The sequence below is a fragment of the Terrapene carolina genome, unplaced genomic scaffold (assembly GCF_002925995.2).
Source record: "Terrapene carolina triunguis isolate 2854851 unplaced genomic scaffold, T_m_triunguis-2.0 Scaffold116, whole genome shotgun sequence".
Taxonomy (NCBI): Eukaryota; Metazoa; Chordata; order Testudines; family Emydidae; genus Terrapene; species Terrapene triunguis.
In genome coordinates this window covers 102,810-174,499 of record NW_020664467.1, presented here as the reverse complement: position 1 = coordinate 174,499, position 71,690 = coordinate 102,810, and the positions used below count along the sequence as shown (strand labels likewise).

Here is a 71,690-nt window from a genome sequence, read left to right as displayed (position 1 = left end):
TTCAAGCAGCAGTTTTCTTTGGCGAGCTGTGAATTTCTATTTTTATTTCTGGAAGTATTTTTTCATCAGTGTGTGTATGCAGTGAAATTGACATTTACAGATAAAAATCTAAACCTTCCAATCCTAAATATATAGCTCTGATATTGATAGTGGACCTTGTAGGATGGAAGGACCCACATTGTTAACTCTCCAGTTTCACTGAGTGAAAAAGGAAAAGGGCCATGACCCAAAGGAAATAATAACAGTGTTGGGTTTTTCTCACTTTCAAATACAAGCCAACTTCCCTAATGGTATCAGAAATGGTTTAAAACCCTTATTTTGGACAATAGCCTTGGTATATTTTAACAATTGTGTAGGATTGTGTGTAGTTGTAGTTTTAGTTTGTCTATATTAACTAAACTGTTACTTTAACCTATGAAGTAGCTCAGTCAGTTTTTATAAGATGATTCTTATTAGTAGCCCCATGCCACATAATCCAGCTATAATAAATGAAATTAACCAAAATTAAGTTTATTAACTTAAATAAAGTTACTTGTGCTCTTGTTTGTATGAACATTAACTAATGGCTATATGTGTGTGTGTGGGGAGGGAGGTGGTACTAGAACATTTAAGAACATAATAACGGCCATTCCGGGTCAGACCAAAGGTCCATCTAGCCCAGTATCCTGTCTTCCAACAGTGGCCAATGCCAGGTGCTTCAGAGGGAATGAACAGAACAGATAATCACCAAGTGATCCATCCCTTGTCTCTCATTCCCAGCTTCTGGCAAACAGAGGCTATTGACACCATCCCTGGCCAATAGCCATCGATGGACCTATCCTCCATGAACTAAGCTAATTCTTTTTTGAACCCTGTTATAAACTTGGCCTTCACAACATCCTCTGGCAAAGAGTTCCACAGATTGACTGGCTGGCTGCAAAAACGCCATTCCTAAAAACTTGACAATGTTCGTAGCACATGTGGCAAATCTGTTTTCTAGCCATGTAGAAATGAGGCCAGTATGATAGACATTCCCGCCCCCCCCAGTTAGCTTTAGCACTCAGAGCATCTGGGGAATGGAATATGGAGCCTTCACCTCTAGGTCCCTGTAGCAGATCGCAGACTCACCACCGTGGCGATTCCTGCTGGTTGCTCCGGGAATTAGGTTGATTCCAGCACTTGGAGCACAACCTGCTGGCCGGTGTCACTTTTGCCTCAGGCCCCAGTTTCCCTCCTGGACCCCAGTGCCCTTTACCCTTGGGGTTCTGCCCACCACAGTACCCCCACACTCTGGGTCTCCCCTTCCCGGGGATATAGACCTTCTCCCTTTAAGGCACCAGTTCCAATCCATCCCTATGGTATGGCTAGCTCAGAGGACACTGAGGAATGGCATCTGACACATAGAAATGAATGGAACATTTCACACCAAAAGCTATTTCTTCAGGCTCTCTGCAAATTCAAGCAGACTTCCCTGCATCAGTCACTCTCCGATCACATTTTGAAGGTTTCCTTCTCTACCATAACAGCAACAGATTTCCCTGTCCCCTTCCCCAAATGAAATCTGAGATTCTGGAGAACACCCAAGAAGACTGTTTGTTCCTCTGTGGCTAATTTTTCATACCCCCAACATTGTTTCAAGTCCTACACTCTAGATGTTCCAATTTAGCCTCAGTTCCCTCCACAGACCATTTCCCTAGAGCTAAGGGAGAATCTTCATGATCTGTTAGCACTATAGGCCCCAGAGCACACACAATGCATTAACATGGAGTTACGTTTGATTAAGTCTCTTCATGGAACTCAAAAATATTAAAAAGAATTGTTGGGATGGGGTTATTTCCTCAAATGGAACAAACTCTTTTTCTCCCTGAGGTATTGTTTCAATAAATACTCTAGTGAGTAATTAAGAAATAAACAAACATAGGAACCAAGACTGTAGCTCCATTGCCTTCCTGTACATAGAAAAAATCAGCTTATTTCACAAAGTATTGTCAAATCACATTGTACGTACTATGGGCAATATTTCATGGCTTATTTCTCCCCACCCATCCCTCTGTATCTCTGCCAATGGCCTTCAATCCTGACAAATCGCCCCCTGCTATCAGCCAGGCAGTGAGTTAGCATGGGTGGAGCAGGTGGGGGCAGTGAGTTAGGGCAGGGGGAGCAGCTGGATGAGAAGATGGATAAGCACTGGTGGAGCAGGATAGGGCTGTGAGGAAGCCAGAATGGAGAAGATGAGGATGGTGTCTTAACGGGGATGGAGCAGGATGAGATGGTGGACTAGCAAGGCCTGGGGCTGTGATGAGCAGCCCAGGGAGGTGGGTTAGCGTGAGCGGAGGAGGCCATAGCACTGGGTTAGCCAGAGGTGGCTGGGGAGTGTGGCCACCAGCAGGGCTGTCCTTAGGCATACGCAGCTGTGTAGGGCACCCGAAAATTTGGAGCACCCCCGGGTCTTAGTGTCCACCCTTCCATTTTTCCTATCGCTGTTCTGACCCTTCCTGCAGGCTATCACCACAGCTGGCTGCTGCAGCCTGGTGAGTCTTCCTCCGGAGGGGATCTAGTAACTTAGGGCACATCTTCACTGGCAACATTAAAGAGCTGCCATGGCAGCCTTTTAACATGGCTTCTGTAGTCACGGCAGAGCGATGGGAAAGAGCTGTCCCAGCACTCTAAAAAAACCACCTCCGCGAGGGGCGTAGCTCCCAGCGCTGGTGCACTGTCTACACTGGCACTTTACAGAGCTGAAACTTGCTGCACTCAGGGGTGTGTTTATGCTGCAGCAGGGCAGGTAGCAAACACTGAAGGGCTGGGGCGGGGCAGGCAAACTAACAAACACTGAGTCTGGGCACGGCAGGCAAACCAACAGAAAGGGAAACTCCCAAAGGGTCAAAGCAAGCAGCAGGCAGGGCAGGCTGCAGAGGGAGGGTAGTGGCAAACTAACACAGGGAGGCTGGGGAGGACAGCAGGGAGGGGAGACCACCAGCCAAACACAGGTGGGGGAAGGGAAGTCCAAGGTAAGGAGGCACGAGCGCCCACGTGTGCTTGTGTAACTCAGTCTCTTGCTCCTCACTGCTGCAAACTGTCCAAGGTGGTGAAAAGTGGGGAAGCAAACAGCCATGTCGAGGGGAGAAGAGTAGGTCCAGGTGATATGCGGGGTGGTGAAGGGGGCGCCAGTGGGGGTGGAAGTAGGGGGGAGCAGATGAGTGAGGGGGAGGGCTCCGTGCCTCTCCCCCTTGCTCCCCAAAACAGCAGGGCAGCCAGAGAAAACTGACCAGTCCCTGGAGTGAGGCTGAGTGGCCTTCCTCCGACCAGGAGAGCGAGGGACCATTACACGAACCCTCTGTGTTTTAAATCTTATTACCCTGTAAAATTACCTCCCATCCTGATTTTACAGAGGTGCTTCTTTTACTTTTTTTCTTTATAATAAAGTTCTGTTTTTTAATAATCTGATTGGTTTTTAGTGTCCTAAAAACCCAAGGGTCTGGTCTGTGCTCACTTTAATTACTAGTCTGGTTGGTAGATTATTCTCAAGCCTCCCCAGGAAAGGGGGTGAAGGGGTTTGGGGGGATATTTTGGGGAAACAGGAACTCCAAGTGGTCCTTTTCCTGAATCTTTATCTAACTCACTTGGTGGTGGCAGCAATACCATCCAAGGAGAAGGAAGGATTCGTACCTTGGGGAAGTTTTTAACCTAAGCTGGTAGAAATAAGCTTAAGGGGTTTTTCATGCAGGTCCCCACATCTGTACCCCAGAGTTCAGAGTGGGAAGGGAAACCTGACAGTGACCATCTGGACCTTGGAGGTGAAGGTGCAGGAGAGCTCCAGGAGGGGCTGGAAATCACAGAAGTAGTCGTCTATCTCGCAGGGCCCGCAGAAGCTCAAGGCTATAAGTGACAGTGACACAATACCCATGAACAGGAACCTGCCCACCCAGGACCCAACCACCAGCTGCCTGCAGACCCTGCCATCCATGAGCGAAGGGTAGTGGAGTGGGCAGCACACGGCCAAATACTGGTCATAAGACATGGCTGCCAGCAGGAAGCACTCCACGGTGGCCAGGGCGCCAAAGACATAGAGCTGCACAAGGCAGCCGCCAAGAGATATCATCACATTGCCTGTCTGGAGATCAGCGAGCATCACAGGGGAGATGTTGGAGGTGGAGACAATCTCCAGGCAGGAGAGGCTGGAGAGGAAGAAATACATAGGGGTCTGGAGATGGGGGTCCAGCACCACCAGCACCACCAGGAGGAGGTTGGCGTCCATGGATATGATATAGACAGCTAGGAAGCCAGTAAAGAGCGGGAGCCACTTTTTCTTGAGGTTCCCAAATCCCAGGAGGAGGATGTGGGAGATGGTGGTGAGGTTTCCACTGCCTGTTTCCTTCATAGGGAGGGTCTGGGGGAAAGAGAGTCATCAGATAATTATGAGACAATGAAAAAACTATCCATAAAGCCTGCAGCTATATGTCCTTGTGGGAAATAGTGCTGTCTAGTGATTACAGCAGTGAAGGACGGGAGTGGGGTCCAGCAGTTAGAGCAATGGAGGCCCGGACTCCTGGGTTGTATCTTAGCTCTGAGAAAGGCCTGGGGTCTAGTGGATTAGAGAAGGGGGTTTTAGCATCAGGACTCCTGGGTTCTATCCTATGGCTGGAAGGGCAATGAGGTTTAGCAAGATAGAGCAATAGTACTGGCCCTCCACCCCTATTGTGAATAAGAGGAAGTGCTTCATTTATTTCTCTTCTTTCAACAATGTGACCTGGTCAAAACTCAGAATTTCCATTCCATGGGCAATCCTGACATTCTGAAATTGCCTTTCATCCCAGATCATAATGAAACAGCAACATTGCCAGCAAAATTCTGACAAATTTCATTTCGGAGACAGTTAAAGAACCTTATCAAAATGTTGACGTGCTTTGTTGGGATATCGATAAAGCACTTCCTTTTTTACTTTATCATTTCTACTTCGTTCTATTCTAGTCTATTAAACTTGAGATGATAGTAGAATTGACGTGCTTTGAAGTTACAGAAATAAAATACCGCACTCATTTGTCATAAAAAATGTGCCAAAAACGGTATGTTAACATGAAACATTTGCATTTTGTTGAATCAGCAAACTGAGAGGAAAACTGGTCATTCAGCAAATTGTGGACCAACTCCAGGCCCAACCTTTTCTGTGAAGCCTGAGGATTTGGGACACTGTGGATAATAACTGATGATAGGTAACACTATGTCAAGGTAAAAGCATTGGATTGTGTGCCAGGATAGGCCTCTCCTATCAAAAGGCTCAATTTCGGCCTTTGTCTCTGACTTGCTGGTGACCTTGAGTATGTCCCTTAACCTCTCTGTGCCTCACTTTTGTTATTTATTAAGTACAAGACACAGAGATGAACCCTGGACAGTTTACAATATGAAGGGTCTTCACTGGGCATAGGGTCACACCCCAAGAGGGGGAAATCTTTAGCATGAATGGGGCAGGGAGGCTTCAGCAGTCAACATGGAGAAATAAATTTAAACACCATTGTCCCTTGGCCGGCACAGGTAGCAGAGATCAATGATAAAAGTCAGAGATGTTTGTAGAGAATCCTGTTTATTTACAAAGAATGTGCAGAAGGCACTTTCCTCATTCGGCAATCCAAGTCTGCCTTTCCATTGGGTCCTGTGCCCAAAAGTAGCTCTGTCTCTTGTTTTTACCCCAAGGCTATGCTAACCCCTGCCTCTCTTGCGTTCTGCTTCTTTCTGCCTCTCACATGCATAGATACAAAGCTACAATCAACCAGGGCTCTCTGTTTAGATGTAAAATAAGTTCTCAGCTCTTTCTGGAAATCAGGCCCTTTTAAAGTGTCTCAAATTGGGCCCCCTAAAATCCTGGCAAATATTTATTTGACAAATAATAGCCCAGTAGGTTTTTTTTCCTATCACTGGCATCCATGCTTCTTTAAAGACTATCCACATGGCCACACTACAATCCCTAGCCACACTGCTTCCTGAAATAGCCGCAGAGGCGTTCAACTTGCAGGATCCTCTGAGTAGTAGCTGCAACAGCTGAGGAAGCTCTTAGAAGGAAGGTGATATGGATGGTGAGCGATCAGCTGTTGTGACCTGCACAGGATGTGCCATGTTTATCTTTCTTGCACAGGACAGAAGCGACTTTGTCTGTACAAAGTGCAAGCTGGTCTCCATATTGGAAGAGAAGGTTCAAGGTCTGGAAAAACAAGTATCAGCCCTGTGTTGCATAAGAGAAATGAAGATTTCCTGGACAGACATCAGGATATGCTTCTACGGGCACAACATTCTGGAGATTCAGAGCAGGCTGCGCAGCAAGGACAGAAGGAGGGTGAAGAAAATTGGCAGCATGTGACCATCAGAAGAAGAAAGAGGAGCATCCATGTACCATCAATGCAGATGCAGGTGAGCAACCATTATCATGTTCTCTCCACAGGTACTAATGCGGAGAGTGGATTAGATGATACATCTCAGGGAAGGGAGCAGAAGGAGAATCCACTGATAGGAAGGCATGAGATGCACTGTCCTTGGGATGGGGGTTCCACAACCAACGCTCCCAAGAGAAGGAGGTGGGTGGTGGTGGTCGGGGACTCCTCCTCCGGGGGACTAAGTCATCTATCTGCCATCCTGACTGGGAAAATCGAGAAGTGTGCTGCTTCCCAGGAGCTAGGATTCACGATGTGATGGAGAGACTGTTGAGACTCATCAAGCCCTTGGATCGCTACCCCTTCCTGCTTCTCCACGTGGGCACCAATGATACTGCCAAGAATGACCTTGAGTGGATCAGTGCAGACTACCTGGCTCTGGGAAGAAGGATAATGGAGTTTGAGGCGCAAGTGGTGTTCTCGTCCATATTCCCTGTGGAAGGAAAAGGCCCAGGTAGAGACCATCGAATAGTGGAAGTCAACAAATGGCTACACAGGTGGTTTCAGAGAGAAGGCTTTGGATTCTTTGACCATGGGATGATGTTCCAAGAAGGAGAAGTGCTAGGCAGAAATGGGTTCCACCTAACAAAGAGAGGGAAGAGCATCTTTGCAAGCAGGCTGGCTAACCTAGTGAGGAGGGCTTTAAACTAGGTTCACCCGGGGAAGGAGACCAAAGCCCTGAGGTAAGTGGGGAAATGGGATACCAGGAGGAAGCACAAGCAGGAGAGCGCAAGAGGGGAGGACTCCTGTCTCATGCTGAGAAAGAGGGACGATTAGTGAGTTATCTTAAGTGCCTATACACAAATGCAAGAAGCCTGGGAAACAAGCAGGGAGAACTGGAAGTCCTGGCACAGTCCAAGAATCATGATGTGATTGGAATAACAGAGACTTGGTGGGATAACTCACATGACTGGAGTACTGTCATGGATGGATATAAACTGTTCAGGAAAGACAGGCAGGGCAGAAAAGGTGGGGGAGTTGCATTGTATGTAAGAGAGCAGTATGACTGCTCAGAGCTCTGGTATGAAACTGCAGAAAAACCTGAGAGTCTCTGGATAAAGTTGAGAAGTGTGAGCAACAACGGTGATGTCGTGGTGGGAGTCTGCTATAGACCACCAGACCAGGGGGAAGAGGTGGACGAAGCTGATATCTGTTGGGAGAACAATACAATGGTGCACAGACAATCCAGGAAGTTTTTGGAAAGTGTAGGGGACAATTTCCTGGTGCAGGTGCTGGAGGGACCTGCTGCTCACAAACAGGGAAGAATTAGTAGGGGAAGCAAAAGTGGATGGGAACCTGGGAGGCAGTGACCATGAGATGGTCGAGTTCAGGATCCTGACACAAGAAAGAAAGGACAGCAGCAGAATATGGACCCTGGACATTAGAAAAGCAGACTTTGACTCCCTCAGGGAACTGATGGGAAGGATCCCCTGGGAGAATAACATGAGGGGCAAAGGATTCCAGGAGAGCTGGCTGTATTTTAAAGAATCCTTATTGAGGTTGCAGGAATAAACCATCCTGATGTGTAGAAAGAATAGTAAATATGGCAGGTGACCAGCTTGGCTTAACAGTGAAATCCTTGCTGATCTTAAACACAAAAAAGAAGCTTACAAGAAGTGGAAGATTGGACAAATGACCAGGGAGGAGTATAAAACTATTGCTCAGGCATGCAGGAGTGAAATCAGGAAGGCCAAATCACACTTGGAGTTGCAGCTAGCAAGAGATGTTAAGGGTAACAAGAAGGGTTTCTTCAGGTATGTTAGCAACAAGAAATAAGTCAAGGAAAGTGTGGCCCCCTTACTGAATGAGGGCGGCAACCTAGTGGCAGAGGATGTGGAAAAAGCTAATGTACTCAATGCTTTTTTTGCCTCTGTCTTCAAGAACAAGGTCACACTCTCAGACTGCTGCACTTGGCAGCACAGCATGGGGAGAAGGTGACCAGCCCTCTGTGGAGAAGGAAGTGGTTCGGGACTATTTAGAAAAGCTGGATGAGCACAAATCCATGGGACTGGATGCGCTGCATCCGAGGGTGCTAAAGGAGTTGGTGGATGTGATTGCACAGCGATTGGCTATCATCTTTGAAAACTCATGGCGATCGGGGGAGGACCCGGATGACTGGAAAAAGGCTAATGTAGTGCTCATCTTTAAAAAAGGGAAGAAGGAGGATCCGGGGAACTACAGGCCAGTCAGTCTCACCTCAGTCCCTGGAAAAATCATGGAGCAGGTCCTCAAGGAATCAATTCTGAAACACTTAGAGGAGAGGAAAGTGATCAGGAACAGTCAGTATGGATTCACCAAGGGCAAGTCATGCCTGACTAACCTAACTGCCTTCTATGAGGAGATAACTGGGTCTGTGGATGAGGGAAAAGCAGTGGATGTGTTATTCCTTGACTTTAGCAAAGCTTTTGATACGTTCTCCCACAGTATTCTTTGCCAGCAAGTTAAAGAAGTATGGGTTGGATGAATGGACTATAAGGTGGATAGAAAGCTGGCTAGATCGTCAGGCTCAATGGGTAGTGATCAATGGCTCCATGTCTAGTTGGCAGCCTGTATCACGCGGAGTGCCCCATGGGTCGGTCCGGGAGCCAGTTTTGTTCAATATCTTTATTAATGATCTGGAGGATGGCGTGGACTGCACTCTCAGCAAGTTTGCAGATGACACTAAACTGGGTGGAGTGGTAGATATGCTGGAGGGTAGGGATAGGATACAGAGGGACTTAGACAAATTAGAGGATTGGGCCCAAAGAAACCTGATGAGGTTCAACAAGGACAAGTGCAGAGTCCTGCACTTAGGATGGAAGAATCCCATGCTCTGCTACAGACTAGGGACCGAATGGCTAAGCAGCAGTTCCTCAGAAAAGCACCTAGGGGTTACGGTGGACGAGAAGCTGGATATGAGTCAGCAGTGTGCCCTTGTTGCCAAGAAGGCTAACGGCATTTTGGGCTGTATAAGTAGGGGCATTTCCAGCAGATCGAGGGACATGATCATTCCCCTCTATTTGGCATTGGTGAGGCCTCATCTGGAGTACGGTGTCCAGTTTTGGGCCCCCCCACTACAAGGAGGATGTGGAAAAATTGGAAAGAGTCCAGCGGAGGGCAACAAAAATGATTGGGGGCTGGAACACATGATTTATGAGGAGAGGCTGAGGGAACTGGGATTTTTTAGTGTGCAGAAGAGAAGAATGAGGGGGGATTTGATAGCTGCTTTCAACTACCTGAAAGGGGGTTTCAAAGAGGCTGGATCTAGACTGTTCTCAGTGGTAGCAGATGACAGAACAAGGAGCAATGGTCTCAAGTTGCAGTGGGGGCACTTTAGGTTGGATATTAGGAAAAACTTTTTCACTAGGAGGGTGGCTGTACGTCAAAGTTTCATTCATGGAGATGTCAGCACAGGCCAGGAACAGCAGAGGGGCCGGGTCACAGACGAAATGGTTGATCTCTTTGGAGCTACAGAAGGGTAAGGTGAACACCAAACCAGTCTGCGCTACCTGGGCCGTGATGCCAATAGTCCAAGAAGTGGCTGCCAGCAGGACACAGATAAATGGCCAACAGTGCCACAAAGAGTAAAACCTGCCAGGAGAAGAAACTCTGTCACCACTGTTCGATTCAAGTTAATCATTTCTTCATAAGTGCTCAACTGGAAGACAAACAGAGACAGGTATTACATGGTGTATCAACCATCTCCAGGTCTTCTATCAACCAAGATTGGATGCCTTTCTTCAAAGGTCTATGGCTCTAAGGAAGCCCAGCAGCCACACAGCCCTGAAAATGGGGTTCTATTTCTTTCCACAGAAAATGTCAAAAATGGTGGTTTTCATTTGGAACAAAACCCAATTTCAAAATATTGAAATCTTTCATGAAACAGAATCACTTTTCTCTCTCAACTCAACTCATAACTAGAGCTAGCCAAAGTATTTATTTTGAATCACAGTCATTATAAGTGGGCTTGAATGAAGAGGAAATAAAGGACTATGCATCAGATTCTACCCCTCTGGTCAATTATACGTTAGTCACTAATGAGTACCCCTAACTTGAAAAGAGAAATTCTGTTACCCTTTCTCTCAGGCTGGGATTTTCAAAGGAACCTAAGAAATTTATGCTTCTTAATTTCAATGAGATTTGGGCACCTCATTCCTTTATGCCATTTATCTGGTCACTGTGGTGGGAAACCTCCTCATTATCCTTGTAACTTTGGTGGATCCCGCCCTTCACACCTCCATGTACTTTTCCCTCTCTAACTTGTCTGCCTCAGATGTCGTTTACACCTCTGTCACTGTCCCCAAAATGCTGGTGAGCCTCCTCTCAGGGGATAAACACATCTCCTTTGCTGGCTGTGCCATATAAATGTGCTCCTTCCTTTGCTTCGGGAGCATGCAGTCTTTCTTTCTGGCCGCTATGGGTATGACCGCTACATGGCAATATGCCTGTGTTATCCCATGATTATGAACAAGAAGGCATCCCGGCCCAGGTAGTGCAGACCAGTTTGGTGTTCACCTTACCCTTCTGTAGATCCAAAGAGATCAACCATTTCGTCTGTGACCAGGCCCCTCTGCTGTTGCTGGCCTGTGCTGACACCTCAATGAATGAAACTTTGAGGTACAGCATGGTCACTTTCTTTGGAATGGTGCCCTTTGCCTGGATCCTGTTGTGCTATATCCGGATCATCACCACCATCCTCATTATGCCATCAATTGAGGGCAAGAGGAAAACCTTCTCCACCTGCTCCTCCCACCTCATTGTTGTGACTTTATTCTATGGTTCTGGCATCCTCCTTTATTTACGACCAAGGTCCAGTGGATTTCCAGATGGCGGTAAACTTCTCTCCCTGTTTTACACTGTTTTGCCTGCCATGTTAAACCCTTTTATCTATAGCCTGAGGAACAGGGATATCCAAATGGCCCTGAAGAGAAATATGTGGCACAAAATAGTTCCTCGCTAGCGCTGAATGGAAAACAGATTTCCCAGCCTGTTCTGCCTCAGGATGAAACTAAGGTCTACTACATTTTTTTCAAAGAACAAGACTCACCCACACCAGAATAGCCTGGTCTTTAGGGCTATCGTGGCGGTATTAATAGGCCAGGGGAAGCTAATCCCCCATAACTCTGGCTGTGGCCCCACCAACACTCTGCCCGAAGGCCCCACCCTCTCCCCCAAAGCCAGTGGGGGCTGATCTCTGGGTTTCCTGCTTGAAAACAGGGGAGCAGGGATTCGAACTCAGCTCACCCACATCCTCGGCAAAGGCCCGAAGCACCAAGCTATAGCCTCCACCTCTGTAGAGCTTTATGCAAAGTGGAACAGCTCCCACCAGCACAATTGGTAGACTGACCCCACACACCCCAGGTTAGTGTCCTAACCCCAGTCTACTCTTGGAGTGGGCTTTCTTTTTTAGTTCAGATCCCATTGTAGATCAATGAAACATTCATCAAAACCAAAACTTTACCTCCAGAATTTCCATTTCAACAAATTGAAATTTTCCACTGGAAAATAAAACTTTAATTGAAAAATTCCCAGTGACCTCTAGTACTCAGAGAATGTGACTTGTCTAATAAGCATACTGCTGGGGGCACAATTGACAAAAGTGCTTATTGGTTTTGGTCGCCTTAGTGACTGAATTGAGACTCCTTGGGCATGATTTCTGAGGTGGGCTGGGCTCTCCCAGTGACGTCTGCTGCTGTTATGGTACTCAATGCTTCTGAAAATCATTCCGCAGGCCTATCAAGTTGGTGGCTGCCCATAAAAGTCCTGACGGAAGTGACTCTCCAAAAATTGCTTCAGAAATCTGTAGCAGAACCAGGACTAGAAACCAATTTTCCTTGGCCTGAGGCCACTAGACCATCCCTTCTCTTCCATTAGGCCTGTGCACCATTGGCTACAAACGTTCCAGCTTCTGCAATGAACTAGAGTGGGGTGTAGAGCTGCCTGGAGAACAGAATTTCCTTCTTGTGGGTGTTGGAACAAATTTTCATCCCAAGTTGACAGCCAGGGGACAAAAAGTGAAACCTTAAAAATTGTTCACAGACTCATGGGGCCGCTTGACTTTCTGGGCTTCCCAGGGAGATGGGAAGCTGCCTGTCCAGTGAGCTAGTTGCTGAGGTGTTGGTTGCTCAAGGAGTCGAGGTGATGGCTGCTCAGGGAGTTGGGGAATGTCTGCCGAGCAAGTGGGCTACAGTGGAGCCAGTAACGCTGAGCGACCAGCAGGCTGCCTGGGACCTGTGCAGCCCTGGTTGCCTGGCAGCTGGCCTTCCAATTGCTAGGCTGGCTGAATAGTGGGCATGTTGACAGAAAAGCAGGCAGGGATGTAGGTTAGCCGGTTTGCTTCCCGGCCTGGTTACATCGAAAGCTGCGACAGAATCCACCTGTTCCCAGGGAGCACGTCAGATCTGTTGAATCAGCAACACGGGTCTGTTGGGAAATTTTCAGCAAGCTCTAGTAAGGTCTCCTCATCTCCATCCATTACAGATCTCCATTCCAGTCACTGTCCATTCTGGGGTCCTCTGGACCAGATCGCCACATGCTGTAAATCAGTGCGGTTCCATTCACTTCTGTAAAATGTCATCTGGGAAATGGAGTGCCTGATTCTTGTCGCTCTTCTGGGACAGCGGTCTGAGATCTTGCTCACTAATAAGGGGTTTGGAATGCACAGATTTCCTAATAGCAGTCATTCAGAGGAGTGAGAATAGCCTCCTGGCTCCCAATCTAGTGCACCTTCCCCTGGGCCAAAGAGTAATCTGGTGAGGGAAAGGATGATGGTGGTCATCTGCTTTATCTTCTGGGTACAGTCCAGTGTGTCTGCTTCAGAACAATGCAGGAATATCAGAGGGGTCTATGACAGTGGTCCCCAAACTTTTCAGAGTCATGCCTCCCCTTACCCCTGTCTGCATCCTCCCGCTCCCCCCAGGGAGCATAGACAGGGGTAATGGGGCTTAGGCTGGGCTGCAGCTGGGGGCAGGTCTGGGGCCGGGGCCAGGGCCAGGGATAGGGACGGGGCTGGAAGTGGAGCTGTGGCTGGGCCATGGTGAGAGCTGGCAACCGGGGCCATGGCCAGGGGTGGGGCTGCGGTTGGGATCCAGAGCAGGGGGCAGGAGCCAGTGCTGCGGCTAGAGGCAGGGCTGGAGCAGAGTTGGGGGAGGAGCGGGTCTGAGTGCTGCTCCCTCCCTGCCCCCTATGTGGGCTGGCCTGGGCCCCACCATGACCCCCGAACATTCCTCCACACACACCCCACAGTTTGGGTACCACTGGCCTAGGAGCATGCTTGGGAGTTGATCTTTCCAAAGGGTCAAACGTATTTTACTCTCATAGCTTCCTCTGACAAACCCCAGCTGGAATGTTAAGGATAGTAAGTGACAAAAGTTGAAATTGGTTGAGCTAGTATAAATGGGGATTTTCTATGGCTTAGAACTCAGCCAAATCAAGACACACTTTTATGGCCACCGCTGAGTTCTAGATCACCTCACATTTCAATTTCCTATTTGAATCCTTTGAAGTATCAGAGCTGTTCAAATGTCGGTCCCTGGTCATTGTCAAAGGCGGCAAATTTCCACCCATTTGTCACCACCCTGCTTCTTGGAAACAGCTGAAAAATGGAGCCAAGGCAGAGGCCAAGTACGAGAGTTTTGGCAAATGTCTAAGCAATTGCAAACAGGAGTTGGAGTGGGAAGTGTTAAACAGCCAACTACCAGTGTTGTTATTGCCAGATCTATAATGCAGCTAAAGTCACATCATTTAAACATACATTCATAAATAAAATCATGTAAACTCAGATGACTCGTTGAACTTTATGTAGTGGTGTCAGCTGTGTGGAAAGTAAAATGTTAATAAATTTCTGACTTATAATGAGTATTGGGTCGTTAACCTGGGGTAACATCAGGGATTGGCTCCCAAAGGAATCATAGAGACACTTCATCCTGCCTTCTGCCTTAAATCCGAGATCCAAGAGAGAAGATAGCTTCAGTTCCTTAGTGGGGTTAGTGACAGATCAGAGAGCTACTAAAGCTCCATTCACCACGGTTGTCTCCTCTCAGTTACAAGGGGTTCACCTGTCTGAGGTCTGGATTATCCAGTTACCTTTTTTGTGGATTAATTAGGAGATGGAAGATTTCATATGTTTATTCTTGCATCTGTGACCGAGACACGAGGGAGGGATACGCTGCACTTTATGTGCAATGGGCACATGGATTGCAGGTGAGTTTCATTCTGTTTTACATCTGGTCTACCTGTTGTTTTCCTTTTGAAGAGGTAGTACTTGACTCTGTGTGGTTTGATGCCATATGTGCACATTAATCCCACCTCAGAGTGCAAGTATTGGGATCCAGCAGCATTTTCCACTCCCTCTGCACTAGTGTAAGTGATGACAGTATGTTCGCAACAGAGAAAAAACTGACCAGAAATGCACCAAGGGTCAGATTTTTAAAGTTTAGATATCTAGTAGGATTTTCAAAACATCTAGGCACCTAAAATGCATTGAGTGTCAGACACCTGGATGCATTTGAAAATCCCACTAGGCACCTAACTCCTTTTAAAAATCTGGCCCTAACTGAATAATGTCAGTGTTTGGAACCAAGAAACTGAAACACAAATCAGATCAACCAGCGATATGGAGAAAAATTTGCACACATGGGAATAATGGGCCAGATCCCCAGCTGGGTAAATCAGCCATAGCAGTCAACCGTTCAGATCCCCAGTGGCTGTGAATCAGCCTCAGCTCCACTGGAGTCAATGGGGCCAGATCCCCAGCTAGTACAGTTAATAGGGCTATTCACACCAGCTGAGGATGTGGGCTAAAGCATTGTTCTGTCTATTTATTCAGGGTTCCCGCTGCTCTTTTCCCTTTTATAATCAGCAAGGCTGTTTTTCTCCTCCCCTTTTCTGTCCATCAGTCACAGGTTCCCTGACCCCTTCATTCCATGGCACAGTGACTCATTTGCTTCCTCTGAGCCCCTTCTTCCCAGCCTGCCTACCCTGAACCCCTTACTGTGGGTCTGTTTTCCCATGAGAGCTGAACAGGGAATTCTCCTGCTTTAGCACCCACTGCTCTCCAGTGCTACCTGCTCCTTTGTTTCCAGGAGTGGCAGACCCCAGTCCTCTCAGCAGATCTACTACAATGAATACAGTTCTGCGTGATTGCAAGGATACATGGTACCAGACCCCACTGCAGACCCAGGTCCTAATTGATGATTAGATTATCCCAGGGACTCAGAGCTGTACCTGACAGTAGAATTCTGGAAGCTGCAGGGTGTTTCAGGAGCTAAACACAGAGAGATCCACATTCTGGATTGCTAAATGACTGTGAAATAATCAAGGTTTCAACCAGTAAAATATTCCCCAGACACCTGCTTGCAGCTTTTCATCTTTGAAAATATAAGGTTTATTTTTTTAAATGCATCCAAATGTCCTGATCTGACTGTCCTCTCACTTGCCCTGGTGTAAATCAGAAATTCATCCATAGAAGCCAGTGGGGCTATTAGAGGTTGAAACTAGGAATTCCCACTCCATGGAAAATTTCAACATTTCAAAATTTGTTTAGGATAGAAACAGTTTTTTTTAAAATTTCCTGTGAAATGAAATTCTGAAAAAGAACCTTCATTTTGGATCAGTGAAAACATTTCAATCCGATTAAATCCAAAGGTTTTGTTTCTGGTTTTGACTTAAAATAATTAGTACTGTAAAGTTGTTTTGAAATAAAAAATCACAACCTTTTGTTCTGATAATATCAAAACATCATCTAAATGTTTCTTTCTTTTCTGAAACACGGTGATGTGGAAATTGACATGTTCCAACAAAACATTTAGATTTCAACAAAACGGCATTTTCCGATAGAGAAACGTTCCATCAGAAAATTTCCAACCATTTGTAGGGATTACACCATCATAAAACCAATGTCAGAGGAGAAATCAGATATCAGATTTGGTTCTGTCAGTTTCTTTGGCAGATTGTGGGACAATAGGAACCCGCTGCTGCAAACACGTATAGACGTGAGTTTCATACTCACAAGACAAAAAGGAGAAAAATGTACTGCCAGTGAATTTTCAAACCAGGAACTTTGTTCCAATGGGTAGAGTGGGGGACTTAGACTTGAATTTAGATAAGTCAGTGCCAAACCTGAGCCACCTCAAAGCCTTTTTTTTGTGGATTCTGAGCACCCCCGTGTCTAGATGAAGCCAGGAGGGCTGGTGACTTACATCTGAAGTAGAGCTGAGTGGGAAACAGTTTTCTTATGCTGTGAAACTTTTCGAGATTTCAAATTTTTTTCCCATTTCAAATCAGGATGAAAAGTCAAAATCTTATAAATGTTCACAGACTGAAAATCCCCTGAACAGCTGTTCAGGTACATCAAAACGTTTCACTTTGATAATTTCAATATGTGTCTTTTCAGTTTTTGACTGTTTTAATTTTATATTTTAGAATAATTTGCTTAAATTTCTAAATGAAAAATCTTTTTTTTGTTTTTCATTTCCCCCAAAAATTATTTTGATTTAGGCAATTCATTGAAACCACCTCTTTCCAGCAAAACATTCTAGTTTTGATGTGTTGCTATTTTCTGATGAAAAAAATCTTTCATGAAAACATTTCTGGCCGGTTCCATCTGAAGATCACTGTTGGTCAGGTGCTCAAATGAGCCCAGATCCCATGTAGTTATCTAAGTGATTTCTCCAGGTTCTCCAAGGCCGAGAAACAGATTCCAGCATCTCCTGTTGCTAAGAAGGGGCAGAAGAGGAGACCTGCTGGAAGTTAAGCACTTTTGAAAATCTGATCATTTCGTGTAGTTGCCTAAGTGGGAGCTAAGGGCCAGTGGCCATATTTTTAAAGTTATTTAGACACAGAGGGATTTCAAAGAGCAATAAAACACCTAACACCCATTGAAATCAATAGGAGTTAAGCATTTATCTACATCTTTAGCTGACTAAATACCTTTAAAAATCTGGCCCTGAGCTTTTTTGAAAATCTGGCCCTATCACTATTGCAGAAATTTACAGCCCACATATTTAGTGGAGCATAAAAACTCTGCCCTGGCAATCATTTTCAGATTTAGTTTGAAGTGTTGATTTTTTAGAGGTGAACCTAAAAAACTGCAATTAATTAAAAAAAATATATACAGGATAACTGACTCACAATTCCCTATCCGTAGCACTGAATTTCAAAATAGGAGTATGCCAAACTAAATTTAAAAATATCTGTTTTATGAATTCTTCAAATTGTTACAAAATACAGAAAAATATGTATTAAAAACAAACTATAGAGGAATGGCATTTTTATGTGAATTCTTTGTGTGTGTGTGTTTTAAGGTTTTTCAAAGGTTTACAAACTTTGGATAGCCATCCTTTGGTACATGAAGTTAAAATCAAATGTATGACCACTGCTACTAAATTAATGTATAAATAAATAATTCAGCATTGGTCATTACATTCTGAACCAGCAGAGTAGCAGGTTGGAGGTCTACATTGTATATTAGTAAAAACTATTTCACTCGGAGGGTGGTGAAGCACTGGAATGGGTTACCTAAGGAGGTGGTGGAATCTCCATCCTTAGAGGTTTTTAAGGCCCGGCTTGACAAAGCCCTGGATGGGATGATTTAGTTGGGGTTGGTCCTGCTTTGAGTAGGGGGTTGGACTAGATGATCAACACACACACAAACTGTAATCTGTATGCAGATCTTATAAGCACAGAAAATGTCTTATAAATGGTGTCCCTAGCCTCTGTTTGCCAGAAGCTGGGAATGGGTGACAGGGGATGGATCACTTGGTGATTACCTGTTCTGTTCATTCCCTCTGGGGCACCTGGCATTGGCCACTGACAGAAGACATGATACTGGGCTAGATGGACCTTTGGTCTGACTCAGTATGGCCGTTCTTATGTTCTTTCTAAGATTGCAACATTTAAAATAAATTGCAATCTTACAAAGAGGAAGAAGTAGAGAGGGAATCCTACATTATGTGAATATTGGTACTTTGCAAAGTAAGAAATAAAAAGAAATTTTGAATTATATACTGATGTCACCTTTAGGGGACATATTAATTTTGTTTTGTGGATTTTTTCTTTATGAAGATGGTGGCTAATGCCCATTATATTTGTCATAGGTTTCACTCCCACTCTGAACTTTAGGGTACAGATGTGGGGACCTGCATGAGAACCCCTAAGCTTAATTACCAGCTTAGATCAGTATGCTGCCACCACCCAAATCGTTTAAAACAATTGTTTATGAGTCATTTGTGAAACTCTGACTTCTCCCCCAATATCTCTCCCTCCCAAGTACTGTAACCCTTTCCTGGGTAACCTTGAGAGACTTTTCCACCAATTTCCTGGTGAACACCAATCCAAACCCTTGGATCTTAAAACAAAGAGAAATTAATCATTCCCCCCTTTCCTGGCAGGATTTGAGTTAATTTCCCTTTCCCCCACCAATTCCTGGTGAGTCCAGATCCAATCCTCTTGGATTTTAGAACAAGGAAAAATTAATCAGGTTCTTAAAATAAGACTTTTAATTAAAGAAAAGGGGTAAAAAAAATACCTCTGTGAGATTAGCATACAAGCTACTCTCACAGACAACAATTCAAAACACAGAGGATGTTCCCCTGGGCAAAACCTTAGTTACACAGAAGAAAACCCAAATACTCACTACCCTGTTTAATTCCTGGGTCTTTTCACTCCGGCACAAAACTGAAACTAACACTGAGACAAAGGGAAACTTCCCTCCTTCCTCTTGAAACATCTTGTCCCCTCATTGGTTCCTCTGGTCAGGTGTCAGCTAGGCTAGGTGAACTTCTTAACCCTTTACAGGTAAGAGAGGTATTAACCCTTAACTGTCTGTTTATGACAATATTTAATTTGAAGGAGACTAAGTCATCATGGTGTGAAGGGTAAAAATCTGTCATGGATCAGAAGTACCTTAAGAGGCAAAAAACAAAGAATGGGATTAAGTGAACAATTTTCAATTTTAAAAATTAACACTGGGATGCCTTGAGCTTCCATTCCACAGACCAGTGCATAGGTGTGGGAAGTAGGTGTCCGGGGGGTGCTGCAGCACCCTCAGATTTTGCGCCCGGTATCCTGGCTGCTGGCCCTGGGTCCTGGACACTGGCCCCTGCTGCACGGGATCCCAGCCACTGGCCTCGCTGCTGCCCAGGGGCTCCACTGCCGGCCCGGGGTCCCGCTTGGCCACCGGCCCTAGAGGCTCCTCTGTTGGCCCTAGAGGCTCCCCTGCCAGCCCCAGGGTTCTGGCCACCAGCCCAAATGCGGTGTCCCACCCAGGAGCTGGCCCCATGGTCCTGGCCGCTGTCCCACATGTGGGGTCCTGCTCAGGTGCTGGCCCCAGGGTCCCGGCTGCCGGCCCGCATGCAGGATCCTGGCCACCGGCTCGGGGTTCTGTCCAGCCAGGACCCCGGAGGCTCCACTGCCAGCCCCAGGGGTCCTGCCCAGCTGCTGGCCCTGGTCCCAGGGGCTCTGTGGGGTACTGGCTGATAGCCCCACACCCGGGCTTCGCACTCACCTCTAGCTGTGGCTCCAGCCTACTCTCCCTTACCTGTGAGTCCAGCCCCCAAGATCCACGGCCCTGCTCCCATCCCCAGCTATAGGAGGTGCTGTGGGATGCAGACAGGGGTAAGAAGGGTGCAACTCAGCACCCCCACTACAAAAACTGTTCCAGCACCACTGGACCAGTGTTGTGGATAGCTAGCTAGACAGATGGGTGTGTATGTGTAAGGGGACTGTTGTCCCCTTACTAAAACTCAGTGGGGGTGTTTTGGTTAGCTAGCTCCCAGTACCAAAGGAAAGGGGAAGGGTCGGTGGGAAATCAGGACCCTGAGACTGACAGTCCCCAGGAACAATAGGGGAGTGGTCAATGCTCCAGGTCAGCCTGATTGACAGGCCGTCAAGGCTAATCAGGGAGTCAGGAGGCCAGGGGGTCCTGTCCTCCATGTGAGCTGGAATTGCCTGGGTCAGACAGAGTGAGGCTGAGCTAGGGTGACCAGATGTCCCAATTTTATAGACACAGTCCCAATATTCAGGGTTTTTTCATATATAGGCACCTATTACCCCCCACACCATGTCCCAATTTTTCACATTTGCTATCTGGTCACCCTAGGCTGAGCTAAGGAGAAAGGAGGGGCCCAAGCTGAGCTGAGGAGCAGAGCTGTGCCAGAGCCAGAGGGACCAGAAAAGCAGCCCAGGAAGGTCAGTGCTGGGAGCAGAGCCACAGAAACAGCCCAGACAGTGTACCTGTGCTGGGAGCAGAGTTGTAGCAACCAGAGCCAGAGGGGCCAGAGACGCAGCCCAGGAAGCTGGAGGCAGAGCAGCAGCAGCAGCTGTGTTGAGGCAGAGTGGAGCTGGAGCTGAGGGAGAGTGGAGCTGTGGCTGGAGCAGTCTGAAGCCGGGTGCGGTGAGCAGTTGGGGAGAGCAAGGGGGACCCCGGGCAGTGGGCCAAGCGCAGGGAGATGCCCCCAGCCAAGACGCCTTGCAGGCTAGCCTTGGGGGGGATTGTAACCCCGACCCTCCGTGGGTGCTCCGGGGCTGGAGCACCCATGGGGAAAAATTAGCGGGTACTCCTCACCCACCGGCAGCCAAGCTCTCCCCTCCTTGCCTCCTTCTCCCCCCCCCACAGTGTGCTGCGTCCCTGCTCCTCCCCATCCCTCCCAGCGCTTCCCACCCCCCGCACCTAACAGCTGTTTGGTGGCACTTAGAATTTTCTGGGAGGGGGAGGAGCAGAGACATGGCACGCTCAGGGGAGGAGGCAGAGAAGAGGTGGGGCAGAGGCAGAGACTTTGGGGAAGGGGTGGAATGGGGTCGAGCACCCAGTGGGCAGAGGGGAAGTCGGCGCCTATGACTCCGACGGGGCGGGGGTGATGTTGGGAAGAAGGGTCCTGCCATTTAGAGCCTGAGAGTATGTGGCCACTGCCAGAGCAAATGTCCGACCCACAGCACCCCTGCAGCACAGCCAGGGCCTGAGAAGGAGCCTGGGACTTGTGAGGAACAGACTGAACTTCCCTTACATTCCAGAGACGCTGGTTGTGCTGTCCCCATGCCACAGAGCAGGGTTATGTGTTTTCCTTTAACCTTTCCCATTTTTTCCTTATTTTTTTAAATTGATTGTTGTTTAATAAATTGTATTTGCTTTGAAGTGTATGTAATGATCAATGGGTCAGGGAAGTGTCCAGTGCAGAGAGAGCACCACAGAGTGGGGACACCCTAGCCCCTGCCCTAAGTGACCACAACATGATTGGAGGTCCAGCCCCCCAGGAATACTAGGCCCAGCCTTGTTGGGGTTACGAGGACTGTCACACAGGAGAGTGGAAGGGGAGTCCTCTAGGTCAGGTAGGGCTCTGGGTAAAGGAAGTGGGAGCGACGACTCAGATCCTTTCGCTAGCCCACTTCACCGGGGTAGTTAGTGTATAAGCCAGGAAAGTTCCCCACAAGAACAGGACCATTCCCCTGCTTACATATGGGGATAGTGAAACAGATGGACGATTGGAAATGGGATTAAACAAGTGAGCTGGGAAAATTTGCCAATGAAACAAAACTGTTTTGTATTGTCAAGTCAGAGAAGGCTGTTAGGAATGTCAGAGAGACCTGACCAAGCTAGATAGAGAGACATCAAAAAGGCAGATGAAATTTAGTGTCGAAAGACACAAAATAATTCACACAGGAGGGAACAATGTGGTATGTTCTGATGTGGAATACAGAGCTCACTTCTCTTTAGAGATGAGATGGATAAGTAGGCACTTGATTAAAGTATACAAAATACACTAAATGGCACAGAGAAGAAAGTTCAGACACTTCTGTTCTCCCTGTTTCAATATGAGGAAGAGAGATGTTCAATAGGAGTGAATGGCAGAAAAATTGACACTCACAAAAGGAGATACTTTTTCACACAGTGTTCACAAATGCAGTTAGCCTGTGGAACTCATTGCCACATGATAAAATTGAAGCCAATAATTAATCAGCATTCAGGAAAAAAATGGGTCCTTTCATACCCCTAAGGAAGCTGGCCCTGTCTCTCTAAGGTACTAATATGGACCTATCTACCAAAGTGTCGCACAATCTTTAATGTATTTAGCCTCAAAACAGCTCCATGGAGTAAGAAAGTGCTGTTATCCCCATTATACAGATGTGGAACTAAGTCACAAAAAGGTTAAGTAATTTGTGCAAGGTCTTACGTGAGGAGAAGAACAGAGACTTGAACCACAGCTCCAATATGCTTGGGTCATGCTCCAACCCAGGACGAACCTTCATCTCTAGTTGGTATGCAAGAGATCATATTGGCTTAGATGGACTCCCTGCTTGATCTGGTTTGGCAGCTCTTAGCATCATGTGTTCTAAAGAATAGGTACAAATGGGGAGCACTAACCCAGCAACTGCAGACACATGGTGCAAAGTAACTTCAGCTGTTAGTGACTAAAACATTTAAAAACCAAAACCTTGCTTCATGCCCAGAGAGAAGGAGCTGGCTTTGATTCCGACTCTTGCATCGGCAGCAGAATGGCTATGTAATTTCCAAACACAGAAATAGTATCATGGGTGATGATGTGTGAGCCGGGAGGAACCTAGCTTGGCTTTCATAGCCCATAATGGAATTTTGTGGTCATTTCTCAGAGCTGAAACACCCTTGCCATGACAGTATCTTCTTGTTGCCTTGACTCTTTCATAATAGCATATCTCTTTCTTGGCATAAGCCACAGTATGATAAGGTGACTTTCTAGTGGCTGGTTTTGTTTAACATCTTCATTAATGATCTGGATGATGGGATGGATTGCATTCTCAGCAAGTTCATGGAAGAGACTAAGCTGTGGGGAGAGGTAGATACGCTGGAGGGTAGGGATAGGATACAGAGGGACCTAGACAAATTGAAGGACTGGGCTAAAAGAAATCTGATGAGGTTCAACAAGGACAAGTGCAGAGTCCTGCACTTAGGATGGAAGAATCCCATGCACTGCTACAGGCCGGGGACCGACTGGCTAAGCAGCAGTTCTGCAAAAAAGGACCTGGGGATTACAGTGAATGAGAAGCTGGATATGAGTCAACAGTGTGCCCTTGTTGCCAAGAAGGCTAATGTTGGGCTGCATTACTAGGAGCATTGACAGCAGATCAAGGGAAGTGATTTTCCCCCTGTATTCAGCATTGGTGAGGCCACATCTGGAGTACTGCATTTGGTTTTGGGCCCCTCGCTACAGGAAAGATGTGGACAAATTGGAGAGAGTCCAGCAGAGGGCAACGAAACTGATTAGGGGGCTGGGGCACATGATTTATGAGGAGAGGCTGAGGGAACTGGGATTATTTAGTCTGCAAAAGAGAGGAGTGAGGAGGGAGGATTTGATAGCAGCCTTCAACTACCTGAAGGGGGGTTCCAAAGAGGATGGAGCTCAACTGTTCTTAGTGGTGGCAGATGACAGAAAAAGGAGCAAAGGTCTCAAGTTGCAGTGGGGGAGGTCTAGACTGGATATTAGGAAACACTATTTCACTAGTGAAGCACTGGAATGGGGGTTATACCTAGGGAGGTGGTGGAATCTCCATCCTTAGAGGTTTTTAAAGCCTGGCTTGACAAAGCCCTGGCTGGGATGATTTAGTTGGGGTTGGTCCTGCTTTGAGCAGGGGGTTGGACTAGATGACCTCCTGAGGTCTCTTCCAACCCTAATCTTCTATGATTCTATGACTAGACAGAGGTTGTTCACTATAGCCTGTATCCCATACACCAACTTGTAGAGCTAAAGAGTTAGTAGCCCATGGTTTTATATCCAGAGGTCATGGGTTCCATTCCCAGCTATGCCCCATTCAGGGACCTTAGTACACCAGCCACCAGATTTTCAAAGGTTTATAGACAGACATGTGTCTAAAGACACAGATAGTGTGACAAAGTTCCTCCTCTATCTTGGTGGGTCCTGCGCTTATTGGCGGATTTTCTTGCCTCAGAGATTCACCATGTGGGTTGGGGAACAGCCCAGAGACCTTCCCCTCTGGAAGAACCCACAGTCCAGGTCAATTGGGAGGTTTAGGGGGAACCCAGGCCCGCCCTCTACTCCGGGTTCCAGCCCAGGGCCCTGTGGACTGCAGCTGTCTATAGTGCCTCCTGTAACAGCTGCATGACAGCTACAACTCCCTGGGCTACTTCCCCATGGCCTCCTCCAAACACCTTCCTTAGTCTCACCACAGGACCTTCCTCCTGGTGTCTGATAACGCTTGTGCTCCTCAGTCCTCCAGCAGCACACCCTCTCACTCTCAGCTCCTTGTGCCTCTTGCTCCCAGCTCCTCACACTCACACCACAAACTGAAGTGAGTTCCTTTTTAAAGCCCAGGTGCCCTGATTAGCCTGCTTTAATTGATTCTAGCAGCTTCTTCTTAATTGGCTCCAGGTGTCCTAATTAGCCTGCCTGCCTTAACTGGTTCTAGCAGGTTCCTGTTTACTCTAGTGCAGCCCCTGCTCTGGTCACTCAGGGAACAGAAAACTACTCATCCAGTGACCAGTATATTTGCCCTCTACCAGACTCCTGTACCCCACTGGTCTGGGTCTGTCACAATAGGTAGAGCTGCTTGAAATTCTTTCCGCCTTTTATCATTTTTTACAGCACCGCTCAGGTTTGGCCCAGCTGCCCCTCCATCTTCACGGCGGAGCAGTGGGCAGGCCGAAAGTTTAGCGAGAAGTGCTGTGACCCTGAGCATCAGGTAGCAACGCCCAGAGCTGGGACCCAGTTTGCAGGACAGGAGCCTATGATTTCAATGGGAACTGGGGGACATATTTTAGAGGTGTCCAGCCACTTAATAGGATTTTCAAAAGTGTCCAGTTGCCTACTTCCCACTGAACTCCTGCTAGGAGCTTTCAGAATATGGGCCTAGGTACCTATCTGCATCTTTAGGTGTCTAAATCCCTTTGGCAATGTTGCCACAGGGAAATGCTGCAGCCTTGGGGAGGTAGAAGAGTGGAGAAGAGGGTGTTGGTATTAAAAAGTGCTTCCGAATGATTCACAAGCTAAATATGAGTCAACAGTGTAACACTGTTGCAAAAAAAGCAAACATCATTCTGGGATGTATTAGCAGGAGTGTTGTAAGCAAGACACTAGAAGTAATTCTTCCGCTCTACTCCGCACTGATTAGGCCTCAACTGGAGTATTGTGTCCAATTCTGGGTGCCACATTTCAGGAAAGATGTGGACAAATTAGAGAAAGTTCAGAGAAGATCTACAAAAATGATTAAAGGTCTAGAAAACATGACCTATGAGGGAAGATTAAAAAAACTGGGTTTGTTTAGTCTGGAAAAGAGAAGACTGAGAGGGGACATGATAACAGTTTTCAAGTACATAAAAAGTTGGTACAAGGAGGAGGGAGAAGAATTGTTCTTCTTAACCTCTGAGGATAGGACAAGAAGCAATAGGCTTAAATTGTAGCAAGGGAGGTTCAGGTTGGACATTAGGAAAAACTTCCTAACTGTCAGGGTGGTTAAGCACTGGAATAAATTGCCTAGGGAGGTTGTGGAATCTCCATCATTGAAGATTTTTAAGAGCAGGTTAGACAAACACCTGTCAGGGATGGTCTAGATAATTAGTCCTGCCATGAGTGCAGGGGAATGGACTAGATGACCTCTCGAGGTCCCTTCCAGTCCTATGATTCTATGATTCTATGATTTCTTTCTTTTCTTACAGGTCAGAGTTTTGGCTGAATAAATGTCCATAGCAAACCAGACAACGGTGACCGAGTTTATTCTCCTGGGACTTTTCAGTGACCCGCAGTTCCAGACTTTCCTCTTCCTGGTGTTCCTAGTTATTTACCTGTCCACCCTAGGGGGCAATGTGGCCATCATGTTGGTGAGAAGGGCTGATTCTCACCTGGGCACCCCCATGTATTTCCTCCTTTCCCATTTATCCTTCTCAGATATCTGCTTCTCCTCAGTAACAGTGCCTAAGATGCTGGAGACCCTCTTATCAGAGCGGAAAACCATTTCTGTCAGCTGCTGCTTTGCCCAGATGTTCTTCCTCCTCCTGTCAGGGTGTAGTGAGGTTTTCATTCTCTCAGCAATGGCTTATGACAGATATGCTGCCATCTGCGACCCGTTGCGTTATATGAGGACAATGAGCAAACGCGTCTGCAGTCAGCTGGTAGCCGGTGCATGGCTGATCGGATCTTTGTATGCCCTCATCAACACGCTCCCTCTGTTGGCCTTACATTTCTGTGGGCCTAACACAATCAACCATTTCAGTTGTGAGTTCCCCTCCCTGGTGGCCCTGTCCTGCTCTGAGACCTTCACTAACAATATGGTGTTTCTCACCTCTGCTCTGACGATAGGTCTGGTCTCATTCTCCCTTACCCTGGGCTCCTACATTCATATCCTCACCACCATCCTGAGGATAAGCTCCGTGGAGGGCAGGCGTAAAGCCTTCTCCACCTGCAGCTCCCACCTCATTGTGGTGGGTTTATGCTACGGGACGGGCTTGTTTAGGTATTTCAGACCCAATTCGGTCTCTTCGGTGGTCCTGGATGGCCTGGTATCCATCCAGTACAGCATCTTAACCCCCATGTTAAACCCCCTCATCTACAGCCTGAAAAACAAGGAGGTGAAGGCAGCTCTGAGGAGACTACTGGGGGGAAAGAACCACCCAGCTCCCAGGTAACCCAAACATTATGTTGAATGTGTAATAAAGAAGCAGAGAAGTGTCGATAGCTGACTGCTCAGGTTTTCTGCTAGTGTATAGCGTGGTGAGACTTTGAACCTATGTATTCGTAACCAATTGAGGTTAGGTTGTGAGGGCATCTCAGTCATCTTCAGGGACAAGTAGGATGGGGTTCTCAAAGCCCTCAAAACCTCTGGGCATTTGGAGAACTTTCCACAATTTTGAATGGACTTTCCCCGCTCCGTGCTGATGGCCTGTTGGCTCCAATATAAGAACGTAAGAATGGCCATGAACTTATCTAGTTCTTTTTTGAACCCTGTTATAGTCTTCACCTTCACAACATCCTCTGGCAAAGAGTTCCACAGGTTGACTGTTTGTTGTGTGTTTGTTTTAAACCTGCTGCTTATTAATTTCATTGGGTGATGCCTAGTTCTTGTGTTATGTCCTTATTTACTTTCTCGACACCACACATAATTTTATAGACCTCAATCATATCACTCTTACTCATCTCTTTTCCAAGCTGAAAAGTTCCAGTCTTATTAATTTCTCCTCATATGGACCCCTCTCCCTGGAATGTCCCCTCTGCTTTCACTTTTCTTTCCACTTTGCAGATCACCTCCTAGCTAAACCCATCTTTAAAAAATATATCAAGTCTCTGACCTGCTTCTTGCTGCTGTGGCATGGTTCGCTGCTGGTGTGTTCTCCCCCTTCCCCCACCCCACATCTGTCTGGGCTATGCAGACTGCCAGCTCTCTGGCGCTGGGACCATCTGTGTTTGTACAGCGCCTAGTGCAGTGGGGCCCCTGCTTGGGGGGCTTGATCCTCCCATATGCAAAATTCACACAGCGCAAAGCGAGTGTGAGCTGGCTGGAGAACTCCCTCTGAAGCGGGAGAATCTCTGCCATGGGTAAGGAGGTGGATATGCCGCATCTGCTGCTTCCTCCTCTGACAGTGCTGTGCTGCCCACCAGGAAGGGGCTGGCATGGAGCGGGTGGATTAGGGCAGGAAAGGGATGGCAGCGAGTGTGGTGGAGGGAGGCCCTCCTACCCCTGATTCTCCCGCAGTTATGTGAAGTTGGGGCACAGGGAGCGTAGCTCGCGTGCGCACAGAGAAGAGCTAGGCCATATGCGTGGAGTACAGCAACGCCTGTGGTTACAATTGTCGTAGTGGTATAATGTTAACTGCTGGGGTTGGAATTGTCCCTGTTCACCCTCTGCCTCAAGTTCAATATGTTTTTTCCAAGTTTGAGCAAAACCAATTCCGCCCTCCCCAAGAATAGGGCGTGGGGCCACTTTCCTCAGCCCTTTTCTGAACTGCTCTGGCTCTGGGAAGTTGAAGTTTGGCAGACGGGCAGTCCTGGGGTCAGCATGAGGTCTGTAATGCTCCCAGTCATAGGCAGCGTGTGACTCCTCCATTTGGGGAGGCTGGGTACACCCGGAATATGGCCCTGCCTTGATGCTTCCTCCCTCTGAAGCCCTGCCCATGCTCCATCCCCGGCTTCACTCAGTCCCCCTGCCCACCTCTTCCCCTGAAGCCCCCCCCCACCCACCGCATGCACACCTCTTCGCCCTCTCCCCCGGGAACACCTGCCTGCCCACCCACCAGCTGCTCACTGCTCCTACGTGCCTCTTCTCCGCCACTCCTAGGCTCCCATGTGGGCGGAGCAGGGATGGGAAGAGTGGAGGGAGCCTGGTACCTCATGCGGGAGGAGAATGAACAGGAGCAGGGCCTTGGGGTGGAGCGTGGGCGAGGCCACAGCCAGGGCACCCTTTCAGCGGCGGGACACTCCAAAGGTGGTGAGCCGGCTGTTTGGGGAGGCTTAGCCTCCCTTGGCCTCTTATACCCGCTGCCCATGGTCCCAGTCAAAATCCATCCGAGTTTGGGTGAGTTATCAGGCACAGAGCATCACCGTATGCACATGCCCAGAAAAACGTGTCCAAAACTTGTCACTCAACATTCCCAATTGCACTCCGCATGCAGCCAGGTCTCCGCTGACTTCTGTCAATAGTTAGCCCTTTTACAGACTTTGCACAGCTGAGAGGTTTCACAAAGTCACGGCAGACAAAGCTGGGAAATAAAACAGATCTTTAGTAAGGGGGCCTCCAGGTTTGGTTCAGAAGTCCTGCCTCTCAGATGGAACCTGCCAATTCTATGTGTGTGCATATGCTGTCTGTAAAATGAGGCAATTCCTGCATATCAAACCCATTCCCCTCTAGGGGCTGGGCCAGTGGATATAATAAGCTACTACTAGGGGTAGCAAGTGAAGTACTAGAGTTTAACAGCTACCAGTAAGGTGCTAACTTCCTCTTCTAGTTCAAGTGGCAGAGGGCTGTGTAGCGGATTGGACAGTCCTGGGTGCAAAACCTGCTGGTGTTAGATGTGGGGAATTATTTCTGTTACATTTAACAATTGAGATATGTGTACTCTTTTAGAAAACCCTAGGAAATGCCATTCAAAACCCTACATTAAGGATAAAATTTTCAATTTTACTAATCTAGCACTCTAAAGTACTTTTATGGGCCACATTACTGTAGCATCGGAACGTCTCCCAGTCTGCAAAGTGTTTATCCTCATAATGCCACAGAGAGGTATTATTCCCATTGCACCGATGGGAAACTGAGGCACGGAGAGACTCAGGCACAGATCCACCAAGGGACTTGGGCAATGGCCAGTGTTTTAGATACCTAACCACCCAGTGGCATCTCCAGTCCCAGGTTAGGTGCCCTATACAATGCATGGTAAGAGTTTGGGCACCTAGGAATGGGATCCACAAAGGAAGCACACTAGGCAGGGAGCCACCTAAGCGAGCCAGTGGGAGATACTGAGGAGGAGGGTGGGACCTAAGTCCCTCCCCTCTCAGGGGCTGGTCCAGAGGGAGGCACCTCCCTCTGCTTGTTGTTCTCAGCTGTGACCCCTCTCCTGGAGTTAGGCACCAAAGCCATTTTGCAAGGAATTCTGGGAGGTGGGGCGGAATGAAGAGGGAAGCGCACCCCTATCCCAATGGCTAGGGTGCTTCCCTGTGACGTTTGACATGGGAGACCCCAGTTTAATTCCCTTTCCCCCCCCCAGTTGTCTTGTGTGGCCTTGGGCATGCTCTGAGTATGCCACCCAGGCGAGGAAGACAGGACAACGTCGAGCTGGGGTATCTTGCTATGGCTTTGCTGTGAGATGGGCGCCAGCCGTTGGGATTCAGGTAGCAAGGCACAAGCCCCGTGGCTGAAACTTAGGCACCTTGGGGACATTAGTGGGGAAAATTTAGGTGTCTAGGGGCTTTTAGATGCCTCCAGAGTTAGTTGGCAGCTGAGCAGGAGTTCTGAGGATCTCAGTGGCTTCTAAAAGTCAGGCTTAGGGGCCTGACATGGCAGGTAGGTGTCTAAATCCTTTTGTGGGTCTGGGCCTAAGTGACTTGCCCAATACATAGGAAGTCTGCGGTGGAGCAGGGACTTGAACCTAGCTTTCCCCTAGGCTAGTGCCCCAACCACTAAGGAGGATGAATTGAATTTCTATGGGAGTTGGGCACCTAAATCCCTTGCGCCCTTTGAAAATTCCAGTCTCTGATGTGCTCTTGGGAAGAAATGTTAATATTGCCTAGGAGACGGTGCCAAAATCCTTGAGCAGGTTTGAAAAGTGCCACCCAGAATGTCTAGGAGAGGAGAGCACAGGGTGTATGTCTCAGAACTGAAGCGAAAATTGCAGCTGCCACTCACAGAATGACAGACTCCTTGAAATGTAAAGGTGCAGCACATGGAGAACAAAAGAATAATGGTGAGGCTGGTGGAGAAAGACAGATATGGGCTAATTCAAACTAAATCCCATTCTTCACACCACTTCTGCTTCCATTCCCTGTGTGTGGTGCCCCCAAAGTCCCCTAGCAGACCCCGTAGGCACCCTCCATAGATCATTGGATCCCAGATAGCTGGGTCAATGAAACCCCTCTGAACCCAGGCCCCACATCCATGGAGCTTCTGTTAACCCAACTTTGGTTACACAGCGATGTATAGCCCAACTCCAGTGGGCTTTTAAAGGACTAAGGACCTCACCCACAGATCCCCGAGCAATGTGGTGGATTCTCCATTCCTTGACGTCTTGTAGAGTGACTTGCTAAATGATACGCTATAGGTGAAACCCAAATGATAGGACTGGCTGCAGAAGTCAGTGGGTGGAGCTCTCTGGATAACGTTCTGCAGGTCAGACTAGATGGTCTGACGGTCCCTCTTGGCCTTGAAATCTATGAATCTTTGAGTCCTACTATCCTTGATTCATGTGAGCATGCTCACTGGCTTCAGTGGGACAACTAACAGCTGCATCTAAGATATTCAAAAGAGCCTAAGGGATTTAGATGCCAAGTACCATTGACTTTCAGAGGAAGATGGGTACCTAACTCCTTTAAGCTTTTTTTTTTTTTGGGCAATCCCAGGCTACCTGCACAAGGAGGTGTTTGCAGGATGTAAGCAAGGACTTTAGGAGGGCTTTCTAAATGTCTCATCTGGCACAGTGCTGATGTCCTCAGGGTTATCACTGCTCAGGCCATGGCAGGATCTGACCCTGAGGTCACTAATGAGGCAGATGATGTGCTGTGGTCACTTCTTTTCATGCTGAACAGTCCTGTCTCATTTTACCTTGTCCTCCCTCTGTCTGTCTGTTGTATCCACCTGTTCTCGTCTTACTTAGTGAGCATTTCACGGCACAGACTGTCTTTTCATCATTTGTCTCTACATGGCCTAACACTACAGCTGGATGGAAAACTAATGCTTTCCATCAGAAAATGCCGTTTTGATTAAGCCGTTTTTAAAACATCATATCCATTTCATGTAAGAAAACTAGAAAAACATTTCAAGAATGTCAGAATGGGATAGTCTGACATTTTCAGAACAAAAACTATCAATTGTTCATTTCAAAATTTCCTCCTTTTTATTTATCATTTTTACTAACTTTTCCCAATATAAGAAATATTCCAAAATATCAGGTTCATCATAACACATAATGTAAATCAAAAGGGTCAGGATAAAAGGAGCGGAAGCAATGTATTTATCTTCAGGGTGTATGTTAATCACAGACCTTTAAAAAGTCAGCCCAAACGGCTTTGAATTTTCTGGCCATTCCCTTTCTGCAGAACACCACTCATTCGCTAGCTGCGAAGGCAGCCAACTCACTGAGCCAGGCAGCAGTACTTGGTGGGGAGAAACTTTTCCAGTTTTGCAGGATTAATTATTGAGTGACCAAAGCTTCACTGTGGAACCACACTGCCTTGTTGCCAGCTAATCTCCAGGTATTGGGAACATGTCCAAGAATGAAACTTAAGGGGGAAGGCTTAGCATCCAATATCAAATTGGTCCCTTGACCCACCTCAAACCAGAAATTCTTGACAGAGGGGTATTCTCAAACCATATGAGCTAATGTTGCACCAAAGGAGTTACATTTCCAACAGTGGTCAGCAGTTATGAGGCCTCTGATGAAGGCTTGAAAGATTCCCCGAAGTGGGGGGACATTTATTTATTTTGAAAGTTCTATCTCCTGCTGGAGAGAGTTAAAAAATGATGTTTCAAACAGCAGAGAGGTATTTAACCTCCACATTTTAGTTGGGGGCGCATACAAGACAAAAGTATAGAAGCATGGTCAGATATAATAATAATAATAGTTAATAATGATGCAATCAGTGACAGAATGGATCAAGTCTTGAGATAATAAGAAATAGTCCAATCTTGACTGAATTGAATGAGCTGCAGGGAAAAAAAAACCCTATATTGTCTGGCTGTTGGATTACCCAGTCTTCAAACATCTATAAACCCAAATCAGGCAGTTATGTATGAAGTTCCTGGCGAGCATTCGCGTTTTTATATAGAAATGGAGAAGATTTCTCAAGGCCTGGGTCAAAAGTTTCATTAAATTCTCCAGCTAGAATATTTGGATGGTGGCCCATGGTCATTTATACTCATAAAACAATTATGAAAAAAATTGGGATCATCCTGGCTTGGCACACAGAGGTTGGCAAAGATGATATAGAATTGCCAGTTTCAGCAATGAGGACTGTAACTCGGCCCTCACTGTCAGACATTATGCTCAGAATATTAACATTCTATTCTTTTTAATCCATTAGTATAGCAACTCCCCTTGCTTTAGAATTAAAACAGCTAAAAATGGAGAGGCCTTCCCAATCTCTGTTCAATTTACAAGCTTCAAGTACTGTCAGATGTCTGTCCTGGAGCAAGGCAATGCCAACATTCTCTTGTAAGCATCGAATATGTATTTTTTCTTTTCATATGGTTATAAAAAAATCAGAAATGATAGTGGAGCGAGAAATACACATCAGTACCATACAGTCAAAAAGGAGACTCTGTTGAAACAGTCCAAAAATACACACTTGACACCCAGATGGGGCAGCCAGATCAGGTGAAACTTGATGATCCTCACTGCACCTGAGCCCCCAAATGTTATATTACAGCTCTTTGAAATCCTCTTCCACTTCAGAAATTCTGGGTTCTGCTTCACCCATCCATCTGGCTAGAGCTTGTAGCACACTCTGAATCTCAGTCATGGTGGTGTGTAGGGTCTGTAAATTTAATTTCAACAGAATCTGCCGCCACCAGTTGCAGAACAGCCATCAGCTACATTCCATCAGGCTCAGGAGCCATTTTGTTTGTAGAAGTGAGGTAGGCAGATCTCCTCTGTGTTTTCATTGCTTTCGGATTTGGAGAGGAAGGTGCAGAGCATCTTGGGGCTTTCAGTAGATGGGAACAATATTTCTTGGGGTTGGATGGCGGGTTTTAGGGGACACTGTTTGGGGATTCCCCAGGGGCCACTTCAGAGCTCAAGCAACCTACATCCACCTCGGTCTCAGTACCCACTGATGTCCCCTTTTCAACGTTTTTAAAAATAAGAAATTTCCAAAGGAAACATTCCAAATAAATAGTTGAAATATTTCTGTCTGAAAAGGTAGAAAGAAACGGTTTTATTTTTTAAAAAGAAAATACCATTTTTTTTCAAAGAAAACTACTAAATGAATTCAATATGAATTTATGAATACTTTCTGTGCTTTGAAAAATGTATTTTTGAAAAAAAATTCTATATGTTTAAAAGAAATCACCCAGCTCTAGCCACGAGTTCTAGACTCCTTCTAATCTTTGCAAGATATCACACACACACACGAAGACCATCATGATCTTCCCAGATACAAAGGTGTGCAGGATCTAGCAATCCAGAACATCAAGAAAAGGAGTTGAACCCATCCACAGGACCAGGTCAGTGCCTTGTAAAATTTGGAGTGTCAGAACACAGAAGCAAAGGAAACATGTAGCTGTTATTCCTACATTACTCAAGGATCATACAATTAACGTGATCTAGGGGCAACCTCGATGCTACCTCGCTTGCTGGCTAAACCACACAGGTTGACTCTCCTATCAGTCAATCCATCTGAATTTTTGTGAGTGCCGCATAGTTTGGATGACTTTCCTCATGGCTTCCTTGACCTCTCTATTTCTCAGGCTGTAGATGAGGGGGTTGGCCAGGGGAGTCAGGACGGTGTAGAAGACAGAGAGCACTTTGTTCAGGTCTCTCAGTGCAGCAACGTCTGGGAGCATATAGACAATGATCAGGGTCCCATAGAAAATTGTTACAACCATGAGGTGAAAGGAGCAGGTGGAAAATGCTTTTTCCCTCCCGGTGGTGGAAGGGATTCTCAGGATGGTGGTGATGATTGAAATATAGGATGTTACTGTTAATATAAATGTGGAAAGCACCTCTGTGGAGCAGAGTATGAAACTCACCAGTATGACCAGGTTGGTATCATTACAAGAAAGCTTAATCATTGGGGTGAAGTCACAAAAGAAATGGTCCATTTCATTGGGGCCACAGAATGTTAACGGTGAAATCAAACATACAAGCAAAGTAGTACTAGCCACAAATGCCAAGAGCCATGACCCAGCTGCTAGCTGGAGAAAGAAGCTGCCTTTCATAATGGTTGAATAATGCAGAGGTTTACATATGGCTAAATACCGGACGTAAGACATCACTGCTAGAAGACAACATTCTGCACCTACTAGAGAACCAAATAAATATAATTGCACAATACAGCCACCCACAGAAATGGTTCTGTCCCCAGTAAGGAGACTGGTCAGCATCCTGGGCAGGACGGTGGAGGTGTAGCAGGTCTCCAAGCAGGACAAGTTCCCCAGGAAGAAATACATGGGGGTGTGTAGGCGCTGATCAGCCACAACTAGCACAACGATGAGGATGTTTCCAGCCATGGTCACCACACAGATCACTAGAAACACCAGGAAAAGAAGAACCTGCAGTTCTGGGACATTCCCAAATCCTAGAAGGATGAACTTGGTGATGGATGTTCGATTTTCCCCTTCTCCTTTCCCCATGGGACGTATCTAGTAGGAGGAAGGAAACAAGAAACAGTGGAAATTTTTTTCTCTCTCACCTGTTAAACTCCATAAAGAAGCATCCATATGATTACAGAAAATTACCAACGGGACTCCGAGAAGGTCATTTACTGTCTTCTAAGGCTGAAACCTTTGAGACTTGGTAAGGGACATAGAATCATGGATCATAGAATCATAGACATGGGCATTGCCACACTAGAACAATCCATCTAATCTGGTTTCTTTCATAGTGTGCCTTTATTATTGGGCAGTCTCGGATTCTGCAGTACAGCAGCCACAATGCCATCCCCCCAGCAGCGCTCTGCATTAGGAGCTGTGCTGAGATGTGTCAAGGAGGGAACAGGCAGTGCCACAGAGCAGTAAGTGCACAGTTACAGGGCAGGCCTGAGTGACTGCTCCGGCCGCTCTGCTTCCCAACATGCCAACTTTTCCTTCCTAACTGAACCCTCCAGCACTTGTCCCAGGAATCATAGAATTGTAGAAGATTAGGATTGGAGGAGACCTCAGGCGGTCAATCAGAATTATCCAATTTACCTTTAATCCTCAGCATCTGGTGGCGATCTCTCCCTCAAGGGCACCCGCTGTCCTCACTGTCTCATGCACTCTCCTTTGCTCAGCAAAGCCACCTCATTTTTGCTGCTGGCCTGGGCTGCTCTTGCTTGTGCAGATTACACAGAACCCCAGCGTTTCCTGGGGTGGATTCTTACAGGGTTTATAGGGGAACTCCTGCTGCTAGGCGGGTCTCCTCCCAGATTGCTGATTTTGATCACTTTTAAATGGACCTCCTGGGGGAATTAACCCCATGTTCCTTGTTAAAACAGTGTGAATGAGGAGGTCAGTGCAACATTTTCAAAGTACTCATTACATGTCTGTGAATGCCAATTTCACAGACGGGAAAACTGAGGCCTGGGAAGGGGAAGTGACTTGCCCAAGGTCAGCCACAAGATCAGTGGCAGAGAAGCAATGTCTCCTTGTATCAAGGCACGTGGCAGATCCTCTGGTTAATGCAGCAAGTTAACTTCTCTTCTTAGGTGAAACAAGAGACAAACTGGCATTTCAGATATGAAATACACTAAATATCAAGATGAGAGGTGAAGTCAATGCATAAGGTGCCTGATTCTCATTTACACAAAGGCCTCTTTATGCCATAAATAGGATTTGCTCCCACTTTAGTGTCCCTTGACACTCCCTGAGTTGTTTAAAGTGACCTCAGTATAAATCAGAATGACATGTTTGACCACTAGTTGCATGCATGGAGGTGTAGTATGTAGGTAGCATTTGGTGTTCTGTTGTTTGGTGCCTTCAAAATATGCTAGCTGATAGATGGCTGTGGAGACAGGTCCCTCTACAATGGGTTTTGATGTGCAAACAAGCTCTTTTTTCCATTCACTTATTAGTTCACTGCATATTTATGTGATGTTATCAGATGTGCTGGCATGTTGTAGGCTCCAAAAAGGCCAATCCTCCAATATTTCTGTGATGGGTTGGATCACAGAAACCCCCTTGGAGCTGCCACCTGATGTGCCAAGACTACTTCTGCCCCTGCTTTCCCTGCCCTGGCAGCTTGGGACTTCAGTGCCCTGCCTGGTTTGAGCCAGACCTGCTAGCCTGCTGCAAACCCAGACCCAGGGTCTGAACCAAGTGCCCAAAAGCTGCAGACTTAACTGAAAACAGCTTACAGAAGTGTGCTTGTCTTTAACACTCAGATGCCCAACTCCCAATGGGGTCTAAACCCAAATAAATCCATTTTACCCTGTATAAAGCTTATACAGGGTAAACTCATAAATTGTTCGCCTTCTATAACACTGAGTTAATTAATAAGTAAAAAGTGTTTTTTTAAAGACAGAAAGTAGGATTTAAGTGGTTCCAAGTAGTAACAGACAGAACAAAGTAAGTCACCAAGTAAAATAAAATAAAACATGCAAATCTATGTCTAATCAAACTGAATACAGATAAGATCTCACCCTCAGAGTTGTTTCAATACTTTTCTTTCACAGACTAATCTCCTTCTAATCCGGGTCCAGCACTCTCTCACACCCCTTGCAGTTACTGTCCTTTGTTCCAGTTTCTTTCAGGTATCTTTGGGGGTGGAGAGGCTCTCGCTTTAGCCAGCTGAAGACCAAATGGAGGGTTCTTTTGTGGGTGGAGACCCCCTCCTCTCTCCTATGCAAAGTCCAGCTCCAAGATGGAGTTCTGGAGTCACCTGGGAAAGTCACATGTCCATGCATGACTCACAGTTTCTTACCAGGTAGCAGCCATAGGTCACATGCTACCTTGAATGTCCTCAAGTAGACTTCTTATGTGGATTGGAGCATTCCAAGATTCATTGTCCTTTAAGTGTTTCTTGATTAGGTACTTAATTTCAACATTCCTTTCTCCAGGAACTGACCAAATGCTCTACTAAGGTTATTTAGAATTCAAGCCAGTACACAGCCAATATTCATAACTTTGAATACAAAAATGATACATGCATACAAATAGGATTAATACATTCAGTGGATCATAACCTTCACAGAGATATGTTACATGGCATATGTAACATAAAACATATTCCAGTTATGTCATATACATTTATAAGCATATTTCCATAAAGCTTTACTGGGTGCAATGTCACAATCTCATCAGTGTTTAATGAGCTAATACTAGACCTCCTTGGCTTTAGTGGAAAAATTAAGGGCTACATCACAAACAGGGAAGAATTAGTAGGGAAGCAAAAGTGAATGGGAACCTGGGAGGCAGTGACCATGAGATGGTCGAGTTCAGGATCCTGACACAAGGAAGAAAGGAAAGCAGCAGAATACGGACCCTGGACTTCAGAAAAGCAGACTTTGACTCCCTCAGGGAACTGATGGGAAGGATCCCCTGGGAGAATAACATGAGGGGCAAAGGAGTCCAGGAGAGCTGGCTGTATTTTAAAGAATCCTTATTGAGGTTGCAGGAACAAACCATCCTGATGTGTCAAAAGAATAGTAAATATGGCAGGCGACCAGCTTGGCTTAGCAGTGAAATCCTTGCTGATCTTAAACACAAAAAAGAAGCTTACAAGAAGTGGAAGCTTGGACAAATGACCAGAGAGAAGTATAAAAATATTGCTCAGGCATGCAGGAATGAAATCAGGAAGGCCAAATCACACTTGGAGTTGCAGGTAGCAAGGGATGTTAAGAGTAACAAGAAGGGTTTCTACAGGTATGTTAGTAACAAGAAGGTCAGGGAAAGTGTGGGCCCCTTACTGAATGGGGGAGGCAACCTAGTGACAGAGAATGTGGAAAAAGCTAATGTACTCAATGCTTTTTTTGCCTCTGTCTTCACAAACAAGGTCAGCTCCCAGACTACTGCAGTGGGCAGCACAGTATGGGGAGGAGGTGACCAGCCCTCTGTGGAGAAAGAAGTGGTTCAGGACTATTTAGAAAAGCTGGATGAGCACAAGTCCATGGGGCCGGATGCACTGCATCCGAGGGTGCTAAAGGAGTTGGCAGATGTGATTGCAGAGCCATTGCCCATTATCTTTGAAAACTCATGGCGATCGGGCGAGGTCCTGGATGACTGGAAAAAGGCTAATGTAGTGCCCATCTTTAAAAAATGGAAGAAGGAGTATCCGGGGAACTACAGGCCAGTCAACCTCACCTCAGTCCATGGAAAAATCATGGAGCAGGTCCTCAAGGAATCAATTCTGAAGCACTTAGAGGAGAGGAAGTTGAACAGGAACAGTCAGCATGGATTCACCAAGGGCAAGTCATGTCTGACTAACCTAATTGCCTTCTATGAGGAGATAACTGGGTCTGTGGATGAGGGGAAAGCAGAGGACGTGTTATTCCTTGACTTTAGCAAAGCTTTTGATACGGTCTCCCACAGTATTCTTTGACAGCAAGTTAAAGAAGTATGGGCTGGATAAATGGACTATAAGGTGGATAAAAAGCTGGCTAGATCGTCAGGCTCAATGGGTAGTGATTAATGGCTCCATGTCTAGTTGGCAGCTGGTTTCAAGCAGAGTGCCCCAAGGGTCGGTCCTGGGGCCGGTTTTGTTCAATATCTTCAAATCTGGAGGATGGTGTGGACTGCACTCTGAGCAAGTTTGCAGATGACACTAAACTGGCAGAAGTGGTAGAAATGCTGGAGGGTAGGGATAGGATACAGAGGGACCTAGACAAATTAGAGGATTGGGCCAAAAGAAACCTGATGAGGTTCAACAAGGACAAGTGCAGAGTCCTGCACCTAGGACGGAAGAATCCCATTCACTGTTACAGACTAGGGACCGAATGGCTAGGAAGCAGTTCTGCAGAAAAGGACCTAGGGGTTATAGTGGACGAGAAGCTGGATATGAGTCGACAGTGTGCCCTTGTTGCCAAGAAGGCTAATGGCATTTTGGGCTGTATAAGTAGGGGCATTGCCAGCAGATCGAGGCATGTGATCATTCCCCTCTATTCAACATTGGTGAGGCCTCATCTGAAGTACTGTGTCCAGTTTTGGGCCCCACACTACAAGAAGGATGTGGAAAAATTGGAGACCGTCCAGCGGAGGGCAACAAAAATGATTAGGGGGCTGGAGCACATGACTTATGAGGAGAGGCTGAGGGAACTGGGATTGTTTAGTCTGCAGAAGAGAAGAATGAGGGGGGATTTGATAGCTGCTTTCAATTACATGAAAGGGGATTCCAAAGGGGATGGATCTAGACTGTTCTCAGTGGTAGCAGATGACAGAACAAGGAGTAATGGTCTCAAGTTGCAGTGGGGGAGGTTTAGGTTTGATATTAGGAAAATCTTTTTCACTAGGAGGGTGGTGAAGCACTGGAATGGGTTACCTAGAGAGGTGGTGGAATCTCCTTCCTTAGAGGTTTTTAAGGTCAGGCTTGACAAAGCCCTGGCTGGGATGATTTAGTTGGAAATTGGTCCTGATTTGAGCAGGGGGTTGGACTAAATGACCTCCTGAGGTCCCTTCCAACCCTGATATTCTATGATTCTATGAAGATAATGCAGTGGCTGATATGGGACTCAGTTTATAAAGAGTTAAAGATAGTAATGTAATGAATGCCAATCAACATAAATTTATAAAAAAATAGATCCCGTTAAAATAACTTGGTACCTTATTTTGATGAGATTACAAGTTTGGTTGATAAAGGTGATAGAGTTTACTCAATATACTGAGATTTCTGTAATGCATTTGACTAGATATCAGATGGCATTTTGATTAAAAAAAATAGAATATTGTAAAATTAACATGGCACACATTAAATGAATTAAAAACTGGCTAACTGATAGGTCTCAAACTGTAACTGTAAACATGGAATCATCATCAAGTGGGTTTGTTTCAGTTGGATCCCACAGGGATCGGTTCTTGACCTTACACTATTTAACATTTTTATCCATGACCTGAAAGAAAACAAAATCATAATTGATAAAGCATGCAGAAGACAGAAAAATTGGGGGAGTGGTAAATAATGAAGTGGACAAGTCACTGATACAGAGCCATCTGGATTGCTTGGTAAACTGGGCAAAAACAAACAATTTGAGTTTTAATGTGGCTACATGGAAATGTGTACATCTAGGAACAAAGAATGTAGGCCATAGTTAGAAGAAAAAGGCTCTATGCTGGGAAGCCGTGACTGAAAAAGATTTGCAGGGTCGTGGTAGATAATCACCTGCACATGAGTTCCCAGCGCAGTGCTGTGACCAAAAGAGCTAATACAATCTTTGGATGCATAAAGATGGCAATCTCAAAAAGGAGTAGTGAGGTCATTTTTCTTCTGTGTTTGGCACTGGTGTGACTGCTGCTGGAAAACCATTTTCAGTTGTTGTGCCCACAGTACAAGAAGGATGTTGGTAATTGGAGAGGGTTCACAGAAGAGCCGCAAGAATGATTCAAAGATTAGAAAACATGTCTGATAGTGTTTGACTCAAGGAGGTCAATCTATTTTGCTTAACAAAGAGAAGGTTAAAGGGTGATTTAATTGAAGTCTATAAGTATGTACATGGGAAACAAATATTTAATAACACATCCTTCCCACGGGACCGTCCTGCCCGGCCCTTGAGCTCCCGGCTGGGGAGGCTAGTCTCCAGCCCCTCCCCCACCGCCGCACGGGCAGCACTGTGGGCTGTGAGCTCCTGCCAAGCTCTAAGCAGCAAGATAAGGGGGCCGGGACCGGGGCCAGGGGGGTTAGATAAGGGGCAGAGGGTTCTGGGGGGCAGTCAGGGGACAGGGAGCAGGGGCCGGTTGGATGGGGCGGAGGTTCTTGGGGGGGGCGGCCAGGGGATGGGGAACGGGGGGTTTGATAGGAGTCGGGTCCCGGGGGGCCTGTCAGGGGGCGGGGGTGTGGATAGGGGTTGGGTGACTGGGCACAGGGGTTGGATATGGGGTGAGGTCCCGGGGGGCGGTTAGGGGTGGGAGTCCTGGGGGGGGGTTAGGGGACAAGGAGCAAGGGGGGTTGCATGGGTTGGAAGTTCTAAGGGGGGCATTCAGGGGGTGGGAAGTGGGAGGGGGCTGTTTGAGGAGGCCCAGCCTTCCCTACCAGCCCTCCATACAGTTTTTCAACCCCAATATGGCCCTCGGGCCAAAAGGTTTGCCCACTTCTGGACAAGATGATCACAATGGTCATCTCTGGTCTTGGAATCTTTGAATCTATGAATCTAGTTTTAATTGGTCCTGCCTAAGCACAGGGGGCTGGACCTGATCTCTTGAGGTCCCTTCCTGCCCAACATTTGTATGAATCTATGAAAAGGCTAGAAGGAACCACTGCGATCATCTCTAGTCTGACCTCCTGTGTCACACATTCCACAGGGCTTCCCTGAGTTCATGCCTGTAAAACAGAGCATATTTTTAAGACGGATGTCCAATCTTGTTTTAAAAAAATCTCCAGTGATGGAGAATCCACCACGACCCTTGATAAATTGTTCCAATGGTTAATTACCTTCTCTGATAAAAATGTGTTCCTTTAGTCTGTCACTCTAAGGTAGGTTTTCCAATCCCTTAAACATTCTCGTGGCGGTTCTCTGAACCCTCTCCAACTTATTAACATCCTTCTTGAATTGTGCCCAGCAGAACGAGACAAGTTATTCCAGTGGCAGTTATGTCAGTGACAAATACAGAGGCAGTATATCCTACTTACTCTTACTCGAGATTCCCCTGTTTATACAGTCAAGGATCATATTATCCTCTTGGTCCCAGCACTGCACTGGGAGCTCATGTTTAGCTAATCATCCAAATCTTTTTCCAAGTCACTGCTTCTCAGGATGAAGTCCCTCATGCTGTAAGTATGGCCTATGTTTTTGCTCCTAGATGTACCACTTTACATTTGACCGTATTTGAATGTATTTTTATTGATTGTGCCTAGTTTACCAAGAGATACTGATTTCTCTGCATAGGTAGTCTGTCCTTTTCATTATTTACCCACTCACCCAATCTTTGAGTCATCTGAAAACTTTACCAGCGAAGATTGTATGCGTTTTTCAAAAAAGGTTAAACGCCTTAAGACTTGCAGGGCACCACTAGAAACACACCCACTAGGTGATGATTTCCCATTTACAATTACATTTTGAGACTTGTCGGTTAGCCAGTTTTTAATCCATTTAGTGTGTGCCATGTTAATTTTGTATCAGTCTAGGTTTCTAATTAAAACTGAGCTGTGAAGATGTTATTTACAGGGGACCCTGCTCAGTTATATGGCTCTTCTGCCCAGGCTGGGAAAAGACAGATCAAAAGGACAGAAACAGTTTAAAAAAAAAAAGAGCGAGAGAGCGAGCGAGCGAGTGAGAGAGAGTTGTCAGGGGCTCTTTGCAGGGAAACAGACTGACACATAGGGCTTGTCTATACTTACGGATAAATCGGCACTGCTGCAATCGATGCAGTGGTGTCGATTTAGTGGGTATGATGAAGACAAGCTAAGTCGATGGCAGAATGGTCTCCCATGGACGTCTTTACTCCACCTCCCTGAGAGGTGGAAGGTAAGTCGGCAGGAGAGTGTCTCCTGTCAACACAGTGTGGTGTAGACATCGCTGTCAATCGACCTAAGTTACGTGGATTTAAGTTACATAATGTACATAACTGAAGTAGCGTAACTTAGGTCAACTTACAGCTTTAGTGTAGACCAGTCCATAGACAGGCCCTTCCAGATGGGGCTAAAATAACTGGTGCATCCTAAGCTTTTCCAGTGATGGTAAGCTCTAGGTTAGACAGACAGGCCTATAGGCTTTTGATTGTTTTAAAATCCACATTAGTTAAAGAAATGGGTCTGTATGATGCACAGTTGGTAAGATCTTTTCCTTCTTTAGGAATGATCATATTGGATACTTTGAAAACTTCTACCCACACTATCCAATTTTACATACCCTGCACAAAGTTTTATCTAACACAAAGAGCTGTTTGAAAAATGGTAAAGATTTCTCATAAAAACCCAAGCTCTTAATAATCATTTTCTTTCAGCATATTTTGAAAGGGACTACATTTTAATTGATCAAAAATTGTCATGACATTTATTATTGAAATATGGAGTTGAAGAAATCATTTACTATGTGGTCTGATGTTTGTTTCTTGCTTTTTCCACAATCTCTCTAGATTTTTCCCTTTCCTTTCCCCTTTATTCCCCTTCCCCATGTTTTTCTTTTTCCTATTTTGCCAATGAAAAGGGGGATTTAGGGGAAAAGGGGGAAGAAAGGGAAAAAAAACAAGAAGTGAAAAAGTGAAAAATAAAGATAAAAAAACAAATAAACAAAAACCAACAAATTTTCATGGCAAGTTCCAGTGGAATAAAGAAAGAAGAAAATTTCAAGAACAAATGAACTAATTTTTTTCTGAACAATTTGGTTTCTGAAAAATTGTCATTTTTTTGTTTAAATATAAGCCGGGTTCTTTCAACTTGGTGTTATCCTGAATGGATTAGCTCTGATTGTCTGAATTCTTGGGAAAGCCAAAAACATACTGGCATATTTTTTCAGAGCCTGCTTTACATCTTTGTTTCTCAGGCTATATATAAGGGGATTGACCATAGGAGTTAAGACAGTGTAGAAGACAGAAAACAATTTGTTTAAATCTCTGAGTATGTTGTTTTTAGGTAACACATAGACAATTATTAGTGTTCCGTAGAAAATTGTAACAACTATGAGGTGAGAGGAGCAGGTGGAAAATGCCTTTTGCTTTCCAGTGATGGAAGAGATTCTCAGGATGGTGGCTATAATAAGAACATAGGAGATAATGGTTAATAGAAATGGGGGCAGAGTGAAAAAATAGGCAAATAGGAACGTTACAAATTCTACCACGTTGGTGTCACTGCAGGAGAGTTTTACCACTGGGGTGAGCTCACAAAAGAAATGGTCAATTTCATTGGGGCCACAGAAAGTTAACTGTGACACGAACCATACTATTATGCTCATAGCCAGTAATGCACTTATCCAAGACCCAGCTGTGAGCTGAAGGCAGAACCTGCCTGTCATACAGGTTGCATAATGCAGTGGTTTACATATTGCCAGATACCGATCATAAGACATTGCTGCAAGGAGGTAACATTCTGCAGCTGCCAAAGAACCAAAAAAATACATTTGTGTAATACAGCCCATGACAGAGATGGTTCTGTCCCCAGTCAGGAGACTGGCCAGCAGCCTGGGCAGGATGATGGAGGTGTAGCAGGTCTCCAAGCAGGCCAAATTCCCCAGGAAGAAGTACATGGGGGTGTGAAGGTGCTGACCAGCCATAACTAGAGCGATGATGAGCATGTTCACGGTCACAGTCACAATGTAGATCACTAGAAATACCAGGAAGAGAAGAACCTGCAGTTCCTGAATATTCTCAAATCCCAGGAAGATGAATTCTGTGATTATCGATTGATTTCCGCACTCAGTGTTTGCCGCTGATTGCATCTAGGGGAAAGAAAATAATCTCAGCCATTTAAATTTAAGGAGATACTTTTAAATTTTAGCCAAGCATCTTTTATTTAATCCCAGGAATACCAAAATCCTCACCTCTCTTCTGGGATCTGGGTTCTTTACCCAAGTTCTGGGCTATTTACTTTCCCAACAGGTGGGTCAAGACCCCAGATCAGAAAGGTGAACTTTCCTGTATCTTGACATTTTAACCAACCATGTATTTGGCTCACAGCAGTTTGAATGTCTGATATTCCCACTATACAAATTCATTTTAATTCTGGTAACCCATCTCGTCTTATGACAGTTCAAGCATATGCTCTGTTTATCCACACACCTGGCTGGTGCCATCAGAAATTTTTCATCTTCTTTGGTATCCTATCTCCTCACAGTGGAATATGAGCACCCAACTGCCTTAGACAATTTTTACAATCCCAAACTCTAAATTCAATATACATTTTTCCTTCCGTGACATTCCCCAAGGTACAATCCGGACTGTTGAACAGCTGTGTCCCCTCCATTCTCCAGTCTGGGATGCCTTTTACACTGCTTCACTGTGAAAGCCACCACACCTAGTCTGTTCACACACAATCTCCAGCATGTAAATCACTCCCAGCTATATTGTACGACTGCTATAACCAGCCACTCTTGAATTACACTTCACAACACCAGCAAACTCCCAGTCCCAGACTTCCCCCCAGAAATGTGCGTCTTGTACAGCCCAGCTCTCTCCTTCTAGACAAGCTCATATAAAGTCTGTCACTTAATCAATAGAAAGGTGGAGGTGGTGGAATCTCCATCCTTAGAGGTTTTTAAGGCCTGGCTTGACAAAGCCCTGGCTGGGATGATTTGGTTGGGGTTGGTCCTGCTTTGAGCAGGGGGTTGAACTAGAGGACCTCCTGAGGTCTCTTCCAACCCTTATCTTCTATGATTCTATGAAAGTGATACACTCAAATCCCGTTATCTAAAATGGAGTTTGCCAAACACTTCAATCCAAATACATTGGTTTAGATAAAATAATAAAACAAATTTATTAACTACAGCAAGATAGATTTTAAGTCATTACAGGTAAGGCTGCGAGTTGGTCATGGAGGTCACAGAAGTCACGGATTCCATGACTTTCCAGGACCTCTGTGACATCTGCATTGGCCAGTGCGGCTGGCCTGGGGGCCACTTGAGTAGCTCGGGCAGCCCCGTGACCAGCCGCACCGGCCGCTGCTGCGGGAGTCTCGAGCCATCACGCCTCCCCCAGCAGCAGCAGGTGTTAGAGTATGGGAGGGAGCTCAAGGCTAGTTGCAGGGGGTTGGGGCATGGAAGGGGTTGTGGACTCTGGGCAGCGCTTACCTTATGAGGATCCCTTGAAGCAGCGACATGTCCCTCCCTTGGCTCCTAGGTGGAGGCGCAGCCAGGCGGCTCTGCACACTGCCTCCCGCTGCAGGTGCTGCCCCCGCAGCTCCCATTGGCCATGGTTCCCAGCCAATGGGAGCTGCGGAGCCAGCGCTCAGGGTGGAGGCAGCGCGCGTATCCCCCTGGCTGTGCCTCTGCCTAGGAGCTGAGGGACATTTCACCGCTTCCAGGGAGCTGTGTGGAGCCAGGTAGGGAGCCCGTCAACCCCCCACAGCAGCAGCAAGGGTCCCTGGCTGGCACCCCCAGAGCACTCATTCCATCCCCAGGTCACCCCCCCAGAGCACCCATATTTAGTCAGGGGTATATAGTACAAGTCATGGACAGGTCATGGGCCGTGAATTTTTGTTTACTGCCCATGACCTGTATATGACTTTTACTAAAAATACCAGTGACTAAAATGTAGCCTTAATTACAAGTAATGAAGCATACAGCTCAGGAATGGTTACAAAGAAATAAAAGGTAAAACAAAACTAATACTTAACTTAACAAGCTAAGTGAATTCAAAACAAAGGTCTCTCTCACCACAAGTTGCAACAGTCTTACTGGCTGAATCTTTCAGTCAGGATCCCTCCCCAAGTCCAATTCTGCTCCGTTGTTCTTCAGGTATTGCTGATGCTGTTGGAAGAGAGAAAGGGAGAGATGATTTTGGTTGCCTGCTCTCACCTTGTATTGTTATGTCTCTTGCACAAGAATCATCTCCCGTTCAGGTTCAGGAGACAGAAAGTTTGTGTGGACAAGAAGCTTAAGCTGCTTCTTTTTCAAAATGTAGTTTTTTTGCCGACATCCTCTCTCCTGCCAAAAAGTGGCCACTTAATCTATTGATGGTCAATTTGATCCTGTGGACACCTGGCTGAGCCCTTGGCTAGCCTTTTGTCTCTGGAACTGGTTTGTGACTGTCCTCCATAATATGTTGGAACATGTCTTGGTAACATCATACAGTGTAATCTTATAACCCTACATACAATGCTACCCCACATATTTTACCAAGACAATAATAATCAGCGGATTATGAGTTTACAAACGATACCTCACAAGGCCTACTTTGTACAAGATTTATCATAGTCCTTTAAAAGGGGTCAATATAGGGTTACAGACTGTCACACCTTCCTAGTAGAGTTGGTCAGTTGATGCCATAAATCATGAAGTACAACACATCCCCATGAGTGGTCAGTACTAGATGTTTCAGATGAAGGGCTTCAATTGAGTTACTCCTGATTTACACCCAATCCCATTGCTTCCTCTGAGCCAGTAAAAACTAGGTCACAGTTTCCAAAGATATTATGCACAGTTTTTAATGCACACACTTTCCCTTCAGTTTAAGTAAAAAAAAACCCAGCTCTCTGTCATAATGGCTATAGCTGTTTTGTATCAGAGAATCAGTGGAGAGTTGGGTTTGAGCCATTCTTTTCTTTCTTCAGTGAGGATTTGCAGATCTAGTTTCCTTCCTGCTATCACCACCCACTTGTTTCTTTCAGCCATTCTTGTGCCTGCCTTTTCTGCTTCAGGTGGGATATCAATGATTTTTCCCAGACATAATCGGAGATGTCCAAAGCTGAAAATTAGTTTGTCAGGACATAGATTCTACAGTGATTTGTATAATAAATAATAATAATAATAATAAAACAACCTAAAAGACAAAGAGCATGAGAATGAGAGTGGAATCACCTAAATAAGTGACTAGATTTTCAAAAGTCTTCAGCCCCCAGGAGCAAATATTTCTCTCCCTGACTAGGAATTTCAAAGGAGCCTAAGGGAATTAGGCTCCTATGGCCAGCTTTTCAAATGTATTTAGGTACCTAAAGGGGCCGATAGGAGCCTAGTGGGATTGACAAAAATACCTAAGCACATCATGGGCCTGACTCCCATTGAACAGAATGACCCAGCTGTCTACAATGTGTAAGAAAAAAAGATGAATCATCATAGGGGACTCCAATTTGAGAGACATTTGCTGCAGGTCTCATGCTAAAACATCCCTTGAATTTCTAAACATTATAGATGATAATTCCCAAATGCAAAAAGTGTTGCATCCTATATGGGGGAATTCTATATTAGATCTTGTCTTGACAGATAAAGAGGAACTGATCACAGAACTAAAAATTCATGGTAACTTAAGTACAAGTGATCATGACTTAACCACACATACAATGTGCAAAAAGAATAACGTCTAGAGCAGTGATATATATGTATACTTGGGGCTTTAAAAGGGCCAACTGCACAAAGTTGAAAACAGTTATGAGCCAAATCAGCTGGGAGGAATAATTTAGTTAGAAAAATGTGAATGATAATTGGGAATCATTTAAGGATGCTTTACTAGTCACCCAAAAAGACACACGTAAGGAAGAAATAGGTATTAGCTAAAAAAAACCTGACTTGGTTTAGAGGGAAGTGAAGACAGTTTTCAGCTTCATCAGTGGAAGAAAACATAAAATCTTCACTGAGAAAGTTTTCAGGCGAAAAAAAAATTGGGGGGGTGGTAAATAAGAACAGGAAAAGCCACTGATACAGAGTGATCTGGATCACTTGGTAAACTGGGCACAAGCAATTTGCATTTTAATATGGCTAAATGTAAATATATGCATCTAGGAACAAAGAATGTCGGCCATACTTACAGGATGTGGGGCTGTATCCTGGGAAGGACTGACTCAGAAAAAGATTGGGGTAGTGGTGGATAATCAAGTGCAGATGTGCTCCTGGTGCAGGGCTGTGGCCAAAAGGGCTAATGCAATCCTTGGATGCATAAATAAGGGAATCTTGAGTAGGAGTAGAGAGGTTATTTTACCTCTGTATTTGGCACTGGTGTGACCGCTGCTGGAATCCTGTGTCCAGTTCTGTTGCCCACAGTGCAAGAAAGATGTTGACAAATTGGAGAGGGTTCAGAGAAGAGCCCTGAGAATGATTAAAGGATTAGAAAATGTGCTTTATAGAGATAGACTCAAGGAGCTCAATCTATTTAGCTTAACAAAGAGAAGGTTAAGAGGTGGCATGATGACAGTCTGTAAGTACCTACGTGGGGAACAAATATGTAATAATGGGCTCTTCAACTTAGCAGAGAAAGGTCTAACACTATCCAGTTGCTGGAATTTGAGGCTAGACAAATTCAGACTGGAAATAAGGTGTACATTTTTAACAGTGAGAGTAATTAACCAGTAGAACAATTTACCACGGGTCATGGTGGATTCTCCATCACTGGTAATTTTAAAATCAAGATTGGATGTTTATCTAAAAGATCTGCTCTAGGAATTATTTTTGGGAAAGTTCTATGGCCTGGGTTATGCAGGAGGTCAGACTAGGTGCTCACAATGGCCCCTTCTGGCCTTGGAATCTATCAATGCTTAAGGCTGAAATTTTCATTGGAGACTGAAGCTCTTTACAGCTGTTTACCATATAATCATATCTATCCAGGGCCTCAGCAGGCTTGTGAAGGAAGTGCAACAATATGATAAAATCCTGCTCTGGGACGGGGTGGTGGTAGTGGATGAACAAGATCACTTAATCCCTCAATTTCATTTCCTTATCTAAGGCTAGGTCTACACTACCCGCCTGAATTGGCGGGTAGAAATCGACCTCTCGGGGATCGAATTATCACGTCTCGTCGGGACGCGACAATCGATCCCCGAATCGACGCTCTTACTCCACCAGCGGAGGTGGGAGTAAGCGCCGTCGACGGCAAGCCGCGGAGGTTGATTTTGCCGCCGTCCTTACAGCGGGGTAAGTCAGCTGCGATACGTCGAATTCAGCTACGCTATTCGCGTAGCTGAATTTGCGTATCTTAAATCGACCCCCCCCCCGTAGTGAAGACCTGCCCTGATTCTCATATTTGCAAATAAAAGGAGTTATTAAATGGTTACTTTACCTTTCAGAATGATGGACACAATATTTAAACCCTGATCTGACTCCTTCACTCAGTATCACATATGCCATTTCTGCAGGCTGTCTGGACTCCCCATCTATCTCATGTGCTTCAATTCTCTCAGAAATGAGACCTGATTCTCTTGTCCCATGTGGTATGTCTTGTGTTATATCCAGTGACAGCAAATGAGTGCCTTTCCTAACTCAATATTTATCCTTCCAATAGGAAGGTGCATCTTGACTCTTTTGCTGCTGGGTTTTCAAAATTAATGAGAAGGGGAATGTTAATAACATGCTTATTCTCTAGACTGTACAAACAGCCAAAGGAATAGACTTCAATCCTCAAAAGGAGAGAGGAGACCTGCTAAGATAAACATGTCCCTCTGTCCCTCACCCTCACTCACCACCTGCTCAGTGTACAGCTAGTTGAAATGTTTGGAGTTTCACATTTTGTTACTGACATTTTCCATCAATTTGACATGCCGATACAAAGAAATAGATAATTTTTCATGCTTGTGGGCATGAAAAATTTGTCCTATTTTTCTGGTTGAAAATGTTGTATTTCAAAACATTGATGAAAAAAGGTGAAATTGTGATGGGGGAAAAAAGGTTAATTTTGTCACAAATTTGAAATGCTTTTGAAATTCTAATCCTCAAACACATAAATGAGGATTTAGGCGCCCACATGTATTTTCTTGCTTTTGACATTTTTTGCCTAAGGTTAAAATTGTCCAAAGCAACTAAGTGACTTAGAATCCTAAGTCCCATTTTCAAAATTATCCTTGGACCATGTCTAGAAAGGTATTTAGGCAGCTAAAGATGCAGATAGGCATGTAGGGCCAGATTTTTAAAGGTATCTAGGTGCCTAATGGGATTTTCAAAAATACCTATGCACATAACACCCATTGAAATCACCCATTGTTAAGCAGCTAGATGCTTTTGAAAATTCCATTAGGCACCAAAGTACCTTTAAAAATCTGGCCCTATATGACTTGCCTAAGGTCACAAGTGAATCTTTGGCAGAGCTGGTCTCTCAAGTCTCCTCCAAGTCTCCTGAACCACAAGACCATCCTTCCCTCGATTAACTGAGGGAATGTGCCCACCAGTTGTTACCTGAGTTCAGAACTGGAGGTAGGGACTTAGATTCCCAGTAGCTTCAGCCAACACCAGACAAGAAGTCTATTCACATCCAGAAAAGAGGTCTTCTTTCTTCTGATATGTGGACCCCTCTATAACTTGGTCAGCTCCAAAGCAGATTACTATGATGCACTCTATAGTGGGTCACAACTGAAATCTACTCTCAAGTTGAAGGTCATGCAAGTTACATGAGGCCAGTTGGTAAGCAGAGTAGCTCTTCCTGAGAACACTTTTCCTAGTTCATGTCTTTGACCATGTCACCCTTCTCTTTGCATCCGTCCATAGGCTCCCTATTCTCCATCACATCAAACATAATCTATTGGTCTTCATTTTCAAGACCCTTCCTGGCCTATCCCCATCTTTCTTTCACTATCAAGATGTCGACTCCCACCTCTGATCAGCCCATCAATGCCAGCCTCCATTGCCCTCTTGTTAAGTTTTCAAACAAGCAGCTTCATGTTTTCTCCCATGCTGCCCCTCATGCCTGAGGGAGCCTCCATAAACATCCACAAAGCAACCTCATTATCCTCCTTCACATTCCTGCTTTAAAATCTCCTTTACCGTAATATCTGCAAAAAAACGTGATGACAGTTAGGAAACTGGGGAGCTGAGACCACTACCTATGATGCTGACCAATATTATCTCATTGTTTCCTTGTACTCCCCTGCTGGCCTATCTGTATCCATCTGTTGTCTCTTGTCTTGTACTTACATTGAAAGCTTCTTGGGTAGGGATAATCTTTTTGTTATATGTTTGTACAGCACCTAGCACAATGGTGTCTTGGTCCATGACTGGGGACCAAGGTGCTATCGTAATACAAAACATCATCATCATCACATGTCAACATACCTGTGTTAGCTTTAATCTAGCTAGCATTAGTACCAAGGGAAGCCACAATAACATGCACTTCAGCGTAGTGCTGACTAATAGTACAGCCAATTGATTGAACACGAACATCTTGGTCAACTCTGAACCAAATCCGAACCAACCATGGTAGATGCAGACATCTAATGCACAAATGGAAAATCAAGGAGTCCCCGGCATGGTGGGGCAGATCCCCATGACAGACCATCAAACATATCACCACCTATTGCCCAGTTTATATATATGAAGGAGGCATCACTGCAATAAATTCTGTCACTCCTGATGGTGACATCTGGCTTGATCGACCTCAGGGGACATGGTAGTTGCTGCTCTACACCAGCCAAACAAAAGAAGAAGAAGATTGAACACATGTGTAGTTCATGATGATAAATGTTCAGAAGACCAAATAACCAAACATACCTTAATTTACTGCTAAAAGTAAATAACAGTGCAGTACTGGAAAGAGTTACTATGTTACTGATCCTTCTGGGAAACTATTCCATGTACCATGTCAGTTCATCTTGCACAGAAGGTACGCTCCCAAAGTATGCCCCCACCCCTGAATTAGTTATATTGATAGATACCAGTTACAAGAACTCTATAGATCACCCAAGACAAGAATTCACCAATCAGCTTTTTACTTAAGAACATAAGAACAGCCATACTGGATCAGACCAAAGGTCCATCTAGCCCAGTATCCTGTCTCCTGACAGTGGCCAATGCCAGGGGCCCCAGAGGAAATGAACAGAACAGGCAATCATCAAGTGATCCATCCCTTCTCGCCCATTCCCAGCTTCTGGCAAACAGAGGCTAAGGACACCATCCCTGTCCATCCTGGCTCATAGCCATTGATGGACCTATACTCCACGAACATATCTAGTTCTTTTTTGAACCCTGTTATAGTCTTGGCCTTCATGATTGTGACGGGTTCGGTCACAGAGACCTCCTTGGGACTGTCACCTGATGTGCTGAGACTACCTCTGAGCCCATTTTCTCTGCCAGTTTGGGACTCCAGAACCCTGTCTTGTTAAGCCAGACATGCAAGCCTGCTGCAACACAGAGCCATGGTCTGAACCACACCCCCAAAGCTGCAGACTTAACTGAAAACAGCTTAACAAGTGCTCCTGTCTCCAGTACCCAGACACCCAGCTCCCAATGGGATCCAAATCCCAAATAAATCCATTTTACTCTGTATAAAGCTTATACAAGGTAAACTCATAAATTATCCACCCTCTAAAACACTGATAGAGAGGTATGCACAGCTGTTTGCTGCCCCAGGTATTCATCACTTACTCTGGGTTAATTAATACCAAAAGTGAGTTTATTAAGTATATAAGGTAGGATTTAAGTGGTTTCAAGTAATAACAGACAGAACGAAGTAAATTACCAAGCAAAATAAAACAAAACATGCAAGTGTAAGCCTAATACATTAAGAAACTGATTACAGATAAAATCTCACCCTCAGAGATGTTCCAATAAGCTTCTTTCACAGATTGTACTCCTTCCTAGTCTGGGCCCAATTCTTTCCCTGGTACAGTTCTTGTTAGCTCCAGCTCAGGTGGTAACTAGGGGACTTCTCATGACTGGAACCCTCTTTGTTCTGTTCCATCCCCTTATATATCTTTGGCACAAGGCGGGAATCCTTCATCTCTCTCTGGGTTCCCATCCATCCTTCTAAATGGAAAAGCACCAGGTTAAAGACGGATTCCAGTGATCACATGTCACTGTAAGATTTCATTACCCACTTGCTGGCACCCACGTATACAGAAAGGCTTACAAGTAAACAGAGCCATTTGCAACCAATTGTCCTGGTTAATGGGAGTCATCAAGATTCCAAACCACCATTAATGGCCCACACTTTGCATAATTACAATAGGACCTTAGAGTTATGTTTCATATTTCTAGTTTCAGATACAAGAATGATACATTCATACAAATAGGATGAACACACTAAGTAGAGTATAAGCTTTGTAATGATACCTTACAAGAGACCTTTTGCATGAAGCATATTCCAGTTCATTATATTCACACTCATTAGCATATTTTCATAAAATCATATGGCGTGCAACATCACAATGATATCCTCTGGCAAGGAGTTCCACAGGTTGTCTGTGTGTTGTGTGAAAAATACTTCCTTTTGTTTATTTTAAATCTGCTGCCTATTAATTTCCTTTGGTGACTCCCTAGTTCTTGTGTTATGCGAAGGAGTAAATAACACTTCCTTATTTACTTTGTCCACACTAGTCATGATTTTATACTTTGTTTTTTCTGGTACCATGATGTACCCTATAGCTCTTATTTTTGAACACAGCATTCCAAACCAGTGAGGCATGAAGGCATTCCTTAACTTGTACCAGGGTAGAACACTCACATATCCTGATTTTGACAGGGTTTATATACTCTAGTGCCAAACACTCCATTTAACCTTGCCATGTATTGTGGGACATATAGCTCTTGTCACAAGGGAGCAAGAGTGAACCTAATACAATTTAGCATAACGTTGTGCTAATGTTTATCATGTGATGTGTAATACATATAAATATAGTGTGCAGTACGTATAACATTTCTCTTGGCCAACAGCAGGCTAACCACCCAAGTATGTACCCAGAGTCCTGGGCCAGGTTTGTACAGCCCATGCTGCTCCTGCTTCATGGCTTTTGGTCCTTATGCTCGTTAGATAAAAGATAGTGTGGGTATATCTACCCGTGCTGCCATCACACCCTGTGATTGCAGTGTAAACATACTCTAAAATCCTCAGGCTTAAGGGGGATGTGAGTGGGACATGAGTCTGTCTTGGCCATTGCTACAGGTGAATTTCACTCTGTCTGTGACCCTGCTGCAGTCACGATCACAACGGTGGCGGAATGCTTGAAAATGTGACCACATACACCGAAAGGCTCAGAAGCAAGAATGCAAATAAAAAGCAACCTGCAATTTCTGTTTGGCTTTTGTTTATCTCATGATTTTCAACCAACCTCATGCGATTTTTGGGGCTGACTCATGATTTTTGAATGGTTGGGGTTGGCAATCCTAGTGTGTGTGTGTGTATGTTTGTGTGTGTTTGTGTGTGTGTGATTTGTTGTGTTTCTTTCTGTGTGTATATAAGTGTGTCTTTGTGTTTGTCTTTGGGTAGGATCTGCTGCTGCTTTATTTTTGGTTTTGGCAGTATGGCCAATCCCAAGTGTTAAAAATAAGTGAGTTAGGTCACAGAAAATAGAATCATAGGACTGGAAGGGACCTTGAGAGGCCAGCTAGCCCAGTGCCTGCATCATGCACTCAATAATAATTACATTATTTACTATTATTATTATTATTAATATAAAACCATGGGGCTGCATAATATTATGAATATCAAGCAAGATGTGGAGATGTTGTACATCTGATGATATGATACAGAGGTTCCCAAAGTGGGGTTCATGAACCCCTGGGGGTTTGCAAAATGTTACAGGGGGTTCTCAGGAAAAAAATCCCTAATGGCGGACAGAGCTGTCCCTAGGGACCCCGGGTAGCACAGGGAAGGCAGCCCGGAAACCCTAGACTTCCAAGAGCTCAGCAGATCAAAGCAAGCCTATCTATCACACTGAGGAGATTTAAACTTCAAGACTCCTTATAAGAAATGGAAAGGGAGGTGGATATTTTTTGCTGTTTTTAAAATTAAATAGGCAGCTAGTATTGTTTTAAAAATTATTATGAAGAATAAGTTTAAGCTTTGTTGTAACGTGCTTTGCTTGCCTGGACTGCTCAAGACCTGAATGCTTGTGTAGGAGGGACTCTTTGAGTTGGCTTTTTACATACCTTCATGCTGTTTCACACCTGATACTCCTTGATGAAACATAAGAGCCTTATCTTATAACAGGCTTATTCAAAGTGATACAAGCTATGAAAGTGAGATCTTGGAAGAGTGTTGCCGTTTTCATAATATTATACAAATACTGTAATGATAAATAATAAATAGTGTGTAATAAGCATGTCATAAAAACAACTTTTATATTTCCAAGATCACTGCTTTTATAATTTATACTCAGGTAAAAGAGAAAATCCCTGGAAATATTCATTTTTAGGAGGGGGGTTGCGAGACTTGACATTTTAGTGAAAGGGGTTCACAGGTTGTTAAAGTTTGGGACCACTGTGATAGAGGGAAAAGTCTTCTACCTGTGGAGGAAGCAATTAAAAATGAAGAATATAACATCAATTCTGTGAGGAGTCAGTCAGAGTGAAAGGTCATGATACCAAGCAATGACCAAGTATGCATCCCAGGCCAAGAAAGCATAAAGGAGAGAAGAAAGCAAATCTCCAAAGAAAGACTGGAAAGATTTACACAGAAATCAACACACGGTCTTGAGGAGCCTCCAGGTACAGACAAATAACCTTCATGGATTTGCTGAGCTCTCGTCTGTGCCCAGTATAGATGTGATGGGTGGGAGGCACAGTTTGGCCTGTCCTATCTCTGCATTTCCCTTCTCATTGCTGCTCACCAGCTTCCTTTGTGACTTCTTGAGACTCCCATCTCCTGTGAGATGCTGTCAGGGACCCCCCCACACACACTGTTGTGACCTTCCTACCTCGATGCACATGCTGGGCGGGGAAGGGAAGTGCAGAGTCATGACATGGCACCAAAGGGGGTTGGGTAAAGGTCTGTTAATTGGCATTTACCCAACTGTGATGGGAGCTCTTCTTAACTGACATGCTGGCCAGGTGCTCAGGGAAGCCACCGAGAAAGGGATAGGGCCAATGAATGATTTAGTTGGGGATTGGTCCTGCTTTGAGCAGGGGGTTCAACTAGATGACCTCCTGAGGTCCCTTCCAACCCTGATATTCTATGATTCTATGAAAATATGTATGATCACCCCACTAAACTTATCTTCATGGTCTGGTAAGTTATTGCTTCAAAGTTACCTGAGCTGTCATCTCATCTACCTAATAAAAACAAAGACGTCCTTTGAGTTAGAAGTTCTTCTCACGCCTTAATTTTCCCTTTGAGTTTAGAAGTTGACTCCATTCCCACCTCTGCTGATACTGTCTAGAGAGTATAGATATGATTAGCGTTTCCCCTTTGGCTTATTTCAAGCACCTATCAGCCAAAGTGCCAAGGGAGATGCCTCCTTCTCACATGAAGGATAAATAATGAATCAGAATAGACACAGGCTCTTTAGTACTACATACAAGGCATGGAAAACCAAGCAGGCCATCTGGACCATTGCTGAGAGAATGAAGACAAGTGAAGAAGATGGTGACTGACTGCTGAGAATGCAATCTGCATCCGGCTCTCCAAAAGGCTGACTGAAGAGGTTATATCAGAGATTCAAGATCATGCAGATCAGTCTTAAAGGTAAAGCAATCTTTCCCCCCCTTCCTATTTGAAATGATAGAAACAGATCAGGAAATAAAAATACAACCATTCATAGATTCCAAGGCCAGAAGGTACCATGGTGAACATCTAGTCTGACCTCATGCAAAACACAGGCCTTTGGAACTTCCCCAAATTAATTTCTGCGGCACCCACCAATAAAAGAAAATGCTTCTGTGTGCAATACAGTGTCAGCCTGAAATATTTTCTCATCCGAAACTGAAATGTAGCTGGATTTCCAAAACAAGCAGATATTTATATGGCCAGCAATACCAAATTTGCATTCACAGTGATACAGTCATGATTTATGGCTGTGATGATTTGGAGAATTTATCTGTGCAATTTATGAATTCTGGTTGATGCTATGAAGTTGTTATAAAATGGATGTATCCAGGAATGCCTCTAAGTGGATGTGGACTCCACCACTTGCTAACACTGGCAGAAGGATGTACCTACCAGGCAATGGAGAGTTGTTAACATTAATGGCTGAACTCTGACTCAACAATTGGTATGCTGAGGAAGTGGGCTGGTGCTTGGAGAAGCTACTTCCTCCAGATTGTTGCAGGGGGGCTGATGATGAAGGATTTGGAAAAACACCAGGAGCAGAACAAAGGAACCAGGTTTTGGTAGGGGGACATATACATTCAAGACACTTGCTAAGACAGGAAGACGAAGTTTAGGTAGGAGAGGAGAAGACACAGAGAAACTTTTGTAGTGGAGGTCCTGTTTAGCTGCAGACTAGCCAAGTCAGAGAAGGCTGGCTGGGGTAGAGAAGTCATGAGCCACCAGCAAAGGATCCTGTACACCCAAGCCCAGAGAACTCTCCAGGGTTCGGAGAAAGCCGAGACAGGGAAATGTGGATAGGTGTGTTGATTATTTTTTATAGCTCTGTGTATCTCTCATGCTGTTAAGTAAAGAGCAATGGGGTTTTGGAATCCTGTACAAAGTCTGTCTGTGCATCTGCTGGCTCTCACTGTAAACCAGAGGGCTCACACCTTTAGTGGCACTGTGGGGAATGCAGAAGAGCTGCTGGGGAGGCCTGAGGAGCTGATGCTAGTTTCAGGGCCTGGGCAATTGGATCTGGCAAGAGGGGTGCCAGACAAAAGTTCTGAACCTGGAGTCCCAAAGCCAGGGACAGTGCCTAAACTTGACCCAGCACCAGCACGCTAAGAGCATATGTCATTCAGCATTTGGAACTCCTGACAGCATTCTGACGCGTGTCCAACACGGGGAGCATGACTAGATCCCTGACAATGGCGTTACACAAATGTTGGTGTTATCCTTGTCACTTCTATTCAGGTAAGTATCCCGCACCAACCACAATCATATCACAGCACCTACAGGAGTGAAAAACACTAAAGAGCAATAAGGAAATCCCCAAAAGTATCAAATAATGAACATCATCAGCAGTGGACTCTTCACTGAAGGAAAGCATTTTTCTGCTCCTATATTTAACGCGTGACAGAAGGTGAGCAAATAATCTAAACTGTTATGACAACACTTAGGTCTCTGCGTACTGCTACGGAAAACTTTTTCACTGAGGTGCTTCTTTTTAAGCAAAATGGCTTTTTAAATTGAATGGAATATTTTGTGAAAATTTCCATATTCTGCTAAATTTTTTGGTTTTTTTCTTTTGAAGAACCAAAACCCCAAACACTGAAAACAATGAGCAAAAATTGTAGATGAAAACATTTTTTTCTTTTTCAACTTTTTTTTTTCCAGGTAAAAAACAAAACAAAGAAATTTCCCAACCACCTCTAAGTTGGGTAGCCTGAGCCATTATTTGATCTTTTACTGGTGGAGTTTGCATGGCAGAATATGCATGTTTTGTTCCGAAATGAGAGATACCAGGCAAATAAATGCCATGGTCTGGGGTTTTGATCCAATTGTTGGAAAGGTAAATAGCAGGGAATGATGAGTTTTGAACATTTCTGGAATTTAAAAGAAGATATGGTTTAGGTTTATTCTCTTCAAGTTGTATTTTTGGATTTGTTTGTGTTTCCTAGATATGAGAATGACAAATGCAGAGTGGAGAAATCAAACAACCATCATAGAATTCATCCTCCTGGGATTTGGGGATCTCCCCGCATTGCAGATTCTTCTCTTCCAATTGTTGCTAGTGATCTACATTGTGACCTTGGCTGGGAACATCCTCATCATTGTGCTAGTTGTGGTGGATCAGCACCTTCACACCCCCATGTACTTCTTCCTGGGGAACTTGTCCTGCTTGGAGACCTGCTACACCTCCACCATCCTGCCCAGGATGCTGGCCAGTCTCCTGACTGGGGACAGAACCATTTCTGTTAGCGGCTGCTTGGTACAATTATATTTCTTTGGTTCTCTAGTAGGTACAGAATGTTACCTGCTAGCTGCAATGTCTTATGATCGGTATTTAGCAATATGTAAACCACTGCATTATTCAACCCATATGAATGACAGGTTCTGCCTCCACCTAGCAGCTGGGTCTTGGCTAAGTGCATTTTTGGTTGTTACCATAATAATATTTTTAATGTCACAATTAACTTTCTGTGGCCCCAAGGAAATGGACCATTTCTTTTGTGATCTCACTCCAGTGATAAAACTGTCCTGTAGTGTCACCCACCAGATGGAACTTGTGACCTTCTTGGGCTCCTTCCTATTCACCTTACCACCATTTCTATTAACCCTGACATCCTATGTTTGTATAATAACTGCCATCCTGAGAATCTCTTCTAGCACTGGGAGGCAAAAGGCATTTTCCACCTGCTCTTCTCACCTTATTGTGGTGACTACTTTTTATGGCACGCTAATCATTGTGTATATTTTACCAAAAACCAAGATGCTGCGAGAGCTTAACAAAGTGTTCTCTGTCTTCTACACCATCCTGACTCCCCTGGCCAACCCCCTCATCTACAGCCTGAGAAACAAAGAGGTCATGGAGGCCCTGAGAAAAGCTGTCAGGAACTCTGTGGCTTTCGTGAGTTCATTTATAGAGGGTGACATTAAATGTAGTGTATGATCTATCAAATGTATTTGGGCCTAAGCTTTCATGGGCTAAACCCACTTCATCAGATGCATGGAGTGGAAAATACAGTAGGCAGGTATAAATACACAGTACATTAGAAGATTGGAGTTGCCTTACCAAGTGGGGGGTCAGTGCTAACGAGACAATTCAATTAAGGTGGAAGTGGGCTATTCTCAACAGTAGAATACCAAGGGAGGAAAAAACACTTTTGTAGTGGTAATGAGGCCAATGTAGTCAGGGTGGCGCATTTCAAACAGTTCACAAGAAGGTGTGAGAAACAGTAGGGGGAAATTAGTTTTGTAGTGACCCATCCACTCCCAGTCTTTATTCAGGCCTAATTTGATGGTGTCCAGTTTGCAAATTAATTCCAGTTCTGCAGTTTCTAGTTGGAGTCTGTTTCTGAAGAATTTTTGTCAAGGAATTGCCACTTTTAAGTCTGTTATTGAGTGTTCAGGGAGAATGAAGTGTTCTCTGATTGGTTTTTGAATGTTATAATTCTTAATGTCTGATTTGTGTCCATTTATTCTTTTGCGTAGAGACTGTCCGGTTTGGCCAATGTCCATGGCAGAGGGGCATTGCTGGCACATAATGGCGTATATCATATTGGTAGATGTGCAGGTGAACGAGCCCCTGATGGTGTGGCTGATGTGGTTAGGTCCTATGATGGTGTCCCGTGAATAGATATGCGGACAGAGTTGGCAACAGGGTTTGTTGCAGGGATAGGTTCCTGGGTTAGTTAGAACGCCACTAGCCGTCACCTTCAGCCCCCAACTAAAACCTCTCCAGCACATCATCAAGGATCTACAACCTATCCCGAAGGACGATCCCTCACTTACACAGACCTTGGGAGACAGGCCAGTCCTTGCTTACAGACAACCCCTCAACCTGAAGCTAATACTCACCAGCAACTACACACCACACAACAAAAACACTAACCCAGGAACCTATCCTTGCAACAAACCCCATTGCCAACAATATCAGCTACAGTGAGTGTCAATACAGGGATTTCCTTTATAAACGATTTTATGTCCCATATCCCCAGCAGATGACTTTAATGAATCTTTGCTGGTTACTCCAGTTGGGGATTTGACCATTAAAACTAAAGTATAACTCCCCCTCTGCCACCATTTTCATTTGTTTTTGGAACTTTTTCACACACAAATTCCAATATTTTGATTTTAAAAGTTTTCAAGTTTTTGTTGTTTACAGAAAAACTGAGTTTTAAGTGAATAAAACATAAAAGGTTTGAAGATTTCACAAATTAAAAAAATTATTACAATTCGATCAATTGTGCAGGAAATTAAAGTTTTCAAAATTATTCATCATTTTTAATTATAAATATATAAACTAGTTTTTTTAAAACTATATAATTTTTAAAAAAAGACTTGTTTCTAAAATGTGAATGCAAATCTTATAAAATATTTGACAAAAATAACAAAAATAATTGACAAACTCAGCAAGTTTTTGTTAAAACTTTTAATTTAAAAAAGGCTATTTGTCATTCAAGTGAGACTCTTTTCATTTGAAGAATGCTGACCAGCTAAAAAGTAAAGAAAATGGGAAAAGGGAGATTGTTAAAATGAAATGATCATTAACTTCTGTGACAAAGTTCCTCCTCTATCTTGGTGGGTCCTGCACTTATTGGCGGATTTTCTTGCCTCAGAGATTCACCATGTGGGTTGGGGAACAGCCCAGAGACATTCCCCTCTGGAAGAACCCACAGTCCAGGTCAATTGGGAGGTTTTGGGGGGAACCCGGGCCCGCCCACTACTCCGGGTTCCAGCCCAGGGCCCTGTGGACTGCAGCTGTCTATAGTGCCTCCTGTAACAGCTGCATGACAGCTACAACTCCCTGGGCTACTTCCACATGGCCTCCTCCAAACACCTTCCTTAATCTCACCACAGGACCTTCTTCCTGGTATCTGATAATGCTTGTGCTCCTCAGTCCTCCAGCAGCACACCCTCTCGCTCTCAGCTCCTTGCACCTCTTGCTCCCAGCTAATCACACTCGCACCACAAACTGAAGTCAGCTCCTTTTAAAACCCAGGTGCCCTGATTAGCCTGCCTTAATTGATTCTAGCAGCTTCTTCTTAATTGGCTCCAGATGTCCTAATTAGCCTGCCTGCCTTAACTGGTTCTAGCAGGTTCCTGATTACTCTAGTGCAGCCCCTGCTCTGGTCACTCAGGGAACAGAAAACTACTCATCCAGTGACCAGTATATTTGCCCTCTACCAGACTTCTGTACCCCACTGGTCTGGGTCTGTCACATATCCCTCCCCCCTGCTCAACGCCAAGGGGTTGGGCAGCTTGGGACGCCAGACAGTGCACACGTGACAAGCCATCGGCGTTGCCATGACAGCTCCCTGCTCTGTGTTGCACAGGGGACTGGAAAGGTTGGAGGGATAAGAACCATCTGGTCACCCTTGTGTTCTTCTCCTTGTTCCGCTGCATCCATTGAAGAGGGGCATGGTCGGTCACGAGGACAAATCTGCGCCCGAGCAGGTAGTAGTTTCCATGGCCCATTTTACAGCGAGGCATTCTCTCTCCACCACTGCATATTTTTGTTCCCTTGGAAGAAGTTTCCAAATGAGATATAGAATTAGGTGTTCCTCCTCCCTGACCATCTGTGATAGAACGGCCCCCAACCCTACTTCTGATGCATCCATCTGCAGGATAAACTCTTTGGTGAAATCAGGGGCTATCAGTATGGGGTTACTGCAGAGGGCAGTCCGTAGGTCTGTGAATGCTTCCTCTGCTGCGTCAGACCATCTCACCAGATCAGGTCCACTGGCTTTCACTAGGTCTGTCAGGGGGCTTGCCCTTGTGGCAAAGTGGGGGATAAATCGTCGGTAATACCCCACCACACCTAGGAACGCCCGGACTTGTTTCTTGCGACTTGGTCGGGGCCAATTTTGGATGGCCTCTAACTTGTTCACTTGGGGTTTTACCAGACCTTTTCCCACAATGTAGCCAAGATATTTGGCCTCTGTAAACCCTACAGCGCACATGGCAGGGTTTGCTGTAAGGTCAGCTCACCTGAAGGTATCGAGGACTGCCTCCACCTTCTCCAGGTGGGTTTCCCAGTCTGGGGTATGAATGACCACATCGTCCAAGTAGGCAGCAGCATAACTGTTATGCGGGTGTAATAGCTTGTCCATGAGGCGCTGGAAAGTAGCTGGGGCCCCATGTAGTCCAAAAGGGAGGACAGTATATTGAAAAAGACCCTCTAGTGTAGAGAACGCAGTCTTTTCCTTTGTTTCTTCTGCAAGGGGAATCTGCCAGTACCCCTTTGTCAAGTCTAGGGTAGTCAAGTACCGGCCATTACCCAGATGGTCCACTAGCTCATCTATGCAAGGTATGGGGTACGCATCGAACTGGGATACTTTGTTTAGTCGCTGGAAGTCGTTGCAAAATCTTGTGGTGCCATCAGGTTTGGGCCCCAGCACAACTGGGCTGGACCACTGACTGTGGGATTCTTCAACGATCCCCAAAACTCCAGCATTTTTTTTACTTCTGCTTTTTTTTCCTCCATTTTTGCTACTGGCACCCGATAGGGCCTCATTGTTACTCTGGCCCCAGGGTTCGTGAAGATGTGGTGATATGTCTCGGTTGTTCGACCTGGTTTTGACAAGAACACATCTTGGTTCCGGAAGATCATCTCAGACACCTCATTCTTCTGGTCTGGTGTTAAATCGGGAGACACTCTCATCTGTTTGGAAGGCTTGTTTTCCTGGGTTAGGTCTTTTTGGACCATTGTGCATGCCTCTTGTGCATGCCAGGGTTTCAGAAGGTTAACGTGATGAATCTGTTCTTGTTTTCTGAGTCCTGGCTGCCGCACCTTGTAGGTTACTTCCCCCACGGGTTCAACCACCTCATAGGGCCCCTGCCATTGGGCCAGAAGCTTGCTTTCTGCCGTGGGTACCAACACCATAACCAGATCCCCTGGTTGGAACTGTTGCACTTTTGCCTGGCGATTGTAATGGGTTCGCTGGGCCTCCTGTGCCTTCTCCAAATGTTCCCGTACAATAGGGGTGACCCGGGCTATCTGGTCTCGCATCTGCATTACATGCTGTATTATATTTCTTCCCTCATTGGGTTCCTCTTCCCAGATTTCTTTGGCATATCTAGTATGCCACGGGGGTGATGCCCGTATAATAATCAAAGGGTGAAAACCCAGTTGAGGCCTGAGGTACCTCCCGGATAGTGAACATAAGGTAGGGTAGTAGGGTGTCCCAATCCTTCCCATCCCGACTTACTACCTTCCTTATCATAGCCTTGAGGGTTCGGTTAAACCTTTCTACCAACCCATCAGTCTGCAGATGGTAGACCGAAGTTCTCAGGGTATGTATATGGAGCAGCGTACAGAGGTCCTTCATTAGCTTCGACATAAATGGGGTTCCTTGGTCGGTTAATATCTCCTTCGGTAGCCCCATTCGGGCAAAGATCCCCACCAGCTCTTTGGCTATAGTTTTAGAGGCCGTGTTCCTCAGGGGGACAGCTTCTGGGTAGAGAGTAGCATAGTCCAAAACAACAAGTATATATTGGTGGCCCCGAGCCGTCTTCTCCAGGGGTCCCACTAGGTCCATGGCTATTCGCGCAAAGGGGACCTCTATGATGGGAAGGGGTACTAAAGGTGCCCTCAAGTGGGGACGGGGACTGTGCAGCTGACACTCTGGGCAGGAGGCACAGTACCTCCGCACTTCTTCATGTACTCTGGGCCAGGGTCTTCTCTACCCCCAAATGCTCCCCAGAAAGATGACTATGAGCAAGACTTAATACAGCATTCTGGTGTTTTTGAGGTACTAGGATCTGCTGTACCTTCTGCCCCTGTACTGGTGCAACCTGGTATAAGAGATCCTTCTTCATTATGAAATAGGGTCCTGGTCCCTGGGTTTTCCCTTCCATGGGGACCCCATCTATTTCAGTCACCTCCTTCCTAATGTTGTCATACCTTGGGTCTTCTGCCTAGTCCCGTCCAAAATTTCCTCTCCCTGGGCTAATCTGCCCAAGATCTAGGGGCCCAGTCTCTGTTGCCTCTACTGGTTCAGAAGCATTAGGGTGGGGGTCAGACTCAGGTGCTTCTCCCTCATGCATGGCCTCCTTTTCAGCTGCGTGGGTCCACCTATCTACAAGAGTGACCCTCTGGCTTTGGGTCAGTATTCGGGTTCCCAAGGCCTTAGCTGCCCTTCTTTACCTTTTTGTCTTTCTACCCTGTCTGGGAGTGGAGAACAAATCTGGGGATATTTCAGAGAAGATTGGGGGTTGACAGTCTGCTGTGGATGCCTCACCAATTTTAGGGTCCCCATCTTTCTCCAATCCCCCTACTGGGAGTAAGTTTCCAAACCTTGGGATGTCCCTCCCTATGAGCACTGGGTATGGGAGTTTAGGGACTACACCTGCTGCTACCTCAGTAGTGTTCCCTTGGATCTCGATTTTTACTGGGATGGTGGGGTAGTAACTAACTGTCCCATGGACACATGTTATCCCTGTACGTTTAGCCTGCAGCAGCTGACTACGCTTCACAAGCTTCCTTGAGATAAGCGTGATAGAATTCCCCGAATCAACCAGTGCTGTGGTCCCTACCCCATTTAGTTTCACTGATCTGGTATACATATGTGGGGTTAGTGAGACCCCCACAAGGTGGATTAGGGAGCATGGATCTGCCCAGTTCCCCAGGTTACACTGCATAGGCTCCTCAGCATTGGGACACTGAGCAGCTATGTGTCCCCACTCCCCGCAGGCATAACATCTGTATGGAGCCCTAGGCGTTCCCCGGTCTCTTGGTTTGGGCAGTCTAACATCACGATCCTCTTCTCCCTCAGTGCTCCGACTCTTTGTGGCCTCTGATGGGCCTTCAGCCTCTCTCTTTTTCCACCTGGGCCCTCCTGGTGGCCCAGTCACCCGAACTTTAGGACTTGGTGCTGCTAGTTTAACCCGGGGTGCCTCTTCCTTGACTGGTCGGGTCAGCTCCCTCGCTGTCCTTTGCCTCTCTACCAGGGCGACAACCTCGTCATAGGTGGAGGGTTCATTCTGGCTTACTCGGGCACGAAGGTCTGGTGGTAGTCCCCTCATGTATCGGTCGATGACCAGAACCGCTAGTATCTCTTCCGGACTCCGGGACTCTGTTTGCAACCACTTTCATGCGAGATGGATGAGGTCATACAATTGGGACCGCGGGGTTTTGTCTTCCTGGTACCTCCAACCGTGATACTGCTGGGCCCGCACTGCTGTCTTTACCCCAGATCTGGCCAGGATCTCTGCTTTCAGCTGGGGGTAGTCTGCTGCAGCCTCTTCAGGCAGATCATGGTAGGCCTTCTGGGCCTCTCCACACAGGAATGGGGCAAGGATGCCAGACCACTGATCTCGAGGTCAAGCCTCCCGTAGGGCTGTCCTCTCAAAGGCCAGAAGGTATGCCTCTACATCATCCTCCCGTGTCATTTTCTGCAGCCAATGGCTGGCCCGTATGAGCCACGTCCCATCATGGCTGTGATTCAGCTCTGTAAGGGACTTTACATGGTTTACCAGTTCCCACAACATAGCTCGGTCTTGAGCAGCCTGGTCCATCAGCAGGCGATTAGTCTCTTGCTGCAGCCACACTGCCTCCTGTTGGGCGGCTGCCTGGACATGGGTAGCCTCCTGCTGGGCCGCCGCAGCTTGTATCAGTGCCCGCACTACGTCATCCATTGTGGTGAAAAAAAATAAACCCTCTCCCTTTTATTTGTTTGTTTTATTTGTTGTTGTTTTTTTTAAATCACCCTCCTTCTTCCTCCGCGCTGTGCACCCCAAGATCGCACCCCTGACACCAGTGTGACAAAGTTCCTCCTCTATCTTGGTGGGTCCTGCGCTTATTGGTGGATGTTCTTGCCTCAGAGATTCACCATGTGGGTTGGGGAACAGCCCAGAGACCTTCCCCTCTGGAAGAACCCACAGTCCAGGTCAATTGGAATCTTTGGGGGGAACCCGGGCCCGCCCTCTACTCTGGGTTCCAGCCCAGGGCCCTGTGGACTGCAGCTGTCTATAGTGCCTCCTGTAACAGCTGCATGACAGCTACAACTCCCTGGGCTACTTCCCCATGGCCTCCTCCAAACACCTTTCTTATTCTGACCACAGGACCTTCTTCCTGGTGTCTGATAACACTTGTGCTCCTCAGTCCTCCAGCAGTACAACCTCTCACTCTCAGCTCCTTGCACCTCTTGCTCCCAGCTCCTCACACTCGCACCACAAACTGAAGTCAGCTCCTTTTAAAACCCAGGTGCCCTGATTAGCCTGCCTTAATTGATTCTAGCAGATTCTTCTTAATTGGCTCCAGGTGTCCTAATTAGCCCGCCTGCCTTAACTGGTTCTAGCAGGTTCCTGATTACTCTAGTGCAGCCCCTGCTCTGGTCACTCAGGGAACAGAAAACTACTCATTCAGTGATCAGTATATTTGCTCTCCACCAGACTCCTGTACCCCACTGGTCTGGGTCTGTCACACTTTATAAGTTTCAAATATTTTAACTGTTTCCTTCCTTTTCTGCCTGTATAATAATATAATAAAATAATTGTTAATGGTCTTTGTTACAATGGGAATAAAAAAACAACAATGTTTACTTGATCTGAATGGCAGGTCAGACTGAGCTGTTCAATATTTTCGCAATAAGCATGGTTTTTAAACCAATAATATTCACTTTTGAGTCTATGACACCCACCCTGAATAATACATCTGACCTTTGACAAGTTCTTGGAGCAAAGAGAACATAAGAACGGCCATATTAGGTGAGACCAAAAGTCCATCTAGCCCATTATCTTGTCTTCCGACAATGGACAATGCCAGGTGCTATGGAGGGAATGAACAGAACAGGCAGCAATCAAGTGATCCATCCCCCGTTCATAGCTTCTGGCAAACAGAGGCTAAGGACAACATCCATGCCCATCCTGGCTAATAGCCATTGATGGACTTATTCTCCATGAACTTATTTCGTTCTTTTTTGAAACCTGTTAGTGTCCTGGACTTCACAACATCCTCTGGCAAAGAGTTCCACATGTTGACTGGGTGTTGTGTGAAGAAATACTTCCTTTTGTTTGTTTTAAACCTGCTGTCTATTAATTTCATTTGGTGACCCTTGGTTCTTGTGTTATGAGAAGGAGTAAATAACACTTCCTTATTTACTTTCTCCATACCACTCATGATTTTATAGACCTCTATCATATCCCCCCCTTAGTCATCTCTTTTCCAAGCTGAAAAGTCCCAGTCTTATTAATCTCTCCTCATATGGAAGCTGTTCCATAACCCTAATCATTTTTGTTGTCGTTTTCTGTACCTTTTCCAATCCCAGTATATCTTTTTTGAGATGGGGTGACCAGATCTTCACACAGTCTTCAAGATGACTGGACAATTGGAAAAAGGCAAATATAGTGCCCATCCTTAAAAAAGGGAAGAAGGAGAACCCGGGGAACTACAGACTGGTCAGCCTCACCTCAGTCCCTAGAAAAATCATGGAGCAGGTCCTCAAGGAAACCATTTTGAAGCATTTGGAGGAGAGGAAGGTGATCAGGAACAGTCAACATGGATTCACCAAGGGCAAGTTATGCCTGACCAGCCTGATTGCCTTCTATGATGAGATAACTGGCTCTGTGGATATGGGGAAAGCGGTGGACGTGATATATCTTGACTTTAGTAAAGCTTTTGATACAGTCTCTCACAGTATTCTTACCAGCAAGTTAAAAAAGTATGGATTGGATGAATGGACTATAAGGTGGATAGAAATCCGGCTAGATTGTTGGGTTCAATGGGCAGTGACCAAAGGCTCGATGTCTATTTGGCAGCCGGTATCAAGCAGAGTGCCTCAGGGGTTGGTCCTGGGGCCGGTTTTGTTCAACATCTTTATTAATTATCAAAGGGGTAGCCGTGTTAGTCTGGATCTGTAAAAGCAGCAAAGAGTCCTGTGGCACTTTATAGACTAACAGACGTTTTGGAGCATGAGCTTTCATGGGTGAATATCCACTTCTTTGGATGCCTGTCCGAAGAAGGGGTATTCACCCACGAAAGCTCATGTTCCAAAATGTCTGTTAGTCTATAAGGTGCCACAGGACTCTTTGCATCTTTATTAATGATCTGGATGATGGGATGGATTGCACTCTTAGCAAGTTTGCATATGACACTAAGCTGGGGGGAGAGGCAGATACGGTAGAGGGTAGGAATAGGGTCCAGAGTGATCTAGACAAATTGGAGGATTGGGCCAAAAGAAATCTGATGAGGTTCAACAAGGACAAGTGCAGAGTCCTGCACTTAGGACCGAAGACTCCCATGCACTGTGATAGGCTGGGGATTGACTGGCTAAGCAGCAGTTCTGCAGAAAAGGATCTGGGGATTACAGTGGATGAGAAGCTGGATACAAGTCAGCAGTGTGCCCATGTTGCAAAGAAGGCTAATGGCATATTGGGATGCATTAGTAAGAGCATTGCCAGCAGACCGAGGGAAGTGATTATTCCCCTCTATTCAGCACTGGTGAGGCCACATCTAGAGTATTGCGTCCAGTTTTGGGCCCCCCACTACAGAAAGGATGTGGACAAATTGGAGAGAGTCCAGCAGAGGGCAACAAAAATGGTCAGGGGCTGGGGCACATGACTTACGAGAAGAGGCTGAGGGAACTGGGCTTGTTTAGTCTGCAGAAGAGAAGAGTGAGGGGGGATTTGATAGCAGCCTTCAACTACATGAAGGGGGGTTCCAAAGAGGATGGAAATCAGGTGTTCTCAGTGGTGGCAGATGACAGAACAAGGAGCAATGGTCTCAAGTTACAGTGGGGGAGGTCTAGGTTGGATATTAGAAAACACTATTTCACTAGGAGGGTGGTGAAGCACTGGAATGGGTTACCTAGGGAAGTGGTGGAATCTCCATCCTTAGAGGTTTTTAAGGCCTGGGTTGACAAAGCCCTGGCTGTAATGATTTAGTTGGGGTTGGTCCTGCTTTGAGCAGGGGGTTGTACTATATGACCTCCTGAGGTCTCTTCCAACCCTAATCTTCTATGATTCTATGATTCTATGAGGTTAGGCTTTGTCATAACTATAAAGGGAAGGGTAACAGCTCTCTGTGTACAGAGACTCCAAATCCTTTTACCTGTAAAGGGTTAAGAGGCTCGGGTAACCTGGCTGACACCTGACCCGAAGGACCAATAAGGGGGCAAGATACTTTCAAATCTTGGGGGGGGGAAAGGCTTTTGTGTGTGCTCTTTGTTTTAAGGGGTGGTTCGCTCTTGGGACTGAGAGGGACCAGACATCAATCCAGGTTCTCCCCATCTTTCTAAACAAGTCTCTCCTATTTCAAACTTGTAAGTAAAAAGACAGGCAAGGCGTCTTAGATTTACTTTGTTTTCTCAACTTGTAAATGTACCTTTTACCAGAGTGTTTATCTTTGTTTTGCTGTACTTTGAACCTAAGACAGAGGGGGGTCCTCTGAGCTCTTTAAGTTTGATTACCCTGTAAAGTTATTTTCCTTACTGATTTTACAGAGATGATTTTTACCTTTTTCTTTAATTAAAAGCCTTCTTTTTTAAGAACCAGATTGATTTCTCCTTGTTTTAAGATCCAAGGGGGTTTGGATCTGTATTCACCAGGAGTTGGTGAAAGGAGGGTGGGAGGAAGGAGGGGGGATGGTTAATTTCTCCTTGTTTTAAGATCCAAGGGGGTTTGGATCTGTATTCACCAGGGAATTGGTAAAAGGTTTCTCAAGGCTTCCCAGGGAGGGAGTTCTTGTGATGGTGGCAGCGGACCAAAGCTAAGCTGGTAGATAAGCTTAGGAGTCCTCATGCAGGCCCCCACTCTTGTACCCTAAAGTTCAAAGTGGGGATACAGCCTTGACATTGGTCCTGCTTTGAGCAGGGGGTTGTA

General features: G+C 45.6%; 4 protein-coding genes across 4 annotated transcripts; 2 read left to right on the top strand and 2 right to left on the bottom strand.

The window, feature by feature from the left end:
- Window positions 1-3,730: 3,730 nt before the first annotated feature.
- LOC113406675 (olfactory receptor 6N1-like) lies at window positions 3,731-4,360 on the bottom strand. Its single transcript, XM_026652482.1, has one exon. The coding sequence runs from the start codon at window positions 4,358-4,360 to the stop codon at window positions 3,731-3,733; it is 630 nt and encodes a 209-aa protein (XP_026508267.1).
- Window positions 4,361-26,040: 21,680 nt separating this feature from the next.
- LOC113406674 (olfactory receptor 8S1-like) lies at window positions 26,041-26,985 on the top strand. The gene has a single exon (XM_026652481.1). It carries the CDS (start codon window positions 26,041-26,043, stop codon window positions 26,983-26,985), a length of 945 nt encoding a protein of 314 aa, XP_026508266.1.
- A 17,227-nt stretch (window positions 26,986-44,212) lies between these two features.
- Window positions 44,213-45,214, bottom strand: LOC112114902 (olfactory receptor 6B1-like). The gene has a single exon (XM_024211822.2). The coding sequence runs from the start codon at window positions 45,212-45,214 to the stop codon at window positions 44,213-44,215; it is 1,002 nt and encodes a 333-aa protein (XP_024067590.2).
- A 14,621-nt stretch (window positions 45,215-59,835) lies between these two features.
- On the top strand, window positions 59,836-60,819 carry LOC113406673 (olfactory receptor 11A1-like). The gene has a single exon (XM_026652480.1). It carries the CDS (start codon window positions 59,836-59,838, stop codon window positions 60,817-60,819), a length of 984 nt encoding a protein of 327 aa, XP_026508265.1.
- Window positions 60,820-71,690: the final 10,871 nt, after the last annotated feature.

Excerpts from the sequence above, each read along its gene's own strand:
- LOC113406675 (XM_026652482.1), bottom strand. The coding sequence starts at position 4,360 with ATGAAGGAAACAGGCAGTGGAAACCTCACCACCATCTCCCACATCCTC.
- LOC113406674 (XM_026652481.1), top strand. The coding sequence starts at position 26,041 with ATGTCCATAGCAAACCAGACAACGGTGACCGAGTTTATTCTCCTGGGA.
- LOC113406673 (XM_026652480.1), top strand. The coding sequence starts at position 59,836 with ATGACAAATGCAGAGTGGAGAAATCAAACAACCATCATAGAATTCATC.
- LOC112114902 (XM_024211822.2), bottom strand. The coding sequence starts at position 45,214 with ATGCAATCAGCGGCAAACACTGAGTGCGGAAATCAATCGATAATCACA.